Source organism: Trichomycterus rosablanca, chromosome 5 (assembly GCF_030014385.1).
Source record: "Trichomycterus rosablanca isolate fTriRos1 chromosome 5, fTriRos1.hap1, whole genome shotgun sequence".
Lineage (NCBI taxonomy): Eukaryota > Metazoa > Chordata > Actinopteri > Siluriformes > Trichomycteridae > Trichomycterus > Trichomycterus rosablanca.
In genome coordinates, this window is record NC_085992.1 from 12,105,223 (window position 1) to 12,166,170 (window position 60,948).

The 60,948-nt window shown below is 39.8% G+C and overlaps 4 protein-coding genes and 1 long non-coding RNA gene across 6 annotated transcripts in view; 3 read left to right on the forward strand and 2 right to left on the reverse strand.

Annotated features, from left to right (window-relative positions):
- Positions 1–272, forward strand: part of iqcc (IQ motif containing C) — a 6,703-nt gene extending 6,431 nt beyond the window's left edge. Inside the window, exon 5 of the mRNA XM_062995724.1 lies at positions 1–272. This exon is cut by the window's left edge and continues 390 nt beyond it. The gene's annotated coding sequence lies outside the window, so the exon portion shown is untranslated.
- A 1,929-nt stretch (positions 273–2,201) lies between these two features.
- dcdc2b (doublecortin domain containing 2B) lies at positions 2,202–14,243 on the forward strand. Its single transcript, XM_062994909.1, has 13 exons — positions 2,202–2,286; positions 2,932–3,130; positions 4,016–4,073; positions 6,611–6,681; positions 7,541–7,672; positions 7,767–7,913; positions 8,645–8,684; positions 8,785–8,844; positions 9,509–9,683; positions 10,244–10,350; positions 11,459–11,527; positions 11,622–11,810; positions 14,030–14,243. Exons 1-13 carry the CDS (start codon positions 2,202–2,204, stop codon positions 14,120–14,122), a joined length of 1,425 nt encoding a protein of 474 aa, XP_062850979.1. The 3' UTR covers positions 14,123–14,243.
- Positions 14,244–16,272: 2,029 nt separating this feature from the next.
- On the reverse strand, positions 16,273–22,639 carry tmem234 (transmembrane protein 234). The gene is made up of 5 exons (XM_062994910.1): positions 22,577–22,639; positions 20,730–20,881; positions 20,466–20,532; positions 17,865–17,957; positions 16,273–17,520 (listed from the first exon to the last, which is right to left on the reverse strand). Exons 1-5 carry the CDS (start codon positions 22,587–22,589, stop codon positions 17,414–17,416), a joined length of 432 nt encoding a protein of 143 aa, XP_062850980.1. The 5' UTR covers positions 22,590–22,639; the 3' UTR covers positions 16,273–17,413.
- A 5,229-nt stretch (positions 22,640–27,868) lies between these two features.
- LOC134314335 (CD276 antigen-like) lies at positions 27,869–60,725 on the reverse strand. Of its 2 annotated transcripts, none has more exons than XM_062994911.1 (4): positions 60,645–60,725; positions 34,513–34,857; positions 32,549–32,821; positions 27,869–28,282 (listed from the first exon to the last, which is right to left on the reverse strand). In XM_062994911.1, the coding sequence occupies exons 1-4, from the start codon at positions 60,688–60,690 to the stop codon at positions 28,104–28,106; spliced, it is 843 nt and encodes a 280-aa protein (XP_062850981.1). In that variant the 5' UTR covers positions 60,691–60,725; the 3' UTR covers positions 27,869–28,103. The 2 variants fall into 2 exon arrangements, with proteins under 2 accessions (XP_062850981.1, XP_062850982.1); XM_062994912.1 differs by lacking the exon at positions 60,645–60,725 and adding an exon at positions 41,289–41,319.
- On the forward strand, positions 50,667–52,206 carry LOC134314334 (uncharacterized). Its single transcript, XR_010012369.1, has 5 exons — positions 50,667–50,695; positions 50,916–51,101; positions 51,483–51,525; positions 51,812–51,860; positions 52,018–52,206. It is a non-coding gene; the product is annotated as an uncharacterized LOC134314334 (long non-coding RNA).
- Positions 60,726–60,948: the final 223 nt, after the last annotated feature.

Below are 60,948 nucleotides of genomic sequence, written 5' to 3' on the forward strand. Positions count from 1 at the left end.
AATCAGCCATTAGAGGTTGTAATTGCATCAGTTATGAGGAATCTCCTAGCGGTACCCTTGTTTGAACAATCGTTGTTTGTGTAGACACACCACCTGCCATATGGCAGAGCTGAGTTTCGAACCGACAAATTTGACGTCAGCTTTGGTGCGCTAGCATGTGTTTTACCGCCACCACCTGAGCGCCTATTTAAAACACTTTTGATATTAAAATGTAACTATGTGAGTTTTCTTCCATAACGATGACTTCAATAAATGTTATTTATTTAAATACACATTTCTTGGGGCTCTTTTTCCTTATATGTACTTCCTTCTGGAGACAGTGTACATGCTGGAATCTGAACCTTTACTTTATTTGTTGAGATCAGTTGTTCCAGCCACACCCAAAAAAAAAAATCTATTATTTAAAACAACTTTCATGCTTTCATCATTGTGGCAACAGTTTAGGCAAGAACCTTTTCTCTTCTATTATTACTGTGTGCATATGAACAAAGCAAGGTCTATATTGACAAGATTTAACAAGTTTGGTGTGGAGGAACTTTTGTGACCTGCACAAAGGTCTGACCTCAAACTTATTCAGCACCCCTGGGATGAATTGTAAATGGTGATCATGAGCCAGGCCTTGTTCAGTGCCTGACTCCACAAAAGCTCATTTGACTAAACTGGCACAATTCATCTAATAGAAAGACATCCCAAAAAAAGTGGAGGCTGTTACAGGGGGGCAATTGTATATTGATACCCAGGGTTTAGATCGATACACCTATTAGCAATGGGTGTCCAAACACTTTTGTATATATAGATTAAGCCTGTGCAAGTGTCTACTTGTATGTACTAACATGTATTAACACATCAGTGTTTGCTGAGATAGCTTAGGTGACCAGCGGTCTGTTGTGCTAGCCCAACACCACTGAGACCTGGGTTTGAATTACAGTGGCGATATTGGCAATCCAGGCATCTAAAAACATTTACATTTACATTTACATTTTCGGCATTTAGCAGACGCTTTTATCCAAAGCGGCTTACAATTATGACTGAACACAATTTTGAGCAATTGAGGGTTAAGGGCCTTGCTCAGGGGCCCAACAGTGGCAACTTGGTGGTGGTGAGGCTCGAACCGGCAACCTTTTGATTACTAGTCCAGTACCTTAACCACTGAGCTATCACTGCCCCCCATGAAAAGACATGATCGGCTAAGTCTGGTGGTGGGTACATATGCCCGACGCCTTGCTCTAGATCGGCACCTGTCCTGTGTATTCCAGCCCTGTGCCCAGTGTTTCCCAGGGGACCCAGACCTGCTGTGACCCTGACCAGGAGCAGGAAAGATAATGAAATGTATTAAAAATGAATAATGATTTCAGCATTTAAAACAAGTCTGCCATGAATAATAAGCTGCTGAAAAAAGAATGACACTGTTTACAGTCAAGCAGGCTTAGTCTTGTCGTGACAGAAAGAAAACCAAAATGGTCACCTTAGCAAAGTGGGAGCAGAGGGCTTCTATGTTGCATATCAGACTCTGAGCCCATGGTGAAATTAGGCTTGCTTGACTGTACACACTGTCACCTACTGTATGTTTCAGCAACTTCTAATGCATGGCAGACCCATATGTGGGTTTATGACTATCTAAAGGCATTTCCTTGTATATGTCCCTTTCAAGTAACTTTTAACTGTATGTTGTGTGTGTGTGTGTGTGTGTGTGTGTGTGTGTGTGTGTGTGTGTGTGTGTGTGTGTGTGTGGTCCATGGGAAGAACCTATATTTGTGCTGTATTTGTTTTTAGGAAATGCACATTCTCTGTAGCTTGGACTGAGGTGGGAGGTGAGAGAAGGTCATAAGATTTATGTCTCCTAAACCTATTGTATTTCTGTACGGCTCTCCCGCTTGTCTTTCTCTTTTGTTGTTGCCAGTGATCGCTGGCAATGCTGCCATAGCAACCAGAAACACTTCAGTGTGTGTGTGGTAGACGCTAAACACTTAAGCTGGTCAGAAGTGGAGAACACATAAGGAACGAGGGATATTTGCCACAACATAGAAGGCATCACTGATTTTAGACACAGCTGGTAAGAGGTGATCAGATCTTCTGTCTGTGTGTGTGTGTGTACAATATAGTCATGTGTACATTGATCTAAAAACTCAAATCTTTTGGTGTGACTGTAGTCTGTGCTTGTAGTGTGTTACAGTCAGAAATTCTGCTTGCCTGGGTCAGAGATGATGGCCTCCACCACTGTGAACACACTGTTACCTCCTGTAAAGAGTGTGGTGGTGTACAAAAATGGAGATCCTTTCTTCTCAGGTCAGTTCTAATCACATTAAAGAAATACTTAAGTGGTTTTAGGCTCATCTTTATTGACTAAATCTGTATGTTAGTGCATTTATGTGAGTGCCATGTAACAATGTTCACAGTCAAGCCAGCTTTACATCATCACTGGCTAAGAGAATGATGTGCACATAGTTAAACTCTGCTCTAAAATCCGCTCTACAAAGCTGGACTGAAGTGTGTTGCTGATCACATGGACAAAGAAAAAGCTGGAACAGGGGTTACTTTCTTGCATGGCAACCTCAAAGCCTATAGCAATATAAAGATTGCTCGATTGTGGACGGTGTCACCCATGTTCCAGCTGCTTCTAATTCATATCAGACAGTTTTTGTATGTGTCTGATCCCCAGAACAAATGAGCATGATGTGGATGCTTGGCTTTTCTTTTCTGATCATTTTTCAACAATTGCAGTCAAACTAGCCCTGTTAATATGGGCACAGAGAAGTCACCAGACATAGCTAGTCATAATTATCACGCCACAAAGTTAAATGAAGTCTAATTTTTGAAAAATCCACAATAGTTAAATTGTCTGAAATGCAGTAAATTTGCTGAAGATGTAGCACAGTATGAGAGTGGTAAATGAATCAGTGTACATGACTCCTATTTGACTCTCTGATTCAGGAAGGAGGTTCATTGTGAACCAAAGGCAGGTCCTCACCATGGAGGCTTTCCTGAATGACGTCACTGTCAGCATAGGTGCACCGCTGGCCGTCCGTACCCTCTACACGCCCCGCCACGGTCACCGAGTGCCCGATCTGGATCACATTGAACAGGGGGCGCAGTACGTGGCTGCCGGGTTTGAGAAGTTCAAGAAGATTGAGTGAGTATGAGGAACCAAAGTAAACAGTGTAGCTGGTGCAGCAGTGTTATTGGGATTTTTAAATTGATGCTTATATGCAGGTGTCATAAATGTTAGTCTTTGTCTAGTCTTTCATCAGTAGAAGCTTTTGGATCACAGGACACTTGGGCTTTATGTTTAAAATCCTAACAACACTGCTGCACCTGTTACACTCATAGCATAACAACAATACCACGTCACTAACATGTTAGTATCATTGCAGTGCTAAGAGCTCCAGGACCCAAATAACATCCCATGTAATGGGGGTTGGTTTTAATTGATAAATGGGGTACGGAGACGTGACAAAGTGTACAGAGCAACAAATGGGCTACAGTCAGTTATTGTATACCCACAAAGTTTTTCTGTAGGGTAGGTGTAGCTTCTAAAATAATGAAAAAATGCATGCGAGGGCCGCCCACTGTATAGCGCCCCTGGAGCCAAACGCGTGAGGAGCTTTGCTTTACACTGGATTCGAACCCACAACCTTTCGATTGATTGCTCAGAGCTCTAAAAGTTCGGACGTATTTACAATCCACAACTACCCTGATGCCCGTTTGATCATAAATAAATAATCTGGTTTCGGTCCCATCTTTCTCGGGTTGCCAAATATGTGCCAGCACTGCCCAGCAGGTTGTTCTGCCTTTACTACTTTCTATTATTCCCTGAATGTGTTTTCGGTGATAAAGTAAAGAGCAGGAGGGTCTGCTCAGTCACTCCTACACCAGTCTGGGTTCATGCAAACAAGTAGTTAGGAGTCCCAGAAACCAGGCTGTAAAAGGGGCATTTTTTTCCAAACACTTGTGCACCAATGTGAGAAAACTTTCTGAGGAGGCTTATTCATTTCTGTACTTTTCTACCCTCTCCTAGTTATACAAGTTTGGGCTTGAAGAGATCTCCACTGACCAGAACTGGTGAAGCTTCACAGGTGAGGGTGTTCTGCATTGAACTTACATTTTATTTTAGTTAGGTCATTATTACACACTTAAAAAAAAAAAGCCAAACATTCTAGCCATTGGGAGTGTGTGCTCTCAGTGCCTGTCCCAAGCTCTGATTAAGCAGGGACGGTTGTGTCAGGAAGGGCATCTGGCGTATCCGGGCTTGGGACTGGCACTGAGAGGGCACTTACAAGTGCACCTCCCAATGGCTAGAATGTTTGTCCACTCACTCTCAGTCATAGCCAATTATGTCTGTGTACACACCTGACAAGCTGATAGCACCGCTGAGTTTTTGGACACCTGATCATGAGCTTGTTAGACATGCTTTGGTATTATAACAGCATGTCTAACTGAAGCAAACCCATATATTGACTGAAGAGGGCCGTTTTCCCACTTACTCATGTGTAGTAGCCAACTGCTTCTCTTCACCTGCCAAACCAGGTTCACACAGGGATCAGTATAGTGTACGTAGAGTAGAGAATCTCCGTTATTCACCATCTTTGTGCAACGCCTTTGAGCGGCCAGCAGGGGTCTCTATTGTAACAGCATAAGGAATCGCTTCAGCCTGTCTACCCTCAGACATATCCAATCATGTCTGTGTAGGTGACTGGTTGGTTGATAAAGAACTGAGATTCCAACTTGAGAGCTGGAGATCTCAGTGGTGGTGGGCCAGTGCAGTAGAATATTATTATAAATATATTGTCTCGCATGGGTTTTTATTTGTTATTGTGTTGCTGTGGCTGCTGAGAATGTGTGTGTGTGTGGAGGACAGATTGCCTTATTGTTCTGAGTATTAACACGCTGATGTTGATGAGTTGATAGAGTTGATTAGGTGTTTAGGTAGGAATGCAAGGTATGGACAGAAGATAATATTGTGATTGTGTTGCCATGTTGCTCAATGACTCAGACATTCCTTGCCCAATATTGTCTTTACCAATGTTGTTCATTGTCTGTTAAACACACACACACACACACACACACACACAAATACACACACTGATCAGCCATAACATTAAAACCACCTCCTTGTTTCTACACTCACTGTCCATTTTATCAGCTCCACTTACCATATAGAAGCACTTTGTAGTTCTACAATTACTGACTGTAGTTCATCTGTTTCTCTGCATGCTTTTTTACCTGCTTTTACCCTGTTCTTTAATGGTCAGGACTCTCCCATGGCCATCACAGAGCAGGTATTATTTAGGTGGTGAATCATTTTCAGCACTGCAGTGACACTGACATGGTGGTGGTGTGTTAGTGTGTGTTGTGCTGGTATGAGTGGATCAGACACAGCAGCGCTGCTGGAGTTTTTAAATACTGTGTCCACTCACTGTCCACCCTACCTAGTTGGTCCACCTTGTAGATGTAAAGTCAGAGACGATCGCTCATCTATTGCTGCTGTTTGAGTTGGTCATCTTCTAGACCTTCATCAGTGGTCACAGGACGCTGCCCATGGGGCGCTGTTCACTGGATATTTTTGGTTGTTGGACTATTCTCAGTCCTATTCTACAGTCAAGCATGGTGGTGGGAATGCCATGGTCTGGGGCTGCATGAGTGCAGCAGGTGTTGGGGAGTTACATTTCATTGAGGGACACATGAACTCCAATATGTACTGTGAAATACTGAAGCAGAGCATGATCCCCTCCCTCCGGAAACTGGGTCGCAGGGCAGTGTTCCAGCATGATAATGACCCCAAACACACCTCTAAGACGACCACTGCTTTATTGAAGAGGCTGAGGGTAAAGGTGATGGACTGGCCAAGCATGTCTCCAGACCTAAACCCAATAGAACATCTTTGGGGCATCCTCAAGCGGAAGGTGGAGGAGCGGAAAGTCTCGAATATCCGCCAGCTCTGTGATGTCGTCATGGAGGAGTGGAAAAGCATTCCAGTGGCAACCTGTGAAGCTCTGGTAAACTCCATGCCCAGGAGAGTTAAGGCAGTTCTGGGAAATAATGGTGGCCACACAAAATATTGACACTTCAGGAACTTTCACGAAGGGGTGTACTCACTTTTGTTGCCGGTGGTTTAGACATTAATGGCTGTATATTGAGTTATTTTGAGAGAAGGATACATTTACACTGTTATATAAGCTGCACACAGACTACTTTTCATTGTGTCAAAGTGTCATTTTGTCAGTGTTGTCCCATGAAAAGATATACTTAAATATCTGCAGAAATGTGAGGGGTGTACTCACTTTTGTGATACACTGTATATACAGAAATCAAATGGCAGCATGTGGCCGCATCAGAGTACCACTGGTGTAGACACTCACTAGCCATGTGATTTTATTTAATTAGCATGAGAGTCAGAAAAAGGTGTTGTGTTTCTACCACAGCGATCAGCAGAGACAGCAGCAACAAAGCCTCATGACAGTGTTCTGTGCACTGGTGATTGATCTACACGTACATGTGATAGCAGTGTGTGTTTTGGGGTGTGAATGCCGGGCCAGACACTTTTGTCTGTGTCTCTTGATCCGTAAGATCCCAGGATTGGCCTGGTTATCACCCTTTTGTTTTGTATCAACAGATTAGAGGATTTGCCAGACCCAATGTTTCAGCAAAGTGGAGGAAGGTTGTGACTCTGCCCTGCATAATACAGTGAGTAACACAGCTCAACCATACACAAACACCGCGGGTGTAATGATTCTCTGATTTCAATTGCTGCTTATTACTTATGATTTATGATGAGTAAATCTGGGCATTTGGCAAGAGATAAAAAGATTAGCAGTATACATGCACTGAATAACACAGTTACTGGTATAAAATTTAGATATTTTGAAATCCAATGTTTGCTTTAATCCACTGTAATGCAGGAGTGAGCGGGTGTGGCGTAACACAAAGAGCTAGAGGTTTAAATCCCACGTTGGGCTCACAACCTAAACCTAGCCATTGTGGGAAACACCTATCAGTGCACCCTTAGTGCTAGTTCTAGGCCCAGATAAACAGATAGGATTAAAACTGAGCTGAATAAAATATGATGAATAATCCGCTGTGGTGACCCCTAATAGAAGCAGCCAAAAGCATTTGATTATTCAGTTTGTATGCAAAAACAAAACCAATATTGTCTGTACTGCATATTGTGACTCATAAACTTCATAAGAAAGCAATCATGTGACTGAGCTCTGGAGTGCTAAACAGACAAAATAAGCTTTGTCTATCTGAGATAAGGTCAGATAGGGTTTTCTGCTGCAACTGCAACTTCTGCTGTCTAGTCAATGTGTTGGACGAGCAGTGGGGGAACACATATGGTATAGTGTGACTGTCTGTAGTGTGGCTCTATGTTAGAATCCACCACTGGCTGGAGTAAGGAAGCAGCCACAACTTTGCATCTGTTGCGGGAGGCAGATGCTAGTCTGAGATGCTTCTCGGCCTGTGTGTGGATGCCAGACGCATGGGATTTGTAATAGGGAAAAAGTAATCCAGTATCAGGCCTGAAACCTACTCACATGTGTTGTAGTGTTTTCAGGAACGGTGATGTCCTCAGTCCTGCCATGCGCTTCATCATTCCTCGCAGCATGTTAAAAAGCCTGGAGCAAATTCTCAGCCTGGTGTCAGAGAAAGCCATGCTGCGTAACGGCGCTGTTCGTAGGTAAACGTAGCCAATTACCAAACCGAATCTGACTCACATAAGTGGACCAAACTATGCAAACTTTGTTTGCTTTAACAATCTTTTGCTCCACCAGGCTGTGCACGCTGGACGGAGTGACGGTGACATCGGTGGAGGAGCTAGAGAGCGCCCAGTATTATGTAGCCGTTGGTGCTGAGAGATTTAAGAAGCTACCGTATGTGGAGTTGCTGCTGAAAAAAGCAGCAGCAGGCAGTGCAGACAGGTGAGGAAGAGGATGCTGGTGCATCATGTTCTACATACAGTCAAGCAGTCACCTCCAGAAGAGCTGATAAAAAAAGTATTTCAGGGGGGATTTTAGGGGCACAATGGTCTGGCACTCTAGCCCACTACTGCACAGACATGATTGGCTGTGTCTTAGGGTGGGAGGGTTGAATGGATTCCTCATTGCTGCTGCAATTTGCGGCCTCTGCTGGCTGATCGATGGCACCTGCACAGAGATGGTGAATAATGTAGATCAGTGCATGACTCTGTCAGAGTTGGCGTCTGCAGCATCATATCAAAGAGATACAGCTAAGTAATTAGATACAACTAGATTGGGAGGAAAAAGTTTTAAAATCCATAAATAGAATTAAAAAAATATTTTAGAGGTCTGAAAGGGGTTATAAATCCTCATCAGAAGGCTCTAGATGTGGCCAGAACATTTTGTCAATGCCCAAACGTTGTGGTGGAGATTTTGGGCATGCCCTGCTGTGTTTAGACGACTTGCTGGGATTAAGTGATATAAAAGATCAAACAAATTATAAAAAGTATTTAGGTGTTGCAAACAGGTATCAAATCAGGAAGGGTGGGATAACGTGATACAGGTTTAATGAGCTGAACCTATTCTGTGACTAAAATGCAGCACAGCCAATAATAAATAAATAAATAAGAAATAATAAGAAATAAAGAAATAAGCAACCACTGTATAATAATAGATTTTTTCCTTTTCTTTAGGCATTATGTTGCAGATCGGGGTGTGCACAGGAGATCCGAGGTAAAGCATGAGCACTGAGAAATGACTGAGAAATTGTTTTAATATATAGACAGCTAAAGTGGATCTTAATTTTCATTTTGTACATGTTCATGTATCTCAGAACAGGAAAATATTTCCACAAGACAGCCACAGTGACTCTGCTCTCTTGGACACACCAGAGGTAGAATACAGTCATAGAGTGTGCTATCCCCTAACCGTTGTATGTGCTACCTCCTCTCTTCAGTGTCTGCTACCACCTAACCGAAGTGCCTGCTACCAACTTACCACAGTGCCTGTTACCCCCTAACCGTAGTATCTGATACTCTTTAAACATAGTGCCTGTTACCCCCTAACCAAAGTGTCTGTTCCCACCTTAACCATAGTGTCTCCTACACCCTAACCATATTGTTTGCTACCCTCTAGACATAGTGTCTGTTCCCACCTTAACCATAGTGTCTCCTACACACTAACCATATTGTTTGCTACCCTCTAAACATAGTGTCTGTTCCCACATTAACCATAGTGTCTCCTACACCCTAACTATAGTGTTGGCTTCTGCCTAACTGCAGTGTCTACTACTCCCTAACAGTAGGAGGGATTTGGTGATGTTAATACGTAAGAGAAAATGCCAAACTGTAATAAAAAAGACAGGGGAGTTCAAAAGCTGTTTTCCTCCCAAAGAACAATAAACCATCTCTGTAGCAATCAGCACTGGGTTTAGGTGTACTATCAGGGGTGTAGCTGTTAGAAGTACAGGAAAAAATGTAATTGCTCATTGTTATAAAATTCCAACATGGTTGCATTCAATCAGGTGCTATAATTTGGAACTTTAATATGCTTTTCAGAGAGACGGAAGGCGGGTAAAGTCGACAGGAGACGAGGATGTGACAGAAGAAGTGAATCTTTCTCGGCCCTTGCAAAGAAGAAGAAACGAGACGGAGGATAAATCCGTATTTTACGCTAAACCTGTCCGGGTGCGCAAACACAGATCCACGCATAGAACAATAAACAGAGCCACAGGTAAGAACATGCAGGGTACAGACAAATGTGTCCACAAATGGGATTGCTAAACTGGTTTCCTTCAAAACATGGAATTTTATCTTATTTTATAATTCTATAAGTTATAAGTTGTTGACATTAATACGTTGATGTAATTTTGCCTGACAATATTTGGTATGTTCATAGCTAAGCTTGGTCAGCATTGGAAAAATACAAATTGCGAAAATGCTAAAAATAGAAAAGGAAAAAAATCCTGTAATCACTTTAGCATGGGCAATGTCTTGTAACTTTCCTTCTCAGTAAAAGCATGTTCAGTAACAGAAACAATGGACCCTTTCTTTAAAAAACATTTCACTCTCACTAAAAGTCAGTTTATTGATTGCTGACATTATTAGATTATGAAGCCGAAATTATTCAATTTACTTTACAGCGCCTCTGAGAACATAGAGAGTAACATGCATTACACACTGAGAGTCCAGGGATGACCTTCTCATCAATATTCAGATGCATCACTAATCATTCTCAGTTTCTCCAGCATTTTTCTGTTTCTGTAGAGCTGAGAACATTTGTATCTCTTACAGGTCAGCCCAGTGTGTTTAAGGCTGTAGGGAGGAGGAGAGATGAGGTACGAGGAGCTGAGGAGGTGGCAGAGGATGAAACCACGGCTGTGGAACTCCCCATAGACCAGGTACTCCTTCATTCTGCATTCATTCTCCTTTATCTTCTTTCCTGTTCTTCATTCAATATTAATACAAAACCAATATAAATTATTTTCATAATATAATATATAAATAAAGTTATAGTAGTGAAAAAGTATTTTCTTCTTAAACACTTAACACTAGTTTTTTAGTCTTCATCTTATTTTTTTTACTTCTTTTCCTCCCGACATTCTCGAGTCGCTGCAGATGCCCACCCTGACCAAGCAGAGCCGCAGCTCCTTTTGACACGCCCACAGTCACCGTCCACTTCTTTTTACCTGCTAGAGAGCAGTCTCACGTACCGAGAGTCACTCACTGCTATCGTTGATTAAACGTTCATCACTGCAGGTGCCCTGTCCAGCAATGACAAACCTGTTTGACCACACCTTTCTTCAGACACAAGGCATTATGTAGATGCCTGGCTGGGTAATAGGAAAGCAGAGATTTGAACTTAGATTTCAGCAGAGTTGGGCTTGTGCATTAAACCACTGTTTCAATTAAACACACTGGCAGATGGGATTTTAATCAGACTCATTTTAGGAGCTTATGCTCCTCATCCACATGTAGCTTAGAGCGGCTTTCTGTATGCGATATGGCTCTGTGTTTGAACCCAACACTGCCAGGTGAAAAGGAGCGCCTGCAGATTGGACCGGGTCTCCTTGATCACACTGGGTGTTGTACAAGCGGCAACACAATCTGGAATTGGAAATTTTGGAGATAAAGGTGGCAAAATAAAAAAATTAAATGATTTAGGAAGTGAAATTTATATTTTTTTTCCTAATGGTGCATCCTCACACCATCACATGATTTTGACAATCACATGCATTAATGTTCTGATTATTAAATGCTGTAATTGCTTTTTGCCAGACATAATACAATCCTTTTTGTCCAAAAGGTCTGTTAAGAGAGATATTCTGTACTTACAAATACTCATAAATGTACCTGCTTAATAAAGTGATTCTGATTTAGATTTGAATTTCAGTGACATAAATGTGCATAGATGAACAAATGATTCAGATTCTTATTTTAGTTCATGAAAGTATATTGATTAAATGTAGTGATTACACATTGCTGTCGTTTACCCTTTATTATTTGCAGAGAGTTGCTGAAATTGTACAGGATGAGGAATTTAATGAGAGCCAACCAGGGACTAATCACATGCTCCAGGTGTGTTTGTGTGTGTGTGTGTGTGTGTGATGTTGTAATTAGCACATTTTCATTATGGACAATGCTGACTTGTCTCTCCTCTCATCTCTCTTAGACTGAAGAGCCTGATGAGCACATGGCCTCATCCAGTCTGTCTCCTAGCGACAGAGGTCATGGTGTGAAGGACGACAGAGTGTCTGATGATGAGACGTTACCAAGACAAAACGCGTCCCCTACCAGAGAGACAGAAACACAGGACGTGGACATATTTAGCGAGAGTTTGGAACATGAAAGAGATGATCAAGTGAGCCCATGACTGCATCATCCAAAAAATAAATAAATAAATAAATAAAGAGATCAAATGACAGACCTACTGCTGAAGTAATAACCTATGCCCCATATGTTTTTCCAATACTTGTGCCGGCCAGACAGCAGGGGTCACCGTTACAGCAGAATTGAAGAATAACCCTGTCTGAACTTCCCTCCCTCAGACACTAATTTTAAACCAATTGTGTCTGTTTAGTGCCTGACCAGGCCAGTAGCACAAAGTATGCACAGAAAACCATAAAACATTAAATTATGTTGTGTTTAATAATCTGAAACCATTCATTCTGAAATATGAAAACATGTAATTAAAAAGGGTAAATACTTTTTAACACCCTTGAGCGTAGATGAAGTATTTAGCCTTAAGTAATAAAATATATTCAAGACACAGGGCAAAGATTAAACCCTTTGTAGTTTTTAATGCATTTATAAATGGGACGATTTGTCTCTTAGATTAAACACAGGCCAGTTCTCAAAAACGTTCACTAGCGCTCTGCACAGCCGGAGCTACACTACATGGCCAAAAGTATGTGGACATCTGACCATGAGGTTGTGGGACATAATGTTCCAAAACTATGGGTATAAATATACCTTTGTCCCACCAGCCCCTGCCTCTATACCAGCCTTCACTCATCTTGAAAGGCTTTCCTCATGTGTCTGTGGGCAGGGGCGGAGCCAGGGGGTGGCCAGTGGTGGCCATGGCCACCATAAATGAATCTTCGGCCACCCCTCCGGCCCCCCCATCACCGCTTTGCCGGCAACTTTTTTTGCGGAAGCATTTCTGCACGCAGGTGTTCTCACAGGGACGCAGCGCACCTCAAAGAAGTAGTTCTCCCCCAAAACCGTGCAGTAATACACGACATAAATGTCAACCACCAACACAATTACAGAAGCAGTACTACATAGTGCTACTAGTACTATTTAGTAGTATTTGTGGCGAGCTACGAATAAAGGCGCAACCGGGCTCTGCGCGTTCCAGTGTTGCCAGATTGGGCGGTTATCCGCCTAATTGGGCGGATTTTGTTTGAAAACAATTTAATAGCAGTTAAATAACACTTCTATTTAAAAGAATATATTCCGTTTTAAGAAGCTCCAGCATTGTAGAAGGCTGTTAAAAGTAAAGACTATTTTCAATGCTGATTTGGCTTAATAGTGTTGGTCAGTCTGTATCATATTGTTGAAAGAAAATTTAAATTTGTTTTCCATGCATTCACACTAGCATGTTCTGGGGTTCAAATGAGTCTCATCATTACACACAAGTTGGCAGCCAAATGATAATGTATTGCAAAGGAATAGCTTTGAAATTCTTCCTCATAATGTTAAGGTTATAGGCTATATTCTGGTTTTTCACTTGTCAGGGAAAATGAAGAGAGAAAAAAAGCTTATTATTCTTCGTGATGTAATTCTACATGGCACTTACTGCCTGTATAGGTAAATGAGTGAGTGACCACATAAAAAAAGGTATCAGTTTCTGTGCCACCCCTGTGTGAGCAATGGTCTCAGTCTGGCCACCCCTATGGAAATTGTCTGGCTCCGCCACTGTCTGTGGGGAGTTATGCCCACTCAGTCAAAAGCGCATCTGTGGGTAAAACATGCCAGCACACCAGAGGTTTTGTCGGTTTGAAACTCAGCTCTGCCATCCGGCAGGCTGGGCACCTACACGAACAATGATTGGCTGTTGTCCCGGACGAGACCTCATAACTGATGCAAGTACGACCTCTGCTGGCTGATTGATGCCGTCTGCACAAAGACTGGGGATAATGGGGATCAGGGTGTGGCTCTCCGTACACAAAGCTGATCCGCATATGAATTCGCCTCGTGCAGGTGAAAAGATGCAGTCGGCTACTGCACACAGGTGGAGGTGGCTGGTGTCTCGGCTTTCCTCAACCAGGGTGGAGATCAGCATCAGTAGAGAGGAATAATGTAATCGGTTGATTGGATATGACTAGATTGGGAGGAAAATTGGGCAAAAAAAGCACATTTGTGAGGTTAGGAACTGCCACAGAGTTTTATATACAACTTAACTCAATAATTGGATGTACTGTCTTATGGGAATTTTAGGAATATTTGGGAAGAACCTGGGCCTGATCTTACCATGGCTCACAAACTGCAACTGAAGTCCTCTGTGGAAGGTACATTTGTACATGTTGTGTTGTGTGTATTTTGCACTGACTGTGTTTGTGTATTGGTGCACTTTAGGATGAAAGTTCCCATGAAGCTGAACCTTTGAACCATGTCGGTGAGACTCGGAGTCCTCATCACACCTCATCGCCCCTGGAACAGGGAGAGTAACCTGTAAATTCACATACATTTCCTTTTATTTGAGAAATGTGTGTATCTTTTCTTTCTCTTTTAGTTTTGCCCTTGAGCTACAATGATAATAAAATGATCAGTTACAATACTGTAACTGAAAGTGATCATATGCCAGTAAAGCTTATTGAATTATAGAATTCATTATGAAGATGAAACTAAGACCCTGGATAGGTGCCAATACATTACAGGACACTAAATGCGTACAAATTCACTCGCTTACTCATACCTAGGGGCAATTCGGAGCAGCCAGTCCAACATTTGCTTGTTTTAAAAGGTGGGGGGACATGTAAAGGTTTTTACAGACAGTGCTTACAATGAAGAATCAAACCCAGGTCCATAGGACTGACTTTATCAGCTGTGATACCTTCAGCCAAAACAGACTTCTATTTTACAGGTTTGCCCTTGAGTTACACAGTCACTGTAGCCGGCAAACAATACAATTCCTTTGAGGGGGAAACATTTCTTATTTCCCAAAAATGCTTTATCTTCTCAGTTCATTTCCTCCCATTGGAACTGGTGCTGCCTCATCATACAGCTACCAGGAAACAATAAAGCCTCCACTAAAAACAAAACACATTTCACATTTTTTCTGTTAAAATTAGTCACATCTGACTCCCTGTCACACACACTGGCAAAGAAGAGCCACAGTTGAGTACACACATTCTTCAACATGTAAGGAGTAGCTGGCTTTGTTTTCCCAATCGTCTCTTGTGCAGGCGCCTTGTCTAGACAGTAGGTGTCCAAACAGTAGAAGCACATCCCTCCCCATCCTGCCTTCTCACTATCCAAATCGGGTCTGTAAAGTGGCTGACCTGACTGGTGCCACTACTGAAACTTATAGACTTATAGAACACTACTTTTTAGTACGAAATATTATAAGCAGTGATATTCAAACAAGTCTCATTAAAAATGAGAAAAAGACAATGTTATTTTAGTGTATGTATTGATAAATTGCATTGACAAAATTCCAGAACTCTAGTTGTTTAATAGGGCATGAGTAGTGCAACAGAAACATGTTCACCCTATAGTACAGTACTTCACCAGTGTCAGTGATGCCACAAGCTGATCATGGCTGGGAGCTGGAAACTGACTGGTTGTGCTGTTTAGGTGGCAGGGGCAGCATTTTAGGGCTGGCAGTCAATTTCAGGTTTCAGATCATGTAAGATTGTGTAATTTGGAAGACTCGGTTAGTTTGGATTTGGTGGCATCCTAGTAAGGAAAAAACTCCAGTGCTCTGCACAGAGCCCAGACCTCAGCCCTACTGAACAGCTTCAAATCAATTCGGCTTTCTTCACCAGCATCAGTGCCCAGCCATCCAAATGGATTTTGACTGAATGGGCACAAATTCCCACAGACATACTTCAAAGTCTTGGCAGAAGAGTGGCTGTTGATATAGCTGAAAAGATTACATAAAACCACTTTATTTATTAGCATTTGTTTTTAAAATAGGCTATCCAACAAGCTAATGGTCAGGGGTCCAAATATTTTTGGAAGTGTTTTTAAGCAGTTCATTTCTACACCTTGAAGGTATTAACTATTTGGTTGAACCTATCTGAGCATGGATTAAAAAAAAAGATTTGGGTGAGAAGGGCATTGGGATGCAGCAAGTAGTGTGGGTGCCACACAGCATCAGGTTCCTGGCAATTTTGGTTCAATCCTCACCTCCAGTCACTGCCTGTAAGGGGTTTCTCCATTTACCTCCTTCCACCTCCAATAAAAAATGAATTGGCTGCTCTTAATGATCCCTCGGGGTGAGTGAATGTGTGGAACAATGCAATAGTATTGCCTCCTGATCAGTTAAAAACACATTTCAGAGCCCCATTATTATAAAACTTATTTGAGCCTGAGAAAAAGTGGAACTAGAATGTGATGTCTCTATTAGCGTGATCTTGATCTGCTGCACTGATTCTGAGCCCACTCACAAAACACATTACTGTGGTCATTTTAACTTCATAAAGAATGAAACTCGAGTTGAGTGACTGCTGACAGTAAACCCTGCTTATGTGAAGTGTTAAATGGTTGGAAGAAAGGATGCATGTCTATAATGTGACTATAATAAGAAATGTACACAAGCTCCGGCTCTGTTTATCAGATGCAGCTTTCTTAAAATTATAATTCACATACATTGATGAGTCATAACAAATCAGTTTATTTGCAATAGTATAAATAATAAAACTTTGACAGGTGCACTTTTGAGAAGGTTAGTGAGATTATATTGTTTTATATTGGGGAAAATCTCTGACAACTTCTTGAGCCATTAATAGATTCAATATGAACCACTGATGTTGATCTGATACTACGTCAAACGTACACACTGTAAATGTAATGATTCTACACTATTGTGACGTTTTCTTTTTCATGATTGTGCAGTTATAAATAGCTACTAACAATAAACTAAATTAGATTTATAAACTACAGTTGATAAATTATTAATGATTATTTGTATTCATCTGTATATTGATGCTGGTGTTGGTAACAGTTTGTAATTTCTGATATTGTTTTATCTGCTCACACATTTTCTATGTGATTTAGGGTGCAGACGAAAAAGTGGTTGGCAGAAGCACTTGGACAAGTTTCCAGTAAATTCTAGTGTTGGGACGTAGTTGAGGCCAGATATGTAAAGCATGTAGATTCATACTGTAGTATCTTACACACGTTTCCGACATATCGGCACCACCACCAATGCAAGGGTAAATTATTAGCAATAATTGCATATACAAATTTGTTACCTATTATAACCAGACCTTCAAGTAAAACATTAGAATGAGAAACTTGATCACACTTAATGCTTTAAAATGACCAGTCCTTAAACTTTAATATCTCCCTTAAGGACATAAAATCAAGGATAAACTAGGATGTGGAGGATCATTCAGTGAAAATGCAGTCTCATATTTACATGCGAGTTCTTTCTCTGATAACTGAACACAAGTAAATCTCAGATCCAGTTTTCTCCAGCTTTGCGAAGTTCTTCCTTTGCTTTTTTTGTGTAGGAGAAAGAGAGTAAAAAATGGGTGTCTTGCCCTGTAATGTTGCCAAGCCCACAGTGACCCTGACCAAGATAAAGCAAGTAGTGAAAATAAATTACCCTGCAAATAATTGCTTTTAAGGTCAACCTACCCTGTACGTAAACAAACGCACTTATAAATGCACCTTTAAGGTGTCCTTTAACTCCTGTCCATGTGTTTCTATGGACACCATATCAGCACTCAATACCCCATCAATCAGACAGGGATCACCACAACCAAGTAGATATAATTTGGGTGGTGAACACTACACTTGAGTTGCGTTTTGTAGTACTGCACTGTCAGCTTCTGAGATAGAACTGATCACACACAGTGTCACACCGACCATAGTGAGCACCATCCCCAAAACAGCACCTGTGAGAGGAGAAATAATTAAGAAAGCTGTTATTAAAGGTAGGAGTCATTATACTGCTGTAGCAGATCAATAACTAGCAGAATATTACAGCCTAAAAGAAGTGGGTAAATACATTTATATTCTACTACCCTGTAGAATCAGTTTCTGCATTTTAATTATTGTGGTTCTTACATTATTATTATAAAAGATTAAATAAGATTCATTCCTTGGCGATAATAAAATTAGCGTCATGCAAATAAAGCTACATTGAAAAAGACAAATGATGAAATAAAATGCTGAGCAAGCTTTTAGAAATACAGACAGATGATGATATCAGGCAATAACATACAAAAATCAAACCCACTTTTTCCTCCAAACTCTTCTCCGAGCAGTTTCCCAGTAAACATGGTGAACACAAAGCTGAGTGAGTTCACCATCGGCACAGCCAAGGAGAGTTCTGCAACCAGAAGAATCCAAATTTGTGCAACCACATAAACCACAATATTTAAGCATATGCATTATTGCATTTTTTAGCACTGTTATACCCATTATTCACCACTGCCTATAAAAGTAGGTTAACAGCTGCTAACGATAAAAAGGTACAAGTAAACACATGGAGCTCGATGTATTTTAGCATTCTGTAAAAAGCCTTGAGTTATGTATGAAACAAGTCTGTGCATTACACTATGACTACAAGGCAAAATGCAAATTTATCATGGTTAAGTGAGTTACTTTGTAACAGCATGGAGGTATGATATGCTTTGGGGATTTTACATTCCTAAGATTAATTATAGATGTGCTCTCCTTTTATACATTCCCTTTTTTTGTTCAGTTTTCAACATACAGTGTATCACAAAAGTGAGTACACCCCTCACATTTCTGCACATATTTCATTATATCTTTTCATGGGACAACACTATAGACATGAAACTTGGATATAACTTAGAGTAGTCAGTGTACAGCTTGTATAGCAGTGTAGATTTACTGTCTTCTGAAAATAACTCAACACACAGCCATTAATGTCTAAATAGCTGGCAACATAAGTGAGTACACCCCACAGTGAACATGTCCAAATTGTGCCCAAATGTGTCGTTGTCCCTCTCTGGTGTCATGTGTCAAGGTCCCAGGTGTAAATGGGGAGCAGGGCTGTTAAATTTGGTGTTTTGGGTACAATTCTCTCATACTGGCCACTGGATATTCAACATGGCACCTCATGGCAAAGAACTCTCTGAGGATGTGAGAAATAGAATTGTTGCTCTCCACAAAGATGGCCTGGGCTATAAGAAGATTGCTAACACCCTGAAACTGAGCTACAGCATGGTGGCCAAGGTCACACAGCGGTTTTCCAGGACAGGTTCCACTCGGAACAGGCTTCGCCAGGGTCGACCAAAGAAGTCGAGTCCACGTGTTCGGCGTCATATCCAGAGGTTGGCTTTAAAAAATAGACACATGAGTGCTGCCAGCATTGCTGCAGAGGTTGAAGACGTGGGAGGTCAGCCTGTCAGTGCTCAGACCATACGCCGCACACTGCATCAACTCGGTCTGCATGGTCGTCATCCCAGAAGGAAGCTGACGCACAAGAAAGCCTGCAAACAGTTTGCTGAAGACAAGCAGTCCAAGAACATGGATTACTGGAATGCCCTGTGGTCTGACGAGACCAAGATAAACTTGTTTGGTTCAGATGGTGTCCAGCATGTGTGGCGGCGCCCTGGTGAGAAGTACCAAGACAACTGTATCTTGCCTACAGTCAAGCATGGTGGTGGTAGCATCATGGTCTTGGGCTGCATGAGTGTTGCTGGCACTGGGGAGCTGCAGTTCATTGAGGGAAACATGAATTCAAACATGTACTGTGACATTCTGAAACAGAGCATGATCCCCTCCCTTCGAAAACTGGGCCTCATGGCAGTTTTCCAACAGGATAACGACCCCAAACACAACCTCCAAGATGACAACTGCCTTGCTGAGGAAGCTGAAGGTAAAGGTGATGGACTAAACCCAATTGAGCACCTGTGGCGCATCCTCAAGTGGAAGGTGGAGGAGTTCAAGGTGTCTAACATCCACCAGCTCCGTGATGTCATCATGGAGGAGTGGAAGAGGATTCCAGTAGCAACCTGTGCAGCTCTGGTGAATTCCATGCCCAGGAGGGTTAAGGCAGTGCTGGATAATAATGGTGGTCACACAAAATATTGACACTTTGGGCACAATTTGGACATGTTCACTGTGGGGTGTACTCACTTATGTTGCCAGCTATTTAGACATTAATGGCTGTGTGTTGAGTTATTTTCAGAAGACAGTAAATCTACACTGCTATACAAGCTGTACACTGACTACTCTAAGTTATATCCAAGTTTCATGTCTATAGTGTTGTCCCATGAAAAGATATAATAAAATATTTGCAGAAATGTGAGGGGTGTACTCACTTTTGTGATACACTGTATTTATGATTCATATATTTGTTGGTTGATTGTTTTACACATTTCTACACTTATCTAGAAAAAAGATGGCAATTGTAGAACTCTTAAGGGAAACAACATACAGTATATGTAAAAAGACTTGAAAGATAAAGAAAATGGTCAAAAGTTTTTTTTTCTTTTTTTTAAATTGGCAATTCTTAAAAACAAGTCAAGCAACCACAAAGAGTAAAACAAAAACATTACTGTTTATATAACTGTACATATGACATGAGTTTTTTTCTCTATACAGTAGTGTTTTTTTAATCAGGATGAACCCAGTTGTCAAAATTCTCTAAATCAAATACCATTTTTACCAATTCACTGCAGTGTTTCAGATCTGCCTCATAAGCAGAGATCAATCAGTAGGCAGTACCAGGAGCAGTTTGCCTGATGAACTACAGATGAAGTGAATTGAAAACTAATGTCAGACATGATGTAAGTGTAGATGATGGTGGTCGGCACATTAATGAAACAATACTGTGTTAGGTGAATATAGTGCAGGTATGACAGACCTGTTGAAGCAAGCGTGAGGTAGAACACCACCGAGCCACTCTGATTCAGCAGAAAGGGCACCAGATACTGCACAGAGAATGGCATGATTAAGCCCTTATTCAGGAATGTGATTCACGCAAAGTGCTTAAATGGCATTATGCACAGGTACATCAGAAACTGGGTAAAACATGTAACAATAACAGGGCACCACATACTAACACAGTCCCTGAGTCAATAAGGAATCTTACTGAGCATTCTCACTTTTAATAATTTCCCTTTTTTACCTTGAAATTGAGAAATAAAAACTTGACTTCAGCCAGGAACTGGTAGACCTTGTTTCCTTCCTGAACCCGCTCAATGCCCTCTGTTCCTTTCCTCAGAAAGGGGTTTGTGGTGCCCCATAATGCAGCGACCAGAAAAAGACTCAGCACCTCCACTAAACAGGAACATTCATATTAGTTCACTTTATGTTCAGCTAAATTAAAAATATGGTTATATAGCTTTTTGGATAGACAATGCAACTTGTAATTTGCTTAAACTTTTATTTAACTAATGAGTACAAAGAAAACATTTTTACTGACCAACCTAATTGTTTTTTGTAAATAAAAAAACTATGTAAATGTGATGCCCGCAACACACTTCAAAAAAGTTGGGACAGAGGCAAAATAAGACCAAGATTGTACAAGTGTAGTAATAGTATAGAACATCCACCAACGGCTTAATCTTTGCAAGCAAGGTATGCTAAGAAGAAGCTGCAAGTTATCTGGGCCCAAAGTTCTCATATTAAAAGAAAGACAGTGGAAACGTGTTTTGTGGTCAGACAAGTCCACCTTTTAGCTCGCGGTAAACTTGGATTTTATGCGCCAAAGATGAAAAACACCAAAAAGTAAAAAAAAAAAAAAACACAGAGACTTTTGGAGAAACCTATGCTGCCATCAAGACAATGTCTATTTCATCAGGACAATGTCAGGCGTCATTCTGCATGAGTTACAACGGTGTGGCTTCGTAAACATAGTGTGTATGCTTGACTGGCCTGCCTGCAATCTAGATCTGTTTCCTATTAAAAATCTATGGAGCATGATAAAGAGGAGAATTAGATATAAGCGACCACATACTGTTGAGCAGCTCATGTCTTGTGTACTGCAACATGTAGCATCTTTAATTCCCAAACAATTAAAAGGTATAATTAAAACTAAAGGTGATGTGGTAAACATGCCTCTGTTTTAGCATTTTTAAGTGTGTTGCAGGCATTCATTTCTTCATTTGTTTATTTTTAACAAAAAGAATTAAGTTCGTCATTGAAAACACTGAAAGTCTTATTTTTTTGTCAAATAAAAGTTCAAGTGAATTAACAAATTACACAATTTAGTTTTTATTGCATTGCAACTTTTCTGTAATATAAAAAATAAACAAAACATTTGCATTTTATACGAGATGAAACGTTTCAATGAGTATTGCATTCATTTTTAGCATCCCCCCCCATATTGCCCATTGGTACAATACAGCTTTCAGCGACTGACAAAAAACATTTATAACTGTTTTTTTAATCAATCACAAAAATTGTAATAATTGCATGTATACATATGTTGTAAAAATAACAATATATAAACTTTTACACCTTAGACATTTTTTAAGTAAATTAGAAATTACTACACAACGCGTCCTGTCACATCACTTATTGGTGTGATCCGTTACTATGGAAACATGTTTTATTCAATCGGCTAATACACAAATAGCTTCTGAATAATGATTCGGTGCACTGTCAAATACCGGTGTATACTTACACTTTTTTAGTATTATACTATCCCAGTGAGGTAAATGATTTAATCACGTTTAATATACAACAGCGGTATAATATTTTCTAACCCATATAAAGTTATCAAACGTCCAACGTCAAACTAACTTTATATCGGTTATTTTCTAATATAGTTTAGGAAATAATGCTAATGATGCTAGCTACTCTCCAGTCAAAAACAAAAAAGTTAATAATGTACGAAGCTCTACATTTCACAGGTAAGAGGCTTAAACTGGTTAAAATAATAATAATAAAAAACTTTATATTAAAATATAAATACAATTAAATGAAAATAAAACAAACAATACATGGAAAATGCTGCAGCAGTTCTCTTACCGGCTGAAACCATTTCTTCTTGTACTTGCTGCGCCACATAGTTAACGAAGCCACAGCGACACCGACAACATAAAGTCAGAGTCAGAGTCAGAGAGGTTTTATTGTCTTTTCAGCTACATACAAGTACATATTGGAAACAGCGTTCCTCTAGGATCACGGTGTAACACGGTACAAAAAGTGCAAGACAATACAAAACAGTGTAAATACAACAATAAATACAAAAAATCCTATAATAAATAACTACAAAAGATATTCCTAATTATCCCTAATATAAACAAGTAATTAGAAGACAGGACTAAAGACAAGTGTTAGTACATGATGGTGAATAGATGGTACAATGGTGAATAAAGGAGAAGCAAAAACGAGTTCCTCTGTATTGCTGCTCTCCAGTCATTATTATTGTTCCACTTCACGAGCTAAACTGTTTCTTCTACTAACTGCTTTATCATGAGCAGGGTCGCGGTGAGTCCGGTGCAACCCGGAGACACTGGAGGCGAGGCAGGAATACATCCTGCACTGTGCACACAATCCACCTAATGCATTAATTTAGGAGGTAAGAGACATCAAGTTCCTCACAGACGAGACACATTTTTTAATTATTTCTATTTGAGAATTTAAAATGACTGACGTTAGAGTTTTTAGGATAAAATGTACCCCGTTCTGTACCTCGTTCTGTGTGTCCTTAGAGACGCACTCATTGCCTGGAGGCCATACTGTGTGCATTACATTCTGCACATACACAGAAAACATTAGCATAAGAAAGCAGAAGATGGAACTGCACAAACAAGAGATGAAAGCTGTTTAGGCTCAAGTAGGGCCAGTGATAGCTCAGTGGTTAAGGTACTGGACTAGTAAACAGAAGATTGCCGGTTCAAACCCCGCCACCACCAAGTTGCCACTGTTGGGTCCCTGAGCAAGGCCCTTAACCCTCAATTGCTCATTGTGTAAGTCGCTTTAGATAAAAGCGTCTGCTAAATGCTGAAAATGTAAATGTAAGTAGGGTGACGACCCCCCTTTCTGAGGTCAGGTGTTAAACAACAATCTAAACAAAGCATGCAAAATAGGAAGTGTATGCAAAGCTAAGCCTTGGTTAGAGTAAACTAGTTTGAACTGGTTCGGCAGAACCTAAAGAGACGAAGATTTTAAGTTGGGGCTCTCTGCTATAAAAAGAAAATTCAGCACAGAGGCGAGAGAGTTCCTCTTGATCTGGTGGCATACACAGGAGAGAGAAACTTGCAGTGATCGATCACTTCAGAGCTCAGAGACTCCTTCCTTCTTTTCTAAATAAATAATTATATTTTAATTGCTAATTCCGAGGTTACTGGTCCTCATTCAATAAAAGATTTCATCGAGATTCTAACACTGAGTAAAAGCAGTAGGGATGTAACGATACAATCTACCCACGATGCGATGCGATTCACGATACATTTTTTTCCCGATTTTTAAACAAAATTAAATTGAAGACATTATGACAAAGTTTCCTTTTATTATTTCTCCTAAAAAATACTGTATTTGTGCTTATCTTTTATTTATCTAAATAATGAGGTAGGTACAAACTTTCCAAAACAATGCTGCAGACCCGGACCTCGACCCCGACCCCCCAAGCCAAAAAAAAAAAAAAAAAAGAAGAAGCTAAAAAACCTCTCGCACACACCAAAGGATATGAGTGATAACGGAACCTTCAGGAGCTGCTAACTGAGCTACTAAGCTAACTATTCGTGTCACAAACACATTAATGTGTACTACATAGTGCACTAGATAGTGTGAAAGATAATAGATTTATGTTCCCTATACGTGCACTAAATTGTATATCAGATAACGGATTTATGTTCACTACATAGTGCACTAGATAGTATTTTAGATATGAATTTATGTTCCCTACATAGTGCACTAGATAGTGAATTAGATAATTGGTTTATGTTCCCTACACAGTGTACTAGATTGTATATCAGATAACGAATTTATGTTTCCTACATAGTGCACTATACTAGAGAGTGAATTAGATAATTGATTTATGTTCCTTACACAGTGCGCTAGATTGTATATCAGATAACAGATTTAATACGTGATCAGGGAAAAAAGTCTGTGTCACCTGATCATGTGTGTGTGTGTGCGCTCTTGGCCGCTCGTTCTACACTCCAGGAGATTTTATCTGACTTGCGGGCATCAGGGAGCCGATATGTATATGCGGGAGACTCCCGGAACTTCCGGGAGACTTGGGATGTCTGATGCTGCACATTTCCCTCGTTGTGTAAAAAACTGAAATGAAATAAATCCCACATTAAATAAATATATGAATAATACAAATAAAGCAAGTATTCTCACATTAATTATTTTTGCTGTTTAAAGTAAATATCGATTCATTATTGATGTAAACCAATTTAAATTGTTACACATGTGAATCGATTTTTAACTGTCTTGTGGTGCATTGTTACATCCCTAAAAAGTAGTTAGAGCACCATCACTTAAATTTCTTTCCTCATATGATACAAAATTATTTCAGTTGAAGACAAAAAAAAAACTTTACAAAAAAAACTTTACAAAAAATACACCCAAAACAGATTTCTGTAGGATCGATCTCTATCGTGACATGTATTCTGTTCTTTCAATTTCTTCCTTACCCTAGAGCCTCACTGTACATTAATGCAAAAACAAACTGTGACTCGTCACCTCAGCACACTAACCCACCCTCCAGACTGTATCATAAAAGCTTAGAATACCTATTTATCAATGTAAAGCTTACCTTAGCTGCTGTTCTTTAAAAATGAGAAATGTATAGCCATGTTGTTCCATTAGCAATATAAAAAAATAAAAATGAAGATGAAATACAACAAGCAAACATCACACAAGTTCCAATTTCAAGCAGTCACGCCCACATGGCTCTGCAAACTAATATTATTGGATCTGGCACAGCGGGTGAAACTTGTCACCCATTTACAGGGAGGTAATTATTGGTCAGTTTTACTAGTTATTAGTTCATTTGAAATTGGAATTGCTTGGCCCTCTGAAAATGTATAGCTGGAACATCCATCACAGCATAGCATTCTTTCTAGCAGCAACAGAGGGTGACAAGGGGACTTCTTTAATTTAACTCTTCACATTCCAACACAAATTGAATAGGCATGTATGAAAGACTTATTGCTTAGATGTGTTGTTTAAATTTTGATCTTTAAATTATAAGTAAATACAATTAGAACTAAAGTTGTATGAACTTTGCAGGTGATCCAAATGTACAGAAGCCCAGGTCTAAAGAAGAATTGGAGATCATGGATCATGGATCATGGATCATGGATCAAAGGCAAACATACCTAGGGACTGAATTTAGTCCATCATTTGCAATTGGAGAAAATATGAAGCTGCCTTAGTCAGTTTGGCCATCTAAATCATTCAACTAGATGAGGAATTTGTTAGAATTACTTCAGTAACACCAGGGAAAGGCCTGATTGTGGGTTACCTTATTGCTGTTGCAAGAGTAACCCATATTGTCTTGGCTGGAGCCCCGACATGAGTATTAGAGGAATACAGTGAGCATAGCATGATCCTTTGTATGTGTTAAAGCTCTTTGAAAAGTCAGTATCTGGCAGGTGAAGAGCATTTGGTGGAGGAATTGCAATCTAAGAGGAATTAATTGGGGAAAAAAAGATGACTGGCTGTAAAAGCACAAATGTTGACAATTTAGTTGTTAAAATTCTTACCCAAACTGATTTAAACCAGTTGACTGTGATTAATCACATTTGGCAGATACCTTTATTCAAAGCAGTGAATCTGATCTGATGCATCTCTTGCTTAACTAAACCTGTTGCACAAACTGTTTGAACTGTAAATGCTAACACATTGCTAATTTATCAAACATAAGAATTGGGCATGAAACTGTGCTTCCATGCTTAAAATACAAAACAGTCTCAACTCGTCTGTTTCCCATGAAAAAAATAACGTTTGTTTGTGTGAAACTCGTAATGAACAAACTGGTTTAAGGTAACGGAAGACGAGTAGAAATGAGTTAGTCATGATAGGAGGCAAACCTGTTTTGGTTGTTTCTGGATTACCTTTAGATTAGACCACCTTAGACCATCCAGGTGACAATTTTTGCAAAGTGACCATTCCATGAACTTTTTTATTTACTATTGAACAATTACTTGTACAGAACTGTTTGTATAGTGGGCGGCACAGTGGCTAAGTGGGTAGCACTGTCGCCTCTCAAAAAGAAGGTCCTGGGTTCGATCCCCAGGTGGGGTGGTCCGGGTCCTTTCTGTGCGGAGTTTGCATGTTCTCCCCGTGTCTGCATAGGTTTTCTCCGGGAGCTCCGGTTTCCTCCCACAGTCCAGGTTAATTGGAGACACTGAATTGCCCTATAGGTGTGTGTGTGTGTTTTTGTGTGTGTGTTTGTGTGTGTGTGTGTGTGTGTGTGTGTATATGTATGTGTATCTGCCCTGCAAAGGACTGGTGCCCCGTCCAGTGTGTTACTGTGTGCCTTGCGCCCATTGAAAAGCTGGGATAGGCTCCAGCACCACCCCCACCTCCGTGACCCTGATTTGGATAAGCGGTTAAGAAAGTGAGTGAGTGAGAGTGTTTGTATAGTACAAAAATCAATGAACCCCTAAAACTGCCATGACATGAAACCTTTAGCTATGTGTTTTATTAACAATTTGATTTTTGTTTCTTTGAGCTTGATTCTTGATTCTTTCCTTAATGATCTCTAATAGACAGACATGTTTCATTCATATGTGTGTCATGGTTATCAGGGTGTGTGAATGGTCCTTTGTTTAGACACTTTAAAACCCCTAATGCTTAAAAAATCCCAGCTTTGCATCTTTAGTTGATGTTTTAATCCATGTTTCATAATACAAGTATTGTAACAGACTGCCACACCACCGTCTAATCAACCTGATTCATTAATGAAACATTCAAGTTTAGAATCACACAAATATGTTCATTCTTTACACTTTGGTCCCTGAGACTTAAATTGCATTGTGGGTTGTGAAAGCTATGACAAGGCATATTTGTAAATAATCCCAATTTGTATGTCGTAGGTATCATATAATTATGCTGCTTATATGTGCTTATGTTGAGTAATGTCTCACTTTTGGGCAGGGTTTGGAATGTGTAATGTAAATGCAATCACACCCAGAAACTCAGCTTGGGTAAATGTATTAAATTTGGGTGTTTTTATCAAAGCTGAATGTAAATGAAACTGTTATCTAGGTCAAAGTCCCCACAAGACAATTAAAAGTTTATTACGTTTGGTCAGTAACTAAAGCTTAGAAAACAAACCTTTTATGAATGTAAGTTCTTTATTAAGTTGTAACAGAAATATACATCAATAGCAATAGATGCTTGGTACAAATCTCAGAAAGCAGATGATATTTTTAGTTGTGCATGTCACTCAGAGCCATTCCTTAGCATATTAAGGTTATAATATCTTCTGTTTTCCTAATAAAAGTAAAAATGAAATACTGTTGGCTTTGAGAATATTCTTGTTTTTTTTTTTGCGTTTCTCTGCTTCACTCGAATTTACCCTAAACCTTTATCACGATTGAAGTGGAATGCTGCAACCCCCTCCATTACTTGCAGTGCTTTTGGCTTGTACACGTGGCAGTCGTTTTTTCAACATTATAAGCAGAACAAAAAATAAGATTGCAGTCAGAATTGAACACAAAACAGATAAAATGATGATTGTAATGCTCTCCCGTTTGAGTTTGTCTTCCCCTAGAAAAGAAAAAATATCCAGTTAGGAATTACGTGAAATACATTTTGACCTTTTGGAGGAGCTGTCACTAAATAGTAACATTGGAATAATGACTCCATTGTTTCGCATACTTATATTCCTCCATACCACACTGAATAACTGGATTTTCAGCTGCTAGAGCCAAACAGACAAGCATAACTATGCCAAATATGCCAAAGCAAATTAAAAATTAAAAGCTCTAAAAGGTATTTAAATGGTCTTGTGCATTTCAACAAAAAACAATCAAGGTCTAGTTAAGACATGGTCACGGTCTTGACTTGGTCTTTGCTATTAGTGGTGTTAGACTTCTGGAATTGGCAAAGATGGTCTTGATTGAGGTCCTAGACAGTACAGACCCTCTTTAGAAGCTAAAAAAAAATACGTTGATATTTAACACAGGTTTGTAATGGGAAAATCTTAAAAATATATGTTTATGTATGGCTTCTGTATTTAATATAATACCATAAGTTCTGTTTGGGATTTATAATTGAAAAGATATTTCTTATCATTTTATTTTATCCTTGCTTTACTTCTTCATGTGTATTCAGTATCAAACGGAGGGTTACTGGATTAGTTTGTGTTTTTTAAAAGAATGTGTGGACTAAAATAACCTTCCCGTCAGTTCCTCATGCCAGTAATATACAGTACAGGCCAAAAGTTTGGACACACCAGCCAAAAGTTTGGACACACCTTCTCTTCAATGTTTTTTCTTGATTATTTTTATTTTCTACATTGTAGATTAATACTGAAGACATCCAAACTATGAAGAATTATGTAGTGAACCAAAAAGTGTTAAACAAACCAGAATATGTTTTATATTTTACCAACTCTACCTCTGCACAACCCAACTGATGGTCTCAAACACATTAAAAAAGCAACAAATTCCAAAAATTCACTCTAGACAAGGCACAAACATTCATTGAAAACCATTCCAGGTGGAAACCTAATAAAGCTGGTTGAGAAAATTTCAAAGAGTGTGCAAATCTGTCATTAAAGCAAAAGATGGCTACTTTGAAGAATCTAAAATATAAAACATATTCTGGTTTGTTTAACACTTTTTTGTTTACTACATAATTCCATATGTGTTCCTTCATAGTTTGGATGTCTTTAGTATTAATCTACAATGTAGAAAATTTTAAAAAATTAAAAGAAACCACAGGAATGAGAAGGTGTGTCCAAACTTTTGGCCTGTACTGTATGTGTTTTTTATCTGGAGCAGGAAATTACTGAACTATGACTGTATTGGTAATTTATTAACTTTGATGGCTGATTTTACCTTGACATGTAACCTGTGCAGTTCTGCTTTCATCTCTAGAATCTAATTTACTTTAATCTCAGCTCAGACTACAGACGCTGACCTAAAAATATGTTTGTGTTTTTTCATTTATTTATTATTTCTCTTACCATTCAATTCATCTATGTTTAAATAAATTCCTAGATAAATGCCTACTGAATACTTGACCATGCTTCTTTTTAACCAAATTACAGTTTAATAAGAATATTAAGTAGACTTTATGGCCAAAATGTTGTGGGCACTTGACAACTTGTTGGACACCCTATTCCAAACCCTCAGACACTGATATGAAGCTGCTCCCTCTTTGTATTCTGGGGAGGATTTTCAGTGTGTCCATTTGTGTCCATTAAGTCAAGCAGGCATTAGTAAAGTCATGCACTTAGGTTGAATAAAAAAGGCCTGGCTTACAATTGATGCACCCATTTTTTAAAGGGTTTTGAGGAGGGTTGATATCTAAAAAAAACATTTTTATGGACGTCTTTATGGACCTCACTTTGAGCATAGCGGCACAATAATGACCATGCTGGAATAGAAAGGGCCTTCCCCAAACTCCAGACATTGTTGAAAAAGAATATACAGTAATTTATTTTTATTTAGCTTTTAATTTTTACACCTTTTAGTGATGAGTTTGACTTATGGGTGGGTCAGCAATGGGTCACTTGTTGAGATATGAGTGTCCACATGGCTATAAAGATATCACTTCTGTTACTTGGAGCTCAGCTGGTAAAAATATATATATTTATTTGTGCCTAAACTTTGGAATAATGTTTTAGGTTTCATTTAACAATAGCTGACTTGACTTGACATTAACAGTCAACCTTAGGGCCCACTCCATTTTCACCATTTTTATACAAACTCATTATGGATTAAAAGCATTATGCATTATGTTCTGCACTACTTGTCACTTTACTTTACACACTTGTTTATTGCCCTTTGTAATTATATTGTTAATTCTTCTAATGTTCACTTTACTTTAAATTGCTCTTTTTAATTATATTGTTAATTGCTCTAATGTTTCTAGATTCTTACTTTTAAAAACATTCTATATTTTTTTTGTATAATATATTTTTTTTACTATTTTGTAGTTTTTGTAATTACTGTGGCGGAGCAGTCACTAAAGCATTTCACTGCCAGTTGTACTGTGTATGACCATGTATGTGACAAATAAACCTTGATTTGATTTGATTTGAAACTCCTTCTTTGCCAGTTTACATTCTTGGAACAATGCTTCTCGGTGTTCAGTACACACTCATGATCTCATTGCTCTTACTTTCAGCTGTCATGAAGTGTCTGATTACAGTATCGCACAAACATGCTTTCAAACATTAAAAGTCTTATGGACTGTAAATGTGAAAATTTGCCATAGGTTTTTTTTAGATCAGACTACACAGGTAATCTATACCATCTTCCCTGAGGGAAGGAAGAGGTTGAAACTTTTGTTTTTACCATCTGCAATCCAGAACTTCCCATGAAGTTACAATCATGTTTAATTTTGGTAACGTAACAGCTATAATAGGTGGTTGATTTTATTATGGTCTTTTTCAAACCACTCTTGAAAAATCTGAGCAGGAAGTATGGCAGCATTATCATTGAGTCATATGATGAACAATGTTTGCACTTTAGGGTGAGGTGATCGTTGTTGTTAATAAGGAATTATAGGAGTTATTTATGTTATTTTCATCAGTTCAATAGCCGCAGACATAGTGGGTCGATACATCTTCTGGCATCCATAACAAAGTAAGAAACAATATTTCCCTTGTGCAGATGTCCAGGTTTTGTTTTACTTACATCATTTTTGCACCATTGCCTTTGAAATAAATCAAAAAGTAATTTTAAAATGATGGCTAAGCCATAGATTCCAGCCTTGAGAAGCGTATTATGTACACTTCTCGTTGACACTGGATTATATAAGGTGGGGTTTTTTTTTCATTTCTCAGAGATGTCTAGCCTTGTTAGCAAGTTTTTACATGTGTTCATGTTATTTGTTCATGTTTGACATTGGCTATACTTACATGCATCTCTTGATTTCAGTACCTTAACCACAGATCTACCAATGCCCTGATTACGTGTAGTTCAGGTGCCCACTATTTGGCATTATTGTTTCAAAGCTGTTTTCAAATTTCAAAGTACAGGGATCTTATATTACTGATTTATCATTCATGTGACCCCTTGATACTGGCTTTTACTTTGACCGTGTAACCGAATAGATAACACATTCAAATCTTTATGCCCACAGCACAATGGCTTACTGTATTTCACAGTGTGAACTGAACCATGACAACACACCCACACACACACTAATCTACTATATGGTAAGTGCTTTCAAGTGTGTATGAGCTCCAGTCTGAGAAATTGTAAAACACGCCTGAGACTTCTCTGCATGTGAAATAAAATGGTAAAAAAGCCAGTAAAACCATTGCAGATTTACAGAGCATTACTAAAAACAAGAAGAGTCTCTGGCTGTCTTCAAAAAGCCCACCTTTTTACTAAGCACATAGACTGAGCAATAACATGCACTTACTAACCTTCTTGCTAACCTTCTATAGCTATAGTATATTAGGACATACTGTATACCGTATGGCATGGATGCCATTTCACTCAAGGGATTTAAACATTTTTCTGCTGGCATGCAATGTAATAAAAACACCCTGCTTTAAAATTGGCACCCTAAAACCTTGTTAAGGTTTGTTGGTGATCACAAGGCGTTGTTCCTGCACTTAGAAAACAGGACACTATACCATTAGTATTTTTGTCCTTTTTTCTCCCAGACACACTCCAGAATGTTGTGGAAAGCCTTCCAAGAGAAGTTAAGGCTGTTAGAGCTACAAAAACAATTCTAACCAAAACACACAGTTAAGGAATATGATGTCCGACAAGCTCATGGTCAGGTGTCCACATACTTTTGTGCATGTAATGTAGTAAACAGAATGTAAAACTAAATTACATAAATTACCACTTTGAATGTTTAGGGATCTGTGCAGCTCCTGATTAAGCATCTGGTTCTTCAAAGTAAAGCTGAGGTTTAGGGCAGGTTGTTCAACGACACAGCTGCTATTTACATAAAAGAGTCCCTCTGGGCGCTCAGTGATCTCTGTCTGGTTGTTTAGGATCTGGCCATGTTCTCCCAGCCACGTCACCTCTGGTTTTGGGTAACCTTCTGTCTCGAAGTGCACAATCACTGTCAAGCTGTTAACACTGATGCTCAACCTCGGCTCTGTATAGAAGGCTGGGAGAAAACACAAACACAAATATTTATAGAATATTCATTTAGTCAGTCATTTCGGGAAGGTTTGTCCATGGAAAAGCATAAATAATAAAGGTTTCTAGGGGGAGTTTGCAGTGGTTTTACTAGCAACTTTAATTAGTTGTTAAGTTTTTAAAAAGTCATTTCTAAGTATTCGTAAGCTCTGTCTGGTTAGTTCTGCCTGTTGACATTTCAGGACTTTATTTACATCTTTATTATTATTCTTCATATAAAAACCCCAGTTGCTTTGGTTTATTTGGTTGCTTATTTGGGAACAATCTTTGTTCATAATTAAAGCTTTCTGGTAAAGAGCTGAAGGTGTTATATCCAAAATCTAATTATACTGTGCAACATTTATTTATTTATTTTTTCCATTAATTCTGACCAAACTGATTTAGGGCATTTGATTTTGTCTTCCGCTGCTGAGAGATACCAGATTCCTCTTCCGACACATGCACAGCCCTCCTCTTCTCGCCCGTGCCTTCTGCACAGATGTCTCTTCCGCCAATCAGGGTTCTTACACAGCATACAGTCCAGCCCCCACCCTGCAAATACGGTGGCCAATTAGTATCTGCTGCAGGCACTGCCAATTATGCCTGCCAGATGTCGCCCAGCTGACTCGAACCGAGGAGTTCAGAAACTCGGTGCTGGTGTGCTAGTGGAATATCCTGCTGCACCACCTGGGCGGCAGTATTTTATATAAGATTTGATGACATTTTCTGTCATTACTTTAATTGCATTACTTGCAAATTTTTTCCTTTTTGGTATAACATTTCACAGATGTTCATCTGTGAACATCACCATTAGTTGCAGCTACTGACTTCTGCAAGGTATTCTAACAAAAAATGTTTTGTTTGTTGATTTAGTTTACCGGGTCAGAAACATGCAAGCTAATTCTTTAAAATGCTCAAATGCTTTTGCGTCACTGAGGAGAAATTTTTAGCTCCACTTTTATTCCCAAACTGACTTCCAGAGTGGAAAGTCACAATGCAGGTTTACAAACAAACTGTTTCAGGTCTCACCACAGCATCTCAATTTGGTTTTAGCCACTAAAACTGTAATATAATTTATTTTAGCTATTCAGATAATAGCACTAGACAGATGTATTTACATTCTAATCAAAAATGTCCTAGATATAATGGAATTTCTTGTTCCCTCTATAAAGGCAAGTCACCCTTACACCATAATGCTACTACCACGTTTACTTCTTGCTATATTCTTACTATAAAATGCTACATTGGCATTTCATAAATGATATTTAAATTAAATATATATAGTTATTTGTATAACTTTTACTGGCCTGTCCATAGCCCATTATCCCAAAAGCTTTGGGGATGCTGTTTCTTATGGTTAGCTGTATTTTCCTATTTGCTACCATCCCATATATCACACTTTTGTCATGCATCTTTTGACTTTTACCTGGTCAATCTCTCCAGTGATTATCACCTTTTCCTTAACAGTAACTTTCTTTAATTGGAAAAACAATGTAAATCAGTCTACCAGTTAAATTTGGTGAGTTGTTTGAATAAGTAATTAGGGTTCAGTTACTTTATCTTAAGGGTGATATGTGTGTTGGATAACATTGTTCAGCTCTGTTGTATTTCTGTAAATCTAACATGACATTTGGAACCCCCGCTGCCAGACAAGCAATAGAAATAGAAGATAATCCATACCTCCATATTCCAGCTGCACTTGAGCTTTGTCTGTGCCCTTTGTGTTGCTTACTGTACATAGGTACGACCCCACATCTTTTGGTCCAACCGGGTAGATTCTGAGTGATGCGTTTCCTATCTTTAGCTCTGAATTGAACAAGACTGTGCGGTTTTTGTAATGTGCATCCTGACGTTCCAGCTGGTCTTTCTGGTAATAAAAGCTGTGGACGACTCGACTGTCCTCTACCCGCTGCCACGTCACCACCAGGGCAGAAAGGTCAGAGTCTGAGGTAAACTCACAGCCCAGGATAGCCGGCTGACCTCGGATTGCCATCAAACGGCCTGCAGGTGCCCTCACAAAAAATCCTGTGGAGACACAAATGTCTTCAACTCTAATGTGACTTAAAATAACACGGGTAATATAAATGTACTTTAATTGACTGTTTTTTTTTTTACATTTTGGTTTTATGCTTTTTCTCCCTTTTAGCACGTCCAATTGCCTGATTGCATCATGCTTTCTCTCTACCAATGCCAATCCCCACTCTGATTGAGGAGAACGACGCTAACCCACGGCCCCTCCGACATGTGGGCAGCATGCCGTATGCATCTTGTCACCTACACTTTGACGAGCTCACCACTGTGTACTTTTCCCATTTCTGTGCAAGTGCCATCAATCAGCCAGCAGAGAGACCCTATCTGGCTTAATCCCACCTCTATCTGAACAACTGGCCAATCGTTGTTCACGTGGCTGCTCAGCCCATCTGGCAGGCAGAGCTGAGACTCGATACGATGTGTTCGAGATCCCAGCTCTAGTTCCAGCTTGTGTTTTTACCGCTGAGCCACCTGAGCGGCTTAATGACTTTTTACTAAATCTGTGTGATTTCCTTCATCTCATCATTAAACTGCTCTTAGTAATTATGCTCATAGGGCATATTGCTAAAAAGAAAGCTCTGATTGGCTTTGATTCTTATTGAGGTTACAGACAGGTGTTACAAAGTGACTACTCATCTTAATGACTCAGTGCTGTAATGTAGTGATTCAAAACAAGTGGTTATTTTCACTGGAGAGTCATTGCTTACTTTGACTTTTTAACCCCTAACCACCAGACAACCTGAACTAAGATCAATTCTTATGCTGGCCAGGAGACAACACTATTAGTATTAAGTGGACAAACATGTGGGGGTAAAACACTGGGAATCGACTATCGGTCAAACGTTCATATCAGTTGCACCACAGACTTTAGAGTTTGGACACTATGGTACATTAAAAACAATATAAAACTATAATTTATAGATGATTTTCGCTGTGGATGCACTACAGTGTTAAATGTCAATGATTTGTCGTAGTATTTCTAAGTTCATAAGTACATAAGAAACTATGTAAATTTCTTCATTGTGGGATTAATAAAGGATATCTTATCTCTTATCTTATGTGGCAGTTCTAATGAAGGGCTGCTTAAGAGATTGAATGTCAAAGCCATTTGGTAGTGGGTTTAACTTTAAGTATAGTGATTTATCTTTTTAATAATAGTTAATAATAGTTTGTACTGCAGAAGACAAAATAAATAAAAATGACAGTTACTGGTAGAGGAATGTTGTGTATATAACGTTTGGATGCTCATTATGGACCAGGCTGCTTTTTTATCCTAGCATATTTGCATCCCCTTGTTTACATATTTTTAAAACAATTGTCACCATTAGTAGTTTAATACGCCCCCTTTAACAGCTTTATGAATGTGTTACAGATACTAATAGAAACAACACACATTTGCAATTTGGGTAGCGCTGTCACTAGACAGCAAGAAGGGTCTGGGTTTGGTTCTCCCAGTGTCCGCATGGTGCTCCAATTTCCTCCCACAAGTCCAAAGACATGCAGTCAGTCCAAGTGGAATTACTAAAATTGCTGTGTGTGAATGTGTGTCTGTCCTGTGATGGACTGGCAACCCACTGCGACCAGGATAAAGTGTTGGAAAACACAATAAATGAATAAGGTAAGTAAGGTAAAACATTCATTGTCTTTGTATTTTTTATTAAAAGTCATAGTGGAGATTAGCAAAACATTGCTTTATGCATTTTTTACAATTTGAAGTCACTGTTGCTTATAATTAATCACACTGGGTCTAAAAGAAAGAATCTAAAATCCATTTCAAACCATATAAGGAGAAAGTTGTGAGTGATGTTTGGATCAGTTAATTCAGAGCAGTCAAACAGTCCAGCGCCCAGTTTAAATATCTATAAAAAGTACAGAATGTCTCAAAATAAAACATTGTCCAGAAGCAAAACATTGCCAGAAAAGCATGATGAACCCTGGCTTTTATACTTCATGCTGGTAACAATCTGAAGGGTCTTTTTCCTCTTTAGCCCAGAATACAGATCATCATATACCGATGAGGCATCTCATTATGACCACCTCCTTGTTTCTACACTCACTTTCTATTTCATCAGCTCCACTTACCATATAGAAGCACTTTGTAGTTCTACAATTACTGACTGTAGTCCATCTGTTTATCCACATACTTTTTTAGCCTGCTTTCACCCTGTTTTTTAATGGTCAGGACCCCCACAGGACCACCACAGAGCAGGTATTATGTGGATGTTGGATCAATCTCAGCACTGCAGTGACACTGACATGGTGCTGGTGTGTTAGTGTGTGTTGTGCTCCTATGAGTGGATAAGACACAGCAGTGCTGATGGAGTTTTTAAACACCTCACTGTCACTGCTGGACTGAGAAGAGTCCACCAACCAAAAATATCCAGACAACAGCACCCAGTGGGCAGCATCCTGTGAACAAAGATGAAGATCTAGAAGATGACCAACTCAAACAGCAGCAATAGATGAGCGATCATCTCTGACTTTACATCTACAAGGTGGACCAATAGGTAGGAGTGTCTAATAGAGTGGACAGGGAGTGGACACGGTATATAAAAACTCCAGCAGCACTGCTGTGTCAGATCCACTTATACCAGCACAACACACACTAACACACCACCACCATGTCAGTGTTACTGCAGTGCTGAGAATGATCAACCACCTAAATAATATTTGCTCTGTGATGTGTGGGGGTCCTGACCATTGAAGAACAGGGTGAAAGCAGACTAACAAAAGTATGTAGATAAAGAGATGGACTACAGTCAGTAATTGTAGAACTACAAAGTGCTCCTGTATGGTAAGTGGAGCTGATAAAATGGACAGTGAGTGTAGAAACAAGGAGGTGGTCATAATGTTATGCCTAATCGGTATATTTTCAGATCTAACAGTGGACAGTTAGATTCTAGCAGTGATTTTTTTGGTGGTTCTTTGATTACTTCATCCAGACAGTTTACACAAAGAAAGAACATCTGTTTATATCAGTGAAATCAGTTTATATCAAGATTTATTGTCAATTTTATTAGAAACATCATACTAATGCCGTGTTGTTGTTTTGAGGTGATCTGTTGGATTTAGATGTGGTCACTAGGGAGGCCAATGAAGCTGTCAGGTTCATATAACCAGTTAAATATGTTATAGAATGACTGCTGTGGCTGTAAAGTGATCAGCTTTTACATCTAAATCATGCTCCACTGGTATTATAAACCATTTTTTAGATTTCCCACACTCTGACACCATAATCACCAGCCTGAACCATTAAACCAGGTTGGGTGCATGGATTCATGCTGTTTACTGTTTTCTGACAAACTCAAACCCAACTGTGGCACCAACAACAATGTCACTGTCAAGGTCACTACTACTAACATTCTGTTAGACTTGGCAGCAAAGCAAGCCGTAACATTCCCAATCCAACAATACCCTTACCCGCCATCTGATCTCAGACCAATTATAAAAGCATACACCACAACAGCTTGGCAAAAAGAATGGGAAACTTATACCACCAACAAACTCTACGAGATCCGCCCTTCCATAAAAACAGATAGAGCTTAATACCCTAAAAAAACAATGGGAACAAATTATGTACACAAGATGCTGAATAGAACACACTAAACATACTCATACCTGCCTGCTAAAAGGAGACCAGGCCCCCACTTGTCCCCTCTCTGTGGATCATGAACTTCTTTGAAACACATCCTCTATTCAGGACAAAAGATGAACCACCAGAACAAAATTCTACCATACAAACAACTACAAGGAAATCTTCACCTCAGTACCACCCCCCATAGTAATACAAACACTTTAACCATTGCACACACAGGTAAAGAAAGCAAACTGACCCCCTATCTTTCCAGCTGCTCTTTCAAAAGGTCTGGGCATATCAGTACATGTTTTGCACACAGGACTAGAGCTGTTTACTGTAAGAGGAATTTTTCATCAAATGACTCATAACCTTTTAATAATAAGGGTCAGTGGTAGCCTAGTGGGTAGAGCTTTGGGCTATCCGGAAGATTAGCAGTTCAAATCCAGGCTCTGCTATGCAGCCACTGTTGGGTCCTTGAGCAAGACCCTTAATATGCGAAGAAAGAATTTCATTGTACTGTACATCTGTATATGTATATATATGACAAATAAAAATAAAATAAAGTATATCTTCTTCTTCTTCTAATCTCAAATTTATCCAGATGGTAAATTATTCTTGAAGCAAGCAGTTTTGTAGGTAAACAATACTGTGACTAAAAAGGGATAAATAATGTAGCCAAAATAACAGAAACAAGGTAACAACTAAAAGACACAAAAAGCTCCACAGTCGTAGAACTGAGGACTGGTTGATACAACAGGACAGGGAACTCTTAGAACCGCCCAAGTCCAGCAAAGCACTACCGGTACCCCAACCCCACCAATCGACGCAGCCCACACATAAGTTACTGGCAGGATCTGCTCCAGAAACAGGGAGACCAGGTCGCCTCTGGGGCAGTCTGCTCTCCCAGGGCAGTTCTGTAGTGAGGCACAAACACGCTGCAACATCGGGTGAGTTCACAAAAAGAAGCAAGTGTGCTGCCAAGCAGTAGCCTAGTGGTTAAGGTACTGGACTAGTAATCAGAAGGTCTCTGGTTTAAACCCCACCTCTGCCAGGTTGCCACTGTTGGGCCCTTGAGCAAGGCCCTTTACCCTCAGTTGCTCAGACTGTATACTGTCACAGTACTGTAAGACAGTGCACGTCTGAAGAAAACCGGACCAGATGGAGCAGCCTGGTGTCACGGTTTCAGAAAAAGCAGGTTTACCAACAAAGGAGCTGGCAAGTAGCTGAAGCAATTTCAAACGAGCGCTCTATTGTTTTTTTCCCGAGTCTGTCTTTTCTGTCTCCCAAATTTGCTCCTGTGTAAGTCTCCACAAACTCTAATGCAGTGTTTGACAACACCCACATAACCTTTGCATGAATACAGACCCAGCATTCTGTCCATCCATCCATTCATCCATCCATCCATCCAAACAAAGACAAAAACACAGTCAAGTAGTTCTGCAAAGGCTGTAATCCGATACTGTTCAGTGCAGCAATTTCCATGGAAATAGATGTTATTTCAGTTGAAACAAACAAACAATAGATCCATTTCAAAAACTGAAAGTGTTTTAAACAGCTTAAGGCAGGTTTCTCTGTACTGGTAAAATAATCTGCATTGTGTCAAATAATTTTATAATGGGAAGAAATAAAATAAATCTGGACCTAAATGTTAGTGATTTTGACTTCAGGCTTTTTAATCTTTATTTAAACTCTAAACAGCATTCCACTCTTGAAGAGATTACATTTTAAATGATAAGGTTCCACTTATTCACACATGAAGTGACAATCTAAAATAATTAGGGATGCATCAATACCATTTTTTCCCAACCGAGTACAAGTACAAGTACATGTATTTTTGTACTTGCCGATACCGATACCTATTTAGAACAGAGGTGGAAAGAGTACTAAAATATTGTACTCAAGTAAAAGTACTATTACTTTAATGAATTTTTACTTAAGTATGAATAAAGTTACTGGTTTAAAAATCTACTCAAGTAAAAAGTAACTCATTTAAAATGTACTCAGAGTAAACTTTACTTGTTAACAGGAGGGCGTGTCTCTTCTGTGTAATGCACAGGACAAGTGGATATTAATCTCACAATAGTTGTTTTTAATTAAAATATAATAGAAAAAACATGTTCATACAACATTTAAAACATTTAGGGATGTGTAATGTGTCATTTTTGTCCCATAAAACTTTTTCAAACTGAATAACCACTAGTGATATGTGTCGTAGAATGATTCGATTCTATTGAACGGCCCTTTAAACTGAAATGAAGGAACCGATTCGCATTTGTGGGAGTCGTTATTTATATATACGGCTTTTTAAAAAGAATCGAGACAAAAGATCCGACTCCCCATCACAGAATTCACTGCAGCAGTTTCCCAGACGCGATTTTTTTTTACTCAGTAACGGATGTTATTTAAAATGTAGCGAATTACAATTCTTAGTACAAAACTTACTTAAGTAAAATTACAGGCTGTAAAATCTACTTTAAAAAGTACAAGTACACAAAAAAACGACTCAATTACAGTAACGCGAGTAAATTTAATTCGTTACTTTCCACCTCTGATTTAGAATGATGCAATCTGGAGCATTATGGAATAGTGTAGTTTTTAGTGTAAAATAGTGCAATGGAATAAAGCAATAAGCCACGAGAGGCCGTACGTTACTGTGATTTTAGCACGGGGATGACGTTTTTGGCACGACGCGAAGCGGAGTGCCAAAAACTTCTTTCCCCGTGCTAAAATCATAACAGTAACGTACGGTCTCGAGTGGCTTATTGCTTTTATAAAACGGCGGTCAACATAAAATACAATAAATACAACAATGTTTAATCATAAATGTATTTATTGTGTATAAACTTACAATAAAGCATTCTTCCGCGACGCAAGGTAATCCGATTAACAGTGTTGCTAGGCAACGTGAGGTCGAACATAACATTAATTTATTCTATTCAGTGGCGTATTAATATGGAATGATGTGAGGTGGTCATAGGTGTGCGTTTGTCGGGGATTTTACAACGGCTTCGAACGCGGCTCAGCCAATCAGATTTTAGGACCGGAACTATCCGTTTTATAACAGTTGATTTGTTCCTTTGAGTACACGCACTGAACAGAAACCAACGGTCTCACAAATACCGTTTTTTTAAACAAAAACACGTGAGAAGTGATGAGGGGTTTAATGATACCACGTCCAAAAATGCACGTCAACAAGTAGCGAGTGATCAAAGTGTTTGTGCGCTGTGATAAAATCAAGGAGGAAAAATAAATGAATCTGAGTGGACGAATAGCATGGATTGTTCTGTAGTGAGTTGGATGTTTTGTAGAGAACGATGAGGTCAGAAATACTGTAAAACGTGTGTGTGCCGGTGTATTCTGATATAAACTATCAGGGCAAAAATCGTGTAGTGTGAACTAGGCATAACGCAGCAACGTGCACTAGGCACACGGTATCGGTTGTTTAGTATCGGAGCCTCGTTTGCGAGTACGAGTACAAGTTAAAGAGCGCGGTATCGGGCAAATACCCGATACCAGTATCGGTACTCATGCATCTCTAAAAATAATAATCTAGTGCAGAAGGAATGTCTTTATTTGTCATATATACATTTAGACATACACCGATCAGCCATAATATTAAAACCAGCTCCTTATTTCTACACTCACTTTCCATTTTATCAGCTCCACTTACTACATAGAAGCACTTTGTAGTTCTACAATTACTGACTGTAGTCCATCTGTTTCTCTACATACCTTTTTAGCCTGCTTTTACCCTGTTCTTCAATGGTCAGAATCCCCACAGGACCACCACAGAGCAGGTATTATTTAGGTGGTGGATCATTCTCAGCACTGCAGTGACAATGACATGGTGGTAGTGTGTTAGTGTGTGTTGTGCTGGTATGAGTGAATCAGACACAGCAGCGCTGCTGGAGTTTTTAAATATCATGTCCACTCACTGTCCACTCTACTAGACACTCTTACCTAGTTGGTCCACCTTGTAGATGTAAAGTCAGAGACGATCGCTCATCTATTGCTGCTGTTTGAGTTGGTCATCTTGTAGATCCTCATCAGTGGTCACAGGACGCTGCCCATGAATGTTTTTGGTTGGTGGACTATTCTCAATCCAGCAGTGACAGTGAGGTGTTTAAAAACTCCATCAGCGCTGCTGTGTCTGATCCACTCATGCCAGTACAACACACACTAACACACCACCACCATGTCATTGTCACTGCAGTGCTGAGAATGATCCACCACTTAAATAATACCTGCTCTGTGGTGGTCCTGGGAGAGTCCTGACCATTGAAGAACAGCATGAAAGGGGGGTAACAAAGCATGCAGAGATATAGATGGACTACAGTCAGTAATTGTAGAACTACAAAGTGCTTCTATATGTATAGCTGATAAAATGGACAGTGAGTGTGTAAAATTCTTTATTTGCATATTCAAGCTTCCGGAGCCCAACAAGGACCCAACAATGGCTTCATGGCAAAGCCAGGATTCAAATCCATAACCTTCTTTTCGGTCAGTCATAGCTCTGCTCACTAGGCTACCACATCTAACAAGCACATGTCCAACAGATCTGATCAAACCCTTCAGCATCAGTGACTACATCAGTGAAAACAACAGTGGATTTGGGCCAGTGTATTTGGCCCGATTCTGGGCAGTCATTCAAAAAGAGTCAGAGCCGACACGGTCTGCCGGTGTTACCGGAGTGTTATTGCAAGGTTGTCTAAAGTTTTCAATAATTTAAAGGTTAGTACAAGGTTCCCTTAAGGTTTCAATAATTTAAAGGTTAGTACAAGGTTCCCTTAAGGTTTCAATAATTTTAAGGTTACGGGAACGTTAGGGGAACGTTCCCACAACTATAATGCACAACCAAACGGGAACGTTCTATTTCCGTAAAGAAAACTTTCCTGGGGAACCAAAGGGCAACCAAAACGATCCGTTCCCAGAACGTTCTGGGAACCAAAAACTAACGTTCCCGGAACGTTCTGGGAACCAAAAATTGTTAGCTGGGGTGATGGTTCGTGTTTTGTAGCGCAAAGTCTGGATCAATCCACTGAGCTGTTAACTTAACATGATCTTTATATATCAAGTGATCGGATCGGCTACATTTGGGAAATATCGTCCGATCGTCGATAGCATATTTTGATTGAAAATCGGCCGATATCGATTTAAAGTCGATCGATCGTCCCATCTCTACCCCAAACACACCTCTAAGACGACCACTGCTTTATTGAAGAGGCTGAGGGTAAAGGTGATGGACTGGCCAAGCATGTCTCCAGACCTAAACCCAATAGAACATCTTTGGGGCATCCTCAAGCGGAAGGTGGAGGAGCGCAAAGTCTCGAATATCCGCCAGCTCCGTGATGTCATCATGGAGGAGTGGAAAAGCATTCCAGTGGCAACCTGTGAAGCTCTGGTAAACTCCATGCCCAGGAGAGTTAAGGCAGTTCTGGGAAATAATGGTGGCCACACAAAATATTGACACTTCAGGAACTTTCACTAAGGGGTGTACTCACTTTTGGTCATGGTGATGGTGAACGCTGGCGCATTTCGCTGCCGTTGCTGTATTTTGTCATGTTTTGCCGTGTTTTGTTGTATTTTTGTCATGTTTTTCTTTTGTTTTCGTCTTTTTGTGGTCTCTGCTGCTCCTGTTTCACTATTTCTTTTTTCATCTGATGGTCTCGGCGACTGTTGGGTACTGGATGGTGATGGTGAACGCTGGCGCATTTGGCTGCCGCTACCGTTACCGTATTTTATTATTTTTAAACATTTTGATTAGTAAAGGATCTTATTGGTGGATTATCGCTACTCCTTCAGGAACGGGAGGACAACATTCAGTCTAGACTCATCCTTAAGTTGGATTTTATTACATCCGGAGTTTTCTGGACTTTATCTGTACTATCGCCTGCCTAACACGAGCTGTTGCTGCCCTGCTCCAACTCTGAATTTGCTGTGTCAATTTTGTACCTGTTTGGATTTATTCATGGACTTTACCCTGCCTCGGGTAATAATTCAAAGTCTGCCGTATACTTTCACATATACAGTAATAATATGCCTTATAACTCGTGACCGGAGCTGCTGCGCTTAAATTCAAACACTCGCCTGCCTACTGATGTTTACGCACGCTGTGTTGCTATGGGAACAGCACAACGCCCATGTTACATCCATCGGGGGTCCCGCCGCAGCATTTGCATGTCTGGAAGCTTTACACGGCTTGGCTCCGAGCTATATCGCACACGTTCTCTGTGTTCACTCCACGAGCTCTACGATCTTCTAACCAGCTGCCCTTAGCTATTCCACGTTCTCAGATGAGGTTCAAGGGTGACAGGGCCTTTTCTGTAGCTGCCCCAAGACTCTTCCACTTTTCATAAAGGAGTCCCACACAATAGATGCATTTAAGTTAAATTTAAAAAGTAATTCGTTTTCTTTGGCATTTGAGTCCATTTGTGGTTTTATTTGATTTACATGTTTATATGTTTGTGCGTATGTATATTATTTTGTATGTATGTTTATGATTTGTTAAATGTTGCATAGTTGAGTGGTATTTATACCTGATTTTAATGTACAGCACTTTGGTTGACACACGTCTTTTAAATGTGCTATAGAAATAAAGGTGACTTGACTTGACTTGACTTTTGTTGCCGGTGGTTTAGACATTAATGGCTGTATATTGAGTTATTTTGAGGGAAGAATAAATTTACGCTGTTATATAAGCTGCACACAGACTACTTTTCATTGTGTCAAAGTGTCATTTTGTCAGTGTTGTCCCATGAAAAGATATACTTAAATATCTGCAGAAATGTGAGGGGTGTACTCACTTTTGTGATACACTGTATAAGATTATTTACCACAGGTGCTCCTGTTGAGCAACGGTAAATGGCAGTGCTATCAGCCAGTCGGGAATTTATACACAGACGAGTCTGGCTATTTCTGGGGAGTTGGGTGGTCAAGCCCACACAATGGATTGGAGTCCTATCCAGGATGTCCTATACTGTGTTACTGCATTGCGCCCAGTGATTCTGAAGATAGTGGTAAACTGAACAAAATGGTAAAATATGAAAGTGAAATGAAACAAATTAAATTTGTATATAAATGTTTTGTAAAAAATTATATATGATAAACTGGTTGTCTGAGTTTCAGGGTCAGGGGTTAGTTTACAGTTTGGTTTGGATGGCAGACTGCTTTGTTATCCAAAAGTAATAAACTACAGTGCTGATCCAGCTGTTACTCCTACTGCTTTTCACTGAAGTGACCTTCAGTTCCCTCATACAAAAGATAAATTCAATCATGTACAATAACAATATCTAATGACAGAGACAAGTGGGCAGTGTTTCTGGATGTTGTTGATATGTGGTATCTGCTTTGTGTAGTTGAGTCTTGGGTTGAGTTTGGGTTTAAGCCCTGCCCTTTACACATAGGTTTCTCTGGATTATCTGAATCTTTTAGTATTGTCATTGACAGGGCCGGAGTGGGCCCCTTTTTCAGCCCCGGGAGTTTCATGCCCAAACCCGGCCCACTTTTTCCATGGAGGAGCAATTTGAATAAATGAAACAGCAGCTAGCTCTTACAATGCCTTTTTATTGGGTATAAGTTCAGGTATATGTTGGAAAGTTAACAGAAAACACTTCACTTAAACATGTTTAATTCAATTAATTAATCAGATAAAGATTTAAAAGGTAAAAAAAATGTAATAAAGATGAAAACGTATTTACATTTGTACAGGAGCAAATTTGAAATTTGAAATTAAAATTGCATTTGTCTTTCCAACAGAGAGGTGCTCTATTGTTTGGTTTACACTAAACTCTTAAGTATCTTCACTACACGTATATTTAGTAGGCTACCTACAGCATCAAAAGCCTCCTAAGCAGTGCACTGGTTTCTGCAACTTTATTAATAACGGTGTCATTGTCTATAGACATGAGACATGGCTTATCTGCTGCTCTGAGGCTAAAATAAAACATTTCATTAAGGGTTAGCCTATTTTTTTTAAAAAACAATTTAGCCTATATTATGATGGTGTAAAATTGATAGTGATTTAGGCTATTTGTCTCCATTTGTTAAAATAAATTAGGCTATCGTGCTGACATCTTTCTGAATGTCTGAACAATTTAACATATATCATGTATATTCTCTACGTTATACTTTACATTACAAATAACTATGTTAGTTTAAATAACTGTTAGACTGTCCTCATTCCCCATCGGGAATCCTCCCGAATCTCCCGATTAGCCACTCCGGGCTTGGTCATTGACTGTACATGGTGAAATCCTACAACCCCAAATCAGAAAAAGTTGGGACAGCATGGAAAAAGCAAATAATAAAAAAAACAGAGTTTCTTACATTTACTTTGCATTGTCTTGTTGAAAAATGCATGGAGCACACAGCGTCCATTTTTTGGTTGATGCTGCTTCTGGACATGGTTAACCCTTTGATGCACAACCTGGGTCAAAAGTGACCCAACTGAGTTTTTATTTTCTATATCTTTGCAATAAATTAATTTCGTCATTCAAGCTTCCATGAATTTTTCAATTAACTTGTTTTTGATTATCACAAATCCTCATTTCAGTTTTATATTTTTTACTTTTTTAATAAAAATAATTTTTGTATCACTACCCTTCTAATGCACAACATGGGTCAAAAATGACCCTTATGTATTTACTATGGAATTTGACAGAAACTACTGACATTTGTAAGTGTTTGTAGTCAAAAACATATTTACTGATCTTTTGAAAGACAACCAAAGATTAGGCTCTTGAATCTTGAATATGTCCAATACTATTTGCTTGCTAGCTGTTTACATATTCTAGTATAGACAGCTTTTATTAGCTAAGACAGTAAATACATGAATAACTGACAAATGTGCATATGAAAATATTCTTGAATGGATGAATATGGGTCATTTTTGACCCATGTTGTGCATTAGAAGGGGTTTGCTTAGCTTGTGCATCAAAGGGTTAAGATAAGGCTTCTTTTTTGCACAGTAAAGTTTTAAGTGGCATTTGTGCATGTAACTCCAAATTGTAGTGCTTGATAAAGGTTTGATAAACTAATCCCTCACCCATGTGGTTATATCAGCTATTGTTGAGTGGCGGTTCTTGATGCAGTGCTGTCTGAGGGATCAAAGATCACAGGCGTTCAGCTTAAACTTGTGCCTTTGGCCTGTTACGCACTGAAATTCCTCCTGATTCCTTGAATCATTTAATAATATTATGCACTGTACAGGGAGAAATATGCAAATCCCTTCCAATCTTTCTTTAAGGTACATTGTTTGTAAACATTTCAATTGTTTTCTCACACATTTGTTGAAAAACTGGAGATCCTCTGATCATCTTTGCTTATCAAAAACTCAGCCTTTCATGGATTCTGCTTTTGTACCAAACCATGATTACAATCACCTGTTGACATCACCTGTTTGGAATCACATCATTATTTAGTTTTTTTACCTCATTACTAGCCCTAAATTGCCCCCGTCCCAACTTTTTTAGGAATGTGTTGCAGGTCTGAAATGCAGGAATGGATGTTTATTAATAAATGAAATGAAATTGAGCTGATAAAACATGAAATATCTCAGGTTCATCCTGTCTGCAATTAAATAAAAGTCAAAGTAAATGTAAGGAACACTGCATTTTTACTTTATTTGCATTTTCTATACTGTCCCAACTTTTTCTGATTTCTAAAAATTTATCCCATACTAGCCTGACAACATCTGAACTCATGACTGCATCATCTGCTTTAGATGTTTTAATGAAATGTCCCTGTCTTGACTTGTTTGGAATGTAATAAGGTCCAGCATGTTTTACTGCAGTGAATTAAAACGAATGAACGTTGTGATGTATATCACACACACACACTGAATGACCAAATCAATGTAGACACTTGACCATGTGCTTGTTGGACATTCAATTACAAAACTGTCCACATTAATATGAAATTTGCCCTCTTTTGCAGCTTTAACAGCCTTCACTTATAGACTTTCCACAATATGTTGGAGTGTGTCCGTATGAATTAGTGCCTGATTTAACAAAAATAAAAAGAAGAAGCATAAATCCCCAGCTTCCCTAATCCTCCTGCCCCTCACTGAGCTCCTGGAACACATGATCTCAGATATTTCTTTATGTGCCACGGCCCCATGTTAAGATTTTCATGCTTATTTTCATGCTGATTCTTGTGTCCTTGTATTCCAGTCTTATCTTTGGATTAGAGTAAGGTTTCTAGTCCAAGGTTTTTGTCTTTGTAGTTCGCTTTAGCTTAGTGTATGTTTTTTGGTTTGTTCAGAACTTTCTTTTAGATTAATTAGGGACCTCTTAGGTTCTTGGAAGTTAGTATAAGTATTAGCAGTTACCTTTATCTTTCTGTACCTTTCTGTATGCTTTGTTCCTTTATCCCTTATGTCTTCCTACTTCTTGTTTTGTGTATATTCTCATGCCGGTAGTTGTGTTTTGTCTGCCTTCATATTTACTCTAGTTTAGTCACCTTTGTCTGTATAAGAATCTTAACTATCAGGGTTTTCTTGATTGATCCAAGAATTATTTGTTCTAAGCTTTGCTGTTTGAGTTTACCTTTAAGATTGCTGTTTACCAGGAATTAAATGTTTGTCTGTTCTAGTTTTAAAGTTTGTTTCTGAAGTCTACGCAAGTGTGTCCAGCTTGCTCCAGGTTGTGTTCCAGATTAATAGCACAGCTCTTGCTATGCTGGGTTGCTGTAACTGTATTGCGTAAAAGCAGCCGAGGGCCAGATAAAAAAATCTTTACACGGTGCATTTGTCCCCGGAGCTAAACCTGCTCTGTTCTTTTCAATCTTTTAAAATAATGAGATTAAAAGTGTTTGTGTCATTGGCAATAAAAAAAAATCATTATACAAAGTATTATAATCCCTGAGGACCCCATTCAACAGAAAAAACAAACAAACAAACAAACAAACAAACAAACAAACAAACAAAAAAAAAAAAAAAAAAAAACAAAAAAAAAAAAAAATGCCACTTATCCGGAGAGCCTTAATACATAAAGCCCAGAAGTTATCAGGCTTTTCAACCGAACTTATTCAGTCTTTACAGAGGAGACTATTTAGACAGGAGGTTTTGTCTGTGGTAAAAAAAAGTGTATGAATGTACAATTCCAGCTTGTTTCATTGCTTTAAATTGTCCTTAATAACTTAAAATAAAGTCTACAATATGAAATAAATATGGAATAAAAATGAAATACTTGTGATGAAACATTTTATTCATTAAAATATCTGATGACTATTTTTTAAGGTTGTGTTTATGCTTGTCATTTTTGGTTACACTGTAAAAAATAAACATTTTTTTACAGGTTTTCCCAGTACATTTTTACAGTTTTTCCCTGTATTTATAAAAGACAGAATTTTTTTGTAAAATTACAAGAATAAACTGTATATTGAAAAGTGTCATGTGATTTACCATAAAAAATCTGTATAAATGAAATACATAAAAAATCTGTTTTTTAACAGTTTTTAGATGACACTTTTAACAAAACTAACTGTAAAAATAAAGTAATCTTCATTGACAAAAATAGCAGAATCTTCTGTAATTTTCAAAAAAAAAAACTTTTGTTATGCCGATATATCACTGTCAAATAAATAAAAATACTGTTAATAATGCATTTAAAAATGTACAATTGCAAAAAAAATATGTGATCAAAGAAAGAAATATTTAGTAATTTTGCATTTCTTAACCACTACTTTACATACATAAATTGGAAAAACAAAGGTATTGCCTACCTTATTAGACAGGCAACAATACAATTTAAACAGATTTTAACTTTTACTTTATTTATGCATTTGTATTAATTTAAAGATTGAATTGTTAAATAAGTGCATTTATACAAACTGTGTAAAACCATAGTCAAATTTAAAACGTTATTAACTGTGATTTATTCTCACATTTATAATATTTAAATCAAGCATAATTTACCCATCCCCACATTCACAGGAAAAATGTATTACAGTTCATCTGTGCAACATGTTGGGTGCACATTCCAACCAGAGCACCACAGATATAAAATGATGCTCTAATTTACCAGTTACACACTTTTGAGTGCCTGTTGGTTTTGCATAAAGAATATATGCTGGTGTGACACAAATCAATTACATTTTAGATTTAAACATGACTGCATTGTGTTTATTAGTTAACTTAACTTAGTTGCTTTATTTCCCTGGAACTACTTAATGCAATAAGTTTATCAGGTGAAACCGGATATGACGCACCGGGGATTACGCAATACATCGTGAAGGCACATTGTGTTTCAATGGCAGGTAATGTGAAGCTTTACAAAATCTTTTTCCATATGTCTAATTGCATGCTAATCATGATGTTTATCTTATTATATTGTTTAATATAGCTCTTTAGTTGAATAATATTCAAGTTTTATTGCTGTACATGCTTTATTTGTTTAAAAATGCTAACGCTAATTCGCGCGTGCTAATGCTAACGGCGGACCTGCTTATATTGATTTATTTATTAACATCTTTCCAGGGATTCTGTGAATAATATTGAAGTCTTGAGGCAGATTTGAATAGATTGCCGTTGGCTGACTGTATATTAAGTCCGGCTGCGCTGTGTGTGATAATGTTGCATTGCCGTGGTGCTAGCTAGTGCTAAGCTAGTCAAGTTCATCAGCCAGTATTCTCAACTTGTGGCAGTAAGATTCTTTCCCGAAAGGTAAAAATGGCTTAAATTACTTAATGCAGAAATATATTAGAAGAAGGTAGAAAATAAAAAGATGTGTAATATTTGCTGTGCCAGTGCATTAAAAAACATGGACACAACCTAGCTAGCTAAGATGTGAGCAGGCAGCTCGAGCCTGAGGGGAACTTCATGCTTTTCGTTTGGCGCTCACGTTCTGCACAAACTAAAACAAAGTGATTCTGTAACGTTAGTATCATTACAAACCTGAGTTTTGTGACTGTTATCCTGGAAAGCACACACATGTGAACAGTATTGGATAATCAATGAATTTGTAATGTTAAAGTCTTTACTATAGAAATAATATTTTAGTTATTTACAACAAAACAACTGATGTCTTGTATCTTCTGTTTACAGATGGTTGGAAATGTGTATTTGCAGTTGGACTGACCTTTTACTGGTAATTTTTTTTCTACATTTTATGCTAAATTGAAGAATATTGAGCTACTTTTGACTGAACACTGAGTTAAGTTTAGATTAAGTGAAGAAGAAAAAATGTGGAAATTCTTATTATTTATTCTGTTTGGTTCTTTTACTTACTTTTTAGTTTTATGTATTTTATGTCTTCTTTTTTAAGCTGGTAATTTCTTTATAAATATTTGTCTTGCTGATTTTGATTTCCTTTAGTTTTCTTTAGTAATTTTTTATTTATATATCATTTTAATAGTATCCAATTTCATCTACAGTTTAGGATTCCCCCAATCACGCAATACCATCAGCGCTAGGAGGGTGAAGGTAAGCACAAGTTTCCTCTGAGTTGTTACAGCAACCACCCCATCTTTTACGTCTGAGTTGAAATAAAGGTTAAAGTGAGATATGTTAAGTCCTAAATGGATATTTGTGTACTGTTAAGTTCAAGAAAGTGATTTTTTCATCCTCTGTTCCATTGTAGGATGGTGATATGGCTGCAACTGAACGGGGGATTGAGGAGACTGTTCTGGGGATCTGTGTGACTAGAGTTGAGGGAGCTGAAGCCATGGACCCCCTGCCAATACTGGAGTGGTATTAGAAGGTGGTGTGGTTCTTGGGCAGTGTGTTCCTTGCCTTTGCAGTTCGGGCTGATTTATGCCTTATACAGTGTATCACAAAAGTGAGTACACCCCTCACATTTCTGCAGATATTTAAGTATATCTTTTCATGGGACAACACTGACAAAATGACACTTTGACACAATGAAAAGTAGTCTGTGTGCAGCTTATATAACAGTGTAAATTTATTCTTCCCTCAAAATAACTCAATATACAGCCATTAATGTCTAAACCACCGGCAACAAAAGTGAGTACACCCCTAAGAGACTACACCCCTAAATGTCCAAATTGAGCACTGCTTGTCATTTTCCCTCCAAAATGTCATGTGATTTGTTAGTGTTACTAGGTCTCAGGTGTGCATAGGGAGCAGGTGTGTTCAATTTAGTAGTACAGCTCTCACACTCTCTCATACTGGTCACTGAAAGTTCCAACATGGCACCTCATGGCAAAGAACTCTCTGAGGATCTTAAAAGACGAATTGTTGCGCTACATGAAGATGGCCAAGGCTACAAGAAGATTGCCAACACCCTGAAACTGAGCTGCAGCACAGTGGCCAAGATAATCCAGCGTTTTAAAGGAGCAGGGTCCACTCAGAACAGACCTCGCGTTGGTCGTCCAAAGAAGCTGAGTGCACGTGCTCAGCATCACATCCAACTGCTGTCTTTGAAAGATAGGCGCAGGAGTGCTGTCAGCATTGCTGCAGAGATTGAAAAGGTGGGGGGTCAGCCTGTCAGTGCTCAGACCATACGCCGCACACTACATCAAATTGGTCTGCATGGCTGTCACCCCAGAAGGAAGCCTCTTCTGAAGTCTCTACACAAGAAAGCCCGCAAACAGTTTGTTGAAGACATGTCAACAAAGGACATGGATTACTGGAACCATGTCCTATGGTCTGATGAGACCAAGATTAATTTGTTTGGTTCAGATGGTCTCAAGCATGTGTGGCGGCAATCAGGTCAGGAGTACAAAGATAAGTGTGTCATGCCTACAGTCAAGCATGGTGGTGGGAATGCCATGGTCTGGGGCTGCATGAGTGCAGCAGGTGTTGGGGAGTTACATTTCATTGAGGGACACATGAACTCCAATATGTACTGTGAAATACTGAAGCAGAGCATGATCCCCTCCCTCCGGAAACTGGGTCGCAGGGCAGTGTTCCAGCATGATAATGACCCCAAACACACCTCTAAGACGACCACTGCTTTATTGAAGAGGCTGAGGGTAAAGGTGATGGACTGGCCAAGCATGTCTCCAGACCTAAACCCAATAGAACATCTTTGGGGCATCCTCAAGCGGAAGGTGGAGGAGCGCAAAGTCTCAAATATCCGCCAGCTCCGTGATGTCGTCATGGAGGAGTGGAAAAGCATTCCAGTGGCAACCTGTGAAGCTCTGGTAAACTCCATGCCCAGGAGAGTTAAGGCAGTTCTGGGAAATAATGGTGGCCACACAAAATATTGACACTTCAGGAACTTTCACTAAGGGGTGTACTCACTTTTGTTGCCGGTGGTTTAGACATTAATGGCTGTATATTGAGTTATTTTGAGGGAAGAATAAATTTACACTGTTATATAAGCTGCACACAGACTACTTTTCATTGTGTCAAAGTGTCATTTTGTCAGTGTTGTCCCATGAAAAGATATAATTAAATATCTGCAGAAATGTGAGGGGTGTACTCACTTTTGTGATACACTGTATATTTATAACCTTATGATTTAGAACTTGAGTTACCCTCCTACATTCAGATACACTTTTGATGTACTCCAAAACTGTTTGTTTCTGGAACTAGATGCTAACAAACTGTCATGAAGCTCAATTACTAAATACCAAGCTGTTCAGTGAGATGTAGTCCATACTGAGTATTACACTTGTGATGTACTGTTTATCGAATCCCACTGTGGTTGCACTTTCTGAAAACTTCAATGTTGGTACTGTGTTTTGTACATAATTCAGATTTATACGTGTTTCATGTTTTGTAGACATTTCACTTAACTGTATGGTGCTTTGTTAAACATTTTCCATTTAAATGAATTCTGATTGCACTTATTGTATTGTATTGTATGCTGTATTGTGTTAAAGACGTCTGATTCTTACACTGATCAGCCATAACATTAAATATATAACATTACCTCGTTTCTACACTTACTGTTCATTTGTGTGAAAATTATTTGGGTAAAAAATAGCTGAACTGTGGTGGATTTTGATCCATTTTGATGCTGAATTTAACAAAAGTTATTTATATACTGCATTTTCATACTGCAAGTTCTGTATATGTTCTAAAGTTCTATATAACATGTAAGAGCTGCAAAATTTCACAGTAATTTAAAGTGTTATGCAGACAAATCTTAACCTACTTCTAATTTTTTTGAGCTTATATTTTTAAATGAAGAAAAACAATTTAAAACTACAGGTAACATGTTTTAGGGAAAAATGCTTTTATTTTGACAGTTTATTAATGTATTTCAATAATAAAAAAAGACAATTTAACAGATAATTTTTGCAATACCTCTGACAGTTAATTTAAAATTGGGCTTTTGCTAAGTAAAATTACATGGCTTTTTTTGTTTTATATGCTAATTTCTTGTGATAACAGTAGAATATATCTGTACTTAAACTTTTCTTTATCATTTATAAAGAGAATTATTCTGTTTTTTAGAGGTGTATGACACTGTTCTAACAATTAATATATGTTAAAAATAGAAGATTTCATGAAAATATAGGACAATTTCCTGTAAAATTACAGTGATAGATGTTAATTATGGTAAATATAATTACCGTTTTTTTACAGTTTATCTCCGTTTTAAATTTTACAGTATTTTTCAATTTTTTTACAGGCATTCTCTGGCGCCCCTGCTGCCAGAAAAATACCGTTTTTTTACGCTATTTTTTTTTACAGTGAGATTAAAACAAACCCTGGTGCGATTGCTCTGTTAGGGCATTTCGTTACAGTAAGTGTTAACTTTCCTTTCAAATGAATGGACAATACAAACCAATACAAACACATTGTGCAGTATGAGAACAGACTACCTTTGTTTGGTGTGTGCAGGGGAGGATTTTCTGGTGCTGTTTTTACTACTTTATTCATTTTACCACTTCTTGCTGTGTTTCCAGGTGTTTAAAAATACCAGCAGGTGTACACAACCCAGATAAGTAAGATTGTGAGTGTGAATGCTAAGCAAACCAGAACTAAAATGTAACAATGTATTATCTTCGTTGGTCTGGACAAAGGGAACCTGAACTACAAGTACTTATGAGATAACAGATTTCTGTGACTACATAATATCACTCTGCTTGAAACAAGACGATAATGCCATCCTTTCTACCAAGAGAATCAGACAGGAGCTTCTTGCTTGTACAAAAAAAGCATACTTGACTGTTATCAGTGTCACCCATATATGCAGCTTTTAAATTATTCTTGGATCACATCTAACCATACAGACAAATTCTGTTTTGGGTATTCTTTACAACCATGGCATTTTTCCATGTTTTTTTTCATGGGTATAGTCAAACTAGCCCTATTTATATGGGTCAAGTCACCTGCCTGTGTTCAAGCAGTCACTAGTGAGAAATTAGGAGGCCATGAAACAAAGACAAATTACATTATTTTCCCTACCAAAAGTTCCCTTGTACCCACAATAAACTCACATTCATTAGTGTTCCATTCATTCCATAACAAGAACATACGCACATGTCCATGTCACGCTTGGAGCCTCAGGGTGATCCTGTGCTCCAGTGTGCCACGCCCTTCTCTCCCCAATCTCCAGCCAGCCTCCCTCTCCTGATTGGTTAGCTGGGGCTAATTAGCCCCAGCTGCTACTATTTAGGAGAGGCTCAGGGAAAGGCTGGTTGGAGATTATTGAGGGTAACTCTGTCTGTTTGCTCTGGTGACTGTTGCTCCTTGCTCCTTGCTCCTTGCTCCTTGCTCCTTGCTCCTTGCTCCTTGCTCCTTGCTCCTTGCTCCTTGCTCCTTGCCGTTTCATCCGGTCTGTTTAGCCTGTCCGTTAGCCTGTTTGGTCTGTTTAGTCTGTTTGGTCTGTTTAGTCTGTTTGGTCTGTTTAGTCTGTTTAGTCCTGTTTAGTCTTTGTTTAGCCTGTCCGTTAGCCTGTTTAGTCTGTTTAGTCTGTTTAGTCTGTTTAGTCCTGTTTAGTCTTTGTTTAGCCTGTCCGTTAACCTGTTTAGTCTGTTTAGCCAGTTAGTCTGTTTAGTCCTGTTTAGTCTGTTTAGTCCTGTTCTGTCTGTTTAGTCCTGTCCTGTCTGTTTAGTCTGTTTAACCTGTTTAGTCTGTTTAGCCTGTGTAGCTTTGTTAGCCTGTTTAGTTTAGTCACTGTTCAGCCCCTGTCTGTTAGCTTAGTCCTTGTTTGTTAGCCTGTGTGTATTAGCCTGTCCGTTAGCCTGTTTAGTCTGTTTAGTTCTGTTTAGTCTGTTTAGTCCTTAATCCTGTTAGTCTGTTTAGCCTGTTAGTCTGTTTAGTCCTGTTAATCTGTTTAGTCCTGTTAGTCTGTTTAATCCTGTTAGTCTGTTTAGCCTGTTAGTCTGTTTAGTCCTGTCCAGTCTGTTTAGTCCTGTTAGTCTGTTTAATCCTGTTGGTCTGTTTAGCCTGTTAGTCTGTTTAGTCCTGTTAATCTGTTTAGTCCTGTTAGTCTGTTTAGTCCTGTTTAGTCTTTGTTTAGCCTTGTTAGCTTTGTTAGTCCTCTTAGCGTGGTATGTCCTGTCTTTTGTTATATTAAATCTGTTGTTTACACATCTCTGCGTTTGTGTCCGCCCCTCCTGTCCGTCTAGCCCACAAAGCGTTACAGAATAATCTCCCCCTATTAGGACACAGCGAGATGTTGCTTGTTCATGTTTTCCCAGACTTGGGATCTATGAGGTTTCCTCTAGTCTTCCCGCTTAGTAGGCCGGCTCCTTATGATGGAAGCAACCATAGGGTTGAAGGCTTCCTTCTACAGAGCCAGCTCTACCTGCAGAACCTTCTGGACCCCCAGCCAACTGAAATCGACAAGGTACGATTTATGATGTCTAGACTGAGGGGTGCTGCTCGTGAGTGGGCTAAGCAGCTTTGGTCTGACAGGGGAGTTGTGCTGAACTCGGTGAAGGATTTTGAGGGCCTCATGAGAACCCAATTTTCATGTAGCAAAGTGCCCACTGCAGCTTATACCTGGCATCCAGTGCCCACTGGGGAGGTTAAGTTTTCCCCAGTGCCCACTGCGGATGTGGTCCAGGAGCCAGTGCCCGCTTATAAAGCTCGTGACTGTCCCAAGTCCATGTTAGGAGCCAGCCAAAATTATTTAGGTCCTATTTCCTGTTTCGACCCCAAGGGCTCCGAGGGTCTCTCTGTTTGTTTGCCGGCTCCAGTCCCGTGTACTCAGGTTCAGCTGAGTTCAGTTTCTCCAGGGTCCAAACAGCTGACTTTTGACGCATATCCAGGGTCCAAGCAGCTGATTTCGGATGCCCCTCCAGTGTTTTCGCAGCTGAGTCCAGTTTCTCCAGGGTCCAAACAGCTGACTTTTGACGCCTCTCCAGGGTCCAAGCAGCTGATTTCGGACGCCTCTCCAGTGTTTTCGCAGCTGAGTCCAGTTTCTCCAGGGTCCAAACAGCTGGCTTTTGACGCATATTCAGGGTCCAAGCAGCTGATTTCGGACGCCTCTCCAGTGTTTTCTCAGCTGAGTGACGTTTCTCCAGTGTTTTTGCAGCTGACTTTGGACGCCTCTCCAGGGTCCTCGCAGCTGAATGACGTTTTTCCAGTGTTTTCGCTAGTGACTTCGGACGCCTCTTCAGGGTCCTCACAGCTGTTTCAAGGAGTTTCTCAAGGATTTTCGCAGCTGACTCCCGAAGCCTCTTCGCCAGGCTCACCGCAGCTGACTCCCGAAGCCTCTTCGCCAGGCTCACCGCAGCTGACTCCCGAAGCCTCTTCGCCAGGCTCACCGCAGCTGACTCCCGAAGCCTCTTCGCCAGGCTCACCGCAGCTGACTCCCGAAGCCTCTTCGCCAGGCTCACCGCAGCTGACTCCCGAAGCCTCTTCGCCAGGCTCATCGCAGCTGACGCCCGAAGCCTCTTCGCCAGGCTCACCGCAGCTGACTCCCGAGGCCTCTTCGCCAGGCTCACCGCAGCTGACTCCCGAGGCCTCTTCGCCAGGCTCACCGCAGCTGACTCCCGAAGCCTCTTCGCCAGGCTCACCGCAGCTGACTCCCGAAGCCTCTTCGCCAGGCTCACCGCAGCTGACTCCCGAAGCCTCTTCGCCAGGCTCACCGCAGCTGACTCCCGAAGCCTCTTCGCCAGGCTCACCGCAGCTGACTCCCGAAACCTCTTCGCCAGGCTCCACGCAGCTGGCTTCTGTTCCTGAGTTGGCGCATCCCGATGGCGCTCCTGTTCCCGAGTTGGCGCATCCCGATGGCGCTCCTGTTCCCGAGTTGGCGCATCCCGATGGCGCTCCTGTTCCCGAGTTGGCGCATCCCGATGGCGCTCCTGTTCCCGAGTTGGCGCATCCCGATGGCGCTCCTGTTCCCGAGTTGGCGCATCCCGATGGCGCTCCTGTTCCCGAGTTGGCGCATCCCGATGGCGCTCCTGTTCCCGAGTTGGCGCATCCCGATGGCGCTCCTGTTCCCGAGTTGGCGCATCCCGATGGCGCTCCTGTTCCCGAGTTGGCGCATCCCGATGGCGCTCCTGTTCCCGAGTTGGCGCATCCCGATGGCGCTCCTGTTCCCGAGTTGGCGCATCCCGATGGCGCTCCTGTTCCCGAGTTGGCGCCTCCCGATGGCGCTCCTGTTCCCGAGTTGGCGCCTCCCGATGGCGCTCCTGTTCCCGAGTTGGCGCCTCCCGATGGCGCTCCTGTTCCCGAGTTGGCGCCTCCCGATGGCGCTCCTGTTCCCGAGTTGGCGCAGCCCGATGCCGCTCCTGTTCCCGAGTTGGTGCCCCCTGATGGCACTCCTGTTCCCGAATGGGCGTCCCTCGGCGACGCTCCTGTTCCTGAGTTGGTGTCCTCCGACGGCACTTCTGTTCCTGAGTTGGTGTCCTCCGACGGCACTTCTGTTCCTGAGTTGGTGTCCTCCGACGGCACTTCTGTTCCTGAGTTGGTGTCCTCCGACGGCACTTCTGTTCCTGAGTTGGTGTCCTTCGAAGGTGCTTCTGTTTCCTCGTTGGCACTCCCAGATGGCGCTCCTGTTTCCGAGATGACGCCCCCAGATGGCGCTCCTGTTTCTGTGTTGGCGCCCTCCGATGGTACTTCTGTTCCGGCGATGGCGCCCCCCGACGGCGCTTTTGAACTCTCGTCGGCGCTCCCCGACAGCGCTTCTGGTCTCCTATCATGCCTACTGCAAGGCATATTAAATTACTTCAAATATGCCCCTCAGGGTCCAGGACCTCCTTTTTGTTTTTGGTTTTTTCATTTGGGCATGCCAGGAGTCGTGCCTTCAGGGAGGGGCCTACTGTCACGCTTGGAGCCTCAGGGTGATCCTGTGCTCCAGTGTGCCACGCCCTTCTCTCCCCAGTCTCCAGCCAGCCTCCCTCTCCTGATTGGTTAGCTGGGGCTAATTAGCCCCAGCTGCTACTATTTAGGAGAGGCTCAGGGAAAGGCTGGTTGGAGATTATTGAGGGTAACTCTGTCTGTTTGCTCTGGTGACTGTTGGCTCCTTGCTCCTTGCTCCTTGCTCCTTGCCGTTTCATCCGGTCTGTTTAGCCTGTCCGTTAGCCTGTTTAGTCTGTTTGGTCTGTTTAGTCTGTTTGGTCTGTTTAGTCTGTTTAGTCCTGTTTAGTCTTTGTTTAGCCTGTCCGTTAGCCTGTTTAGTCTGTTTAGTCTGTTTAGTCTGTTTAGTTCTGTTTAGTCTGTTTAGTCCTTAATCCTGTTAGTCTGTTTAGCCTGTTAGTCTGCTTAGTCCTGTTAATCTGTTTAGTCCTGTTAGTCTGTTTAATCCTGTTAGTCTGTTTAGCCTGTTAGTCTGTTTAGTCCTGTCCAGTCTGTTTAGTCCTGTTAGTCTGTTTAATCCTGTTGGTCTGTTTAGCCTGTTAGTCTGTTTAGTCCTGTTAATCTGTTTAGTCCTGTTAGTCTGTTTAGTCCTGTTTAGTCTTTGTTTAGCCTTGTTAGCTTTGTTAGTCCTCTTAGCGTGGTATGTCCTGTCTTTTGTTATATTAAATCTGTTGTTTACACATCTCTGCGTTTGTGTCCGCCCCTCCTGTCCGTCTAGCCCACAAAGCGTTACAGTCCACCACGTGTATGTACGTTTGTGTGTAACTTTAGACTTTAATTTTATACTGTATTAATAATCAATCATTTGCTTAAAAAGATCAAAAGCATTTTCTACTAACACAAGAATTCACAATTTAGAATCTGGTCATTTTTGACCTGGTGTTAGGCAACTTAAATATATCATAAATAATTCCATTGTGTCCAGTGTGGTCCAAAGTTCAGCACAGGCATGCAGAGACTAAAATCCTAATATCTAATAAGGATCCTTGTACTCTATGCCTACAGGTACAATAAAATAACAAAACGAGTTTTTATTACCTGAGCAGGCTGTAAAATAGAACAGGAGGAGAATGAAGCAGTCCATGTCAGCAGCACCATGCTGTAACTAAACCCCTTTCAGTCTACAGCAACTTTTCTTCTCTATAATGTGGTTCGCTGATCTATGAGTGTTCCAGAGGAGGCTGTACTAGCGTATGATTTTACAGCAGTTCTGTTTTTCAGTTTCCCTCCTTTTTTCTTTGTCTGGATTTATTTCATTCTTATGCATTCTTTATCCTTGTTTACTATTGTATGTCTAATGCTGTTAGCATGTAACTTTTATAACTTGAATAGCCCCTTTTCC

Coding starts and splice junctions, on each gene's coding strand:
- dcdc2b (XM_062994909.1), top strand. CDS start 2,202: ATGATGGCCTCCACCACTGTGAACACACTGTTACCTCCTGTAAAGAGT. Junction 4,074..6,610: donor GAACTGGTGAAGCTTCACAG/GTGAGGGTGTTC, acceptor TTGTATCAACAG/ATTAGAGGATTTGCCAGACC. Junction 9,684..10,243: donor AACAATAAACAGAGCCACAG/GTAAGAACATGC, acceptor TATCTCTTACAG/GTCAGCCCAGTGTGTTTAAG.
- tmem234 (XM_062994910.1), bottom strand. Junction 17,958..20,465: donor CCTCACGCTTGCTTCAACAG/GTCTGTCATACC, acceptor TTCTGGTTGCAG/AACTCTCCTTGGCTGTGCCG. Junction 17,521..17,864: donor AGAAGAGTTTGGAGGAAAAA/GTGGGTTTGATT, acceptor CTCCTCTCACAG/GTGCTGTTTTGGGGATGGTG.
- LOC134314335 (XM_062994911.1), bottom strand. CDS start 60,690: ATGGACTGCTTCATTCTCCTCCTGTTCTATTTTACAGCCTGCTCAG. Junction 34,858..60,644: donor CTATTTTACAGCCTGCTCAG/GTAATAAAAACT, acceptor GTGTCTCCACAG/GATTTTTTGTGAGGGCACCT. Junction 32,822..34,512: donor AGTGCAGCTGGAATATGGAG/GTATGGATTATC, acceptor GTTTTCTCCCAG/CCTTCTATACAGAGCCGAGG.